The sequence below is a fragment of the Rosa chinensis genome, chromosome 5, assembly GCF_002994745.2.
Source record: "Rosa chinensis cultivar Old Blush chromosome 5, RchiOBHm-V2, whole genome shotgun sequence".
Classification (NCBI taxonomy): domain Eukaryota; kingdom Viridiplantae; phylum Streptophyta; class Magnoliopsida; order Rosales; family Rosaceae; genus Rosa; species Rosa chinensis.
The window spans coordinates 85,739,010-85,811,098 of record NC_037092.1 but is presented as its reverse complement, the minus strand read 5'-3'; the positions used below and the strand labels follow the sequence as shown (position 1 = coordinate 85,811,098).

Below are 72,089 nucleotides of genomic sequence, written 5' to 3'. Positions count from 1 at the left end.
ATCATTAATTATTACTATACACAGCGGAAAGACAACATGTAATTAAGATAACAACCCGACGGTCCCGACCACGCTCCCTCTAGATCAATAGAGATATCAAACACCACAGTAGTCTTTGATAGGACACTCAGATTTCATTCCTTCTGGTGTCTTATTAAAAAGAAGGAAGCAAAGATGATCGAAAGGCCTGTACAGTAAGGAGTGTTTCTCATCGACTAACTTTTCAGGTACTTGCAGAATCCCACTATTAAATGCGAATAATCCCATGGAATATCAGGTTTTCGTCTCTTTCATGACGACTTGGTGATCACAAGTGTACCCTGTCGTTACTCCAAGCCTATATATCAAGTGAAAATAAAAGATATGAGAAACAGTACTGAGATTCAGGCATGTACGTAATTGGGATTTAAAATGAAATGAATGAAAATGTTTGACATAAATTTCCCTTCCTTATCACCATTTCTAATGTGAATACTACTGTTTGAACCCAAAATAACATTTTTTCCTGATAAGGGGGACTCGAAGAAAATCGGGCCAATATCCGTGGCTCACGCATATATTTTCGATAGGTTCGGAGTATATTGTTTAGAGGCTAAATAAAGCCTACTTGGAGACCAAACAATCCTGAGGCAAATCTGAATGTTCACTGATTTACGATTAATTATCAAATATTTGATAATTAATGATGATTGATTTCCAAGTATTGTCCAAAAAAGGAGGAGGTTGACGTGCAAGCTGTCTCTAGTAATCGAAAATAGTTGGTCTACATTGAAGGTCCTTAGTGGACGTGGGCTAGCTTCACTGAGGATAGTGTATACGTTCGCAATTAAAACATTCTCGAAATGATAGCGAAGCATGGAGCAAGAATCAAGGCTACCCATATATATATTGCAATTAAAGATTGCTCGCGAAGATATATAATCAAGGACGAGAACGCGAAGCATATGGAAGGGAGTAATCATCGCGGTCGCATGGTGGGTCATCAGCCCATGCACTACCAATATTTAAGTCAACCCAAAGTCATAGTGGACGTGCAATATATGGAAGCATGTGATCATCCTTGATTGCAAGTAACAAGGAATATTTTATATATATATATATATATATATATAATTGTTCATGCATGGCAGAAGATCAATTAAGGAAGGAACTCCTTTATTGCATGGAAAAAGCCAATACGTGGCTAACAATATATATATATATATATATATATATAAAAGCTAATTGCATGCCGCGGGAGTGCTCGCGAAGATATATATGCAATTAATGTATATCAAACAGTTGGCATCCAAGAAGATTACGTCCAAGACTCCAAGAGGCAATTAACCCTTGCCTATATTCTAGCGGCGACAGAGGATAATTATTAATTATATACGATAGTTATCAAAACTAATCAGTGTTTTGATTTGATTCAAGGCCAATAACTGTGGCCTAAATATAGTATTTCATTCCTATTTGGAAAGTGAATCTACGAGCAGCCTATATATAGAGGCTAAAGACGATATACGAACAAACAACTCTCAAATCAATCAATCCCTCAGATTATCAAGCCTCCCCGTAGCAAATCAATCCCTAAACCCGTAGCAAATCTTCAACTTCGTTGAAACCCGGCGACCGTGCTTCCAGTCCTAGTCTCTCCAAAAGCCGACTGTTAGTGCTACTACCACCGATACTACCAGCAAAGCTAGAGTAACGCCCTCGCAACCCAGTGAAGCTAAAGATACACTTTAGCAAACCCTGTCATTTCTCAGAACTTCCCAGTGATTGCTCTGCTCAACCTACAACGTTGATTATCGATTCAGTGACGCAAAGAGATCACAACCAAAGCCCTTACCCGTAAGGTAAGAAGTCCTTTCTCGGAAGGCAAGAAAAGAGCCTTTTGACTAGGTTGGTGCTCTCCTCGTCCACAACGCTTGATCAAGAAGTCAGGTCAAGGGACGCCTCGACGACTGCACCCCACGGTGCTGGCACGCTCGCGCATTCAAAAGAGACAGATTGTATCACACAGGATTTTCGTGTCAAACATTTTGGCACGCCCAGTGGGACCACGCTAGAGTCTTTTGTGTTCACCATCATTGGGATGCCAGGGGAATATCTTTACCGAAGGAACTCCTAAAGTGAAATGATGACCAATGTTGCCACCATTGGCGACACTACGACAAGAGAGACTTTCATTCCGAAGCCTATTCCGAAGGGAGCGACCTTTGAGGAAAAGCTCGTGATCATCATGGAGAATATCGAGAACCATCGTAAGAAGGTAGCTGCTGACTTTGACAGGAAAACCGCCAAAACATACCAGCTCATACGGGAACTGGACGAGCGTATCACCCAACGGACTGAGGATACCAAGCGACAAAAGCAAGTCATGGAGGCCATTGCGAACCAAAACAAGCAGACCTCATCGGAGTTCGCGACCTTGTGCAAAGAAGGTTCTAGCTTGGTTACTCAAGTCAGTTCGCATCAAAGTGAATTGGAAAGTCAAAAATATGCACGCAAAGAGGTCGTTTCTGCGACTAACTTACCTATTGGTGGTAATCAACCTAAGGGTCTCATTATTGAATCACAGCTTTACATAGAGGCTACCCTTGGAGATGATGGTCCACAAAATTGTTCTTCTGACAATATTGTCACTAAACATATCTTTGATATCTCCACTGATCAAGCCATATGTGTGGATACTGGTCAGATACATAGGGGGCAAGATTATGCCCATGTTCACTCTTCTTATCATCCAGGGGGCCTTCGCGAATTGATAAAAGTAAACAAGAGTCAAGAAGTGAGTAAACATGGTCTAGGGGACCAATCGGCTATTTACAACAGAGAGGGCCCACTAGATGGACTTATTCAAAAAGCTAATGACCTATGTGAAGCACATGGCCAAGAAGATGACGAAGGTGGCCATCATATTGCTCAAATACAAGGCCATGATAATCAATGTGGTTACCAATTAATTATTCCCAGCCAACCTATTTGTGGCTTTCTTCACGGCACATATATTCAACAGCCAAGCTGTGGCTTTGAGATATTTGGGAGATATATTCGCGTCCCAAATTTTGAGAATGGCCAAACTCAATATTCAAATTGCCGGTTTATCATAGTGGGATGTGAACTGACATATCATCAGTGCAAGTTAACTCTTGTTTATAATTACCAAGCTTTAAATTTCTTGCAAAAGGAATTTGTATATGATGATACTAAACAGTTCATAGAGGCGTCTCAATATGATGCCTGGAAATAAAATAGAGGCAAACAAATATTTGATATGCTTATTTTTGAAGCAGAGATCAATTCACCACTTTTTGGTGACTCTAAGTATGATCTCGACACGGAGCCAATATATGATGAGTATGATGATAATTACAATTTAATTATTGGTTCCAACAATCTTATGTGGCAGTTCAATTTCCTTGAGCAAGTGGTCAAATATAATAGCCAATTTGTGGCTTATTTTAAAGACACCATGTTCTATGACATGGTCGTTGGCGACAGAACCGATCTTGGAACACCGTCATCTCCAAAATTGCAATTGAAGATCATGCTTCGTCAACCAACAAAGATACTTGGGGGGCAATATTACTCCTTCTACGAGCCAAATTTCTTCCAAGTTTTTGACGCGAAGTATCTTTGTTATTTTCCTACAAGCTCTCACAAGAGGGGTTTTCATGCTATAAATTTTGATGCATCGGAGCTTGGAGTGAAGCATAGGTGGCCTCCCCCTGGCCTTCTAGAGGTTAGCCAAATGCACTGCTGCTAGCTTCTTTCTTTGCTTTTAATTCTCTGTCAATTTTTAGTTTGCATCTTCCTTTTAGTTAGTAAAAAAAAAATAGAAAAAGAAAAATACAAAAAGAGTTTCAAGTTTGTGCGTCGCGGAGAATGCAAAAATTGTGTTCTTGCTTAACAGTGGCTTGAACTTTCTGATATACTTAGAGGCCATTAATTTTGGCTAAGACACATATACATGAGGCATATTATATGCCTAATATGGTAGCAACAATATTTTTGCCAGTAGTTGTGGCGAAAATGGAGGGCGGAGAATTGTTTCTTAAGCCAGCAAAGTGGCTTTAATTACAGGGCCTCGCAAAGAATGGTTCGCGAAGGATTGATATATGTATACCCACTATTCATATATATGTAATTAAAAATGAGAGTTGCAGGTTATTCGCGGAGGATCATTCGTGAACACAAACATTCCTTTCGCATAGGGGGCAATCTGTGCGGCAGACTCACGTGGCCATAGCTTAGCCTGCCAGCATGCTTTCTTCAAGTTGTGATATGTGCCACCATGCATTCCTATTGCCAATTATTAAGAGTCATGCATGGCCAATTACCAGGAGCAAGTTAAATATAAAAACATATTTAATATGATGGTGGCATTAAAACTTTGCTTACGGACATAGAGCTAGCATAGTGGCTTAATTAATTAATCATGAACCCATGTGGTTTTTAATTGTTGCGAGCAAGTGTGGTGTGGACATTTACTATGGTGCATGCACTTCGTGAAGCGATGAAAAGCGAGTGGCCACGAAGCGCGAGGCGATGGCCGCGTGCGAGTGGGCGAGAAAGCGAGTGCTAGCGAGGAACACTTCGCGAGCGCTTTTCTGGCGAACACTGATCACGTGGAGCGAATGTTCGCGAGGGACATTTTTCGCGAAGGCTATTCTTGCGACCAATTATCACAAGAAGTAGAGTTCGCTGAATATACATCGCCTATGCCCTCGCCAGCGAGCTTCACCAGAAATTCTCCAACAAAATATGCTACAATTGAGGCGAAGGCGATCTAAAGGCTAGTGAGTGGGCTTTAATGGACAACATGCCACCAATGTGGTAGATGTCAAGGCAGAACAAAGCGAAGGACTTTCAACGCTAAAGCGCCTTCAGAGAGAGTTTCCTCTGGCAGCGAGAAGAAGCAAAAATGAACCGCAAGGAGCTACATGTCCAATCCGGAGTAATCTCCCACTGTTTCTATGAAGAATCAAGTTCAATCCTCATGACCCAGTGATTGGTTGTGCTCTTTGTTGATAAATTGATCTTCTATGGGTTGTTTTGTAGATTTTTCATCACAAGGCTGCAACCATGAAATATGCACACAAGGTGTTTGATGGAATGCTTGAGACAAACCTCCTATGAAAATGACGTGCGCAGACTTTGGGGGCAGAACTGTTGCCTCGAGATACAGAGGAGGATTACAATCCTCAACAGAACACACTAGCATTCTCGTGATGATGAAATTTCACAGAGTTTGAAGATAGAGCAGTGGCAGATAAAAATCATTTCACAAGAGAAGTGTTCCTTAACCATTGCTTCACAAATTCACTCTGGGATGTTGCCACAGGTCAGTGAATTGGGTACAAGACAAAGATAATCTGGACGCCAATAGGTGGCACAAGTGATGAATGCCAATTGCAATGGCAGCATACTGGTTCGTACAGAAGGGAATACATGGGGTGCTGCATAGCTCTATTTTGTTTTGGAAGTTTCAGAGGTTCAGAGCCAACTTATGGTTTTGCCTACATATATATATATGTAAGTATATTTGAGTGCCTACTTAGTGGCTTTAGCTTTATAAGGAGTGCATAATCAGGCCATCAGACTCTTGCAGTCTGCTTCTTGACCGATGGTGAACCAACAATGAAAAATCATGGTAGCAGTATGTTCTTTGTATCTACGAAGTCATGGGTCAATGGAGTATGAAATACTGGTAAAGTTTGGTGGCTATATTATACTCATTGAGTCAGAGGTGTTCAGAGGAGCTTTCTTAAACTTATATAATTGAGAAGGGCTACCAAGAAGACATTTATGAAGCAGCAATGAACAACACGTTCTTATCCACTGGGGACAAGATAGGCTTTATTGATGGGCTTGATGGTTTATATATTTGTATAAAGTTGCTACAGAGGCATGATCATGATGCTTGAGCCACATATAAAGAGGAAGAGCATGTGGCCATGCGGTATTAAAAGTGGGCATGCACTGTGATTTTTAATTGGAGCCATACGTGTCCCACTGTTTTGGCATAAATAATTATAAAATGATGCTAGGTTGGTTTGATTGTCAACAGTTGCCGGTCTATAAGCAACAAGGAGCGGGCCGATGACACCTAACCTTCATTGATAGACGAAATGGGGTTACAAGGAAAAGCTTTTTGCAGTAAGTGACACGGGTGTAAAACACTCTGCAAAGAGGTTGGTCACCGCGCGCGAAGAGTCCAGAAAGTATAATGATACCATCAAGTTAGTAAACATTCGCGGACGGAACCCATTCTCATCGCCGCAGAGTGTCGCGAGCAGCTTGAAGATTCCATGAGGCTGAGAGTAAGTGCGACATATAAAATTTCGCTGGAATGGTTTGCTTTGCCCTCTGCTTCGCTTCTTGTTGTGAGACAATATACATAAGAGCCAGCGAACTAGGCAGATATATGCTGATGCATCGCGAAGGCTACATACTCACTCGCGATCAAAAGCAACCTCTTTTAATCCTTCGCATGGGGGGCAAATAGAGTATTTTTGTGGCATTACTTTAATGCAAAACTTCATATTAAGACTTACAGTGTCTTAGCTTTACAAGGCCAACACCTGTGGCTTTTAAGTTTTACCAAAGTTTTACTTTGCCAATATTCTTGCTCAAAACTTATGCAGTGTTTTATGCTCTTTAAGGCCAATTTCAGTGGCCTAAAAATAAAAGTTTTTCATCCAAGTTGATGATACTTCTGGAGTAATTCGAAGACTTATGGCGAATACATCTGCGGGTCTTTGTCTATCAAGATTGAGTTAGATGGTGACATTCAAACTTCATGGCCTAACTAGAGGCCTATATGGGATCAGTCAAGTGATTTCAAATTATCAATTTTCAGTTAAGCCAATGCAAGTGGCTTTAAGGCGAAAGACCTCTTCAGTCAAGACGGGGAACTTTGACTTCAAGGTCTGGGCGGGCAATGTTTGAACCCAAAATAACATTTTTTCCCGATAAGGGGGACTCGAAGAAAACCGGGCCAATATCCGTGGCCCACGCATATATTTTCGATAAGTTCGGAGTATATTGTTTAGAGGCTAAATAAAGCCTACTTAGAGACCAAGCAATCCTGAGGCAAATCTGAATGTTCACTGATTTACGATTAATTATCAAATATTTGATAATTAATGATGATTGATTTCCAAGTATTGTCCAAAAAAGGAGGAGGTTGACGTGCAAGCTGTCTCTAGTAATCGAAAATAGTTAGTCTACATTGAAGGTCCTTAGTGGACGTGGGCTAGCTTCACTGAGGATAGCGAATACGTTCGCAATTAAAACATTCGCGAAAGGATAGCGAAGCATGGAGCAAGAATCAAGGCTACCCATATATATATATTGCAATTAAATATTGCTCGCGAAGATATATAATCAAGGACGAGAACGCGAAGCATATGGAAGGGAGTAACCATCGCGGTCGCATGGTGGGCCATCAGCCCATGCACTACCAATATTTAACTCAACCCAAAGCCATAGTGGACGTGCAATATATGGAAGCATGTGATCATCCTTGATTGCAAGTAACAAGGAATATATATATATATATATATAGAGGGACGTTCCAAAGAGGATGTCCGTGAAGCAGCAAACTGCGGACGAAATACGTGTTAGCATAATAATCAACTTAGTTTTCCTGCGGGTCCCACCGATATCATCTTCTCTGTTTCTCAACCTCAGTCCAAGGGAAGTCAACACGCTCCTTGCTCAGTCTCCATCATCTTGATCTCCTCCGTCTCTCCGATCTCTAAACCCAGAAACAATTGATTAGAAAGTTTAAACCTTGAAATGGGCAGGGCCTCAGTGTTCTTATAAACCACCGTTCTCACAATCCCATCCCCTTCGACCCTCTCGTCGCCGACATCGAGCGTCGCCGCAAGGACCGCAAATGGGAGAACGATCACTTGGATCGAGAGTCTGCCCCCACTGCCGAGTCTCCAAGAGAAGAAGATCAAGAATTTGGGTGATTGCTCGGGAGAAGATTCAAATCAAGAAGATCGACAACGCCACGGTGAGGCAGGTGATGGATTCACTTGGGTGGACGGAGGATTGTGAACTTGGGATCTCCCAGATGGATTTGTTCTGAAATTCTTGTTCAAGACTTCTGACTCTCTTTTAGTTTCTTTGTTCAAATTTCGTGATGGTTTTGCGGGAAATTGAATTTCTGATTCATTGGTTATCTGAGATTGTTTGCTTTGATAAGCATTCAAAGTTCTTTTATTTTAGGTGATCGAAAACAACACAGAGTACCTCCGCCATCAATGGCATCCTCCTCGGCCGCGTCTTCCCCAAAACAACGTCGTCGACATCATCGACTCTGTCAATCTCTTCCACTCCCAGCTCGGCTTAATACCCAGATTAGCAATCAAAAATCAAAATTAGTTAACAAAAATCAATTGCCAAGATTAATGCCCAGATAATCAATACTTGAATTCATGCCTAGAGACAATTTAATGTTTGTTTTATTTTTCTGGGTTTTGTTCATCGAGTGGAAGGATTTCATGGACGTCGAGGACTACTTGAATGACGAGGAGAAGTTCAAGGTCGCCAGCAGGCCATTAGTCTTGTTGTTCCTCAAGGTTGATGTCAACCCCGGCGATGGCTTTATCATCGAGCACGAGTTGACTCAGTGGAGCTTGAAGCAAGCTTAGCTTGAAGCAAGTTTTGTGTAGGGCTCAAAGGGATATGGAGCTTCATGTTAAGAATCGTGACAGCTTTGTTTTTTGATGACAGTCGACGGCTTTGTTTCCTTTCAAGAGTACCAAGATGAGGATCAAGAGCAAGTTTCAATCTTTAGAAAAACAAACTAGAAGGAGTAAGAGATAGAGACTGGGTGAGAGACGGAGAAGATGATGTTTGTTTGAGTGTGGGACCCGCATGAAAATTAACTCTATTGGCTGGCTGACACGTATTTCGTCCTCACTTTTCTTACTTCACGGACGTCCTCTTTGGAACGTCTATATATATATATATATATATATATATATATGAAATTGTTCATGCATGGCAGAAGATCAATTAAGGAAGGAACTCCTTTATTGCATGGAAAAAGCCAATACATGGCTAACAAAGATATATATATATATATATATATATATAAGATAATTGCATGCTGCAGGAGTGCTCGCGAAGATATATATGCAATTAATGTATATCAAACAGTTCGCATCCAAGAAGATTACGTCCAAGACTCCAAGAGGCAATTAACCCTTGCCTATATTCTAGCGGCGACAGAGGATACTTATTAATTATATACGATAGTTATCAAAACTAATCAATGTGTTGATTTGTTTCAAGGCCAATAACTGTGGCCTAAAATATAGTATTTCATTCCTATTTGGAAAGTGAATCTACGAGCAGCTTATTTATAGAGGCTAAAGATGATATACGAACAAACAACTCTCAAATCAATCCATCTCTCAAATTATCAAGCCTCCCTGGAGCAAACCTTCAACCTCGTTGAAACCCGGCGACCGTGCTTCCAGTCCTAGTCTCTCCAAGAGCCGACTGTTAGTGCTACTGCCACCGATACTACCAGCGAAGCAAGGGTAACGCCCTCGCAACCCAGCGAAGCTAAAGATACTCTTTAGCAAACCCTGTGCTTTCTCAGAACTTCCCAGTGATTGCTCTTCTCAACCTACAACGTTGAGTATCGATTCAGTGACGCGAAGAGATCACAACCAAAGCTCTTACCCGTAAGGCAAGAAGTCCTTTCTCAGAAGGCAAGAAAAGAACCTTGTGACGAGGTTGGTGCTCTCCTCGTCCACAACGCTTGATCAAGATGTCAGGTCAAGGGACGCCCCGACAACTGCACCCCACGGTGCTGGCACGCTCGCGCATTCAAAAAAGACAGTTTGTACTACACAGGATTTTTGTGTCAAACAACTACTCTCACAACTTGGAAACAAACTGTGGTTAATTTATATAACGGTGGTCATACAATGCAAAACTAAAAGTATCGGTTTGGAAATGAATTAAAAAACTGAAAAAGAAAAAACAAAAGTATGGGCTTGGAATTTTGTTCCTGATTCGACTCGTGGAGAAGCCCAGCAATATTTAATCAGTTGCAGTAAATTGTAAAATTACAACAGAAAATCAATATCAGTTGCCTCTCTTTCCTCTGTTCCTCTTCTTCTTCCGCTGTTCTTTTGCTTAGGGCTTATCTTTTGCACCATGATCAGAATTTCTCGCTGGTTTCAGGGGTCATGAGGAATCGTTCAAGATCCACAAAGGCAAAGGACGGTGATTAATCAAGAAATCAAAAAACACAAACTACAAGCATTGAATCAAGATCAGTAGAAAACTAATCCTATATGCTGAGTGCAATTAATCACTTAATCAGTGTATGATATTTCCTTGACAGAAACAGAGTACCGATCATTTCACTTTCAGAGCTTAACCCACTTATCATCATGACTAGCCGAAGCAACCAAACCTGTTACGGTTGGCACAGCAAACTATGATTACTCAAGATGGAGAAATATAAATATTGATTACTGTAGACATGTTCAATAACAAAGCACAAGTTATGCACAATATGACAATATGATGGACAACAGAATATTGCACTCACATTATCAGCATCCCAACTCTTGACAGTTTTGTCGAATGAAGATGTTGCAAGACGTGGCATGCTAGGACTGAACCGAACATGAATGTTCTTCAAGTGAATAATTTGCCTTCAAAGTACCACACTACTAGGATTTTTGCCTTAGACATCGGCCAGAAACTGATGTTAAAAAAAAACCATCCGATGTCTTAGTGGGTGATGTTAAAGATCACGAACAAAAAGACATCGGTCAAAAACCGATGTCCAGTTCAACAATAGACATCGAATAAGCTTATGGAACCGATGTAAAACTGTTATTACGATGACATATTAGTGTGTTTAGATATTGTTAAATCTTCATATTTTGGCATTTAATGCTTAATGAAGTATATATCCAATAGCAGAAGTATTTATTTTAACATCGTTACTCATATTAGAAACGATGTTTTATATAGTATCAGACATCGAATTCTTTTCGTTTTGCCTGCTCTTTGTGAGGTTCACTCATATTTTCCATATATCCTACTATTTAAGATTCAATCTATATTCCTTAGTATTGTATAAACGATGTGCAATATTATAATAAACATCGTTTACTTTTATAAAGTGATGTCCATTTTACTATATTACATCAGGTTTTAGGTTAACAACGATGTCCATAATAATATTAGACATTGCTTTCCAAATTGTAAATTGATGTCCATTTTGATTCTAGACATCGTTTCCCAAATTGTAAATCGATGTCCATATTGATGCTATACATCGTTTTCCAAATTGTAAATCGATGTCCATATTGATGCTATACATCATTTTCCAAATTGTATATCAATGTCCATATTGATACTAGACATCGTTCCCTGTAGTTTACATCGACGTCCATTAGTTTTTTTAACATCGCTTCTTAAATATGGGGCATTGCATTAATTCAAGCAATCTGATTATACACAATCTTAAAGCATCAGCCAGTGAACAGATTTTGGACATACAAACCAAGCCAAAATCGAATCAATATATCTTATTTCCTTAAGTACATCATAAATTGAGTAAAACTACAACCTTTCTTGAAACATCAAGTATCCAGATTGCTTCATAGTATATACTAGAAAACTTCCCCGCGCTTTGCTGCAGGATGTACCGTTATCAATGAATTACCCGCGCTTTGCTGCGGAATATGTTTTTATCAATGAATTAGAACAATGAAATACAAAAGGGAAATTATTACATGTTATTGAAATAGTGAAAAGAGTTTTTACATATTTTACCTTTTAGTTAAAGTCCATGCAACTGGAGCTGGTGCAAAAATGCTAGCTCTACCAAAGGGTTATAAGTTAATCTAGCAAAAGTTGCTACTGGAGGTTGTTCAAAATAACCAAAAACTAAGAAATATACCGAAAACTTATACATTTGACATCTGAATCTGGCTCGAGAACTCTTTTAGACTGTTGATTAAGGTCATAATCTTTCCAAAGCTATAAGTGAAATTTCATCAGAAAATATGGAAGTTCATGTATGGGTCCACTTACCATGCAAGGAGTCTCTGATGGTGGTTGATAAGGGCAAGTAAAAGGTTCCCCTGTAACAAAAGGGCGTTTTGATGCCTGTAGGTACAAGTACAACTCAGAATCTTTTTATGTAATTATTATGAAATTCATCAAATAAAAATTTAACAACCTGAAAAGTTGACCAGCGTTTTGAAGGATCAAACTCAATAAGACCCCTAAAAAATCAACTCCTGCTAATCGTATCTGACTTTTTGCCACATATTTGATACCATACAGTAGCCATTAGTAACTTCATTAAACACAGTAAGCAATATAATTTTAGTGTATTCAATATTGAATATTTAAAGAGCATTGACCAAACCTTTAATCATGTCTTCCTTTAACTGTAGTTTCTGATTTTCCTCTCCTGTGTCTTAACTGTAGTTTCTGAAATAATTTATATAAGTGATAGTCCAATTTGATAAGTACACCCAAACTCATATATAGTTTTGAAGAAAAGTGAGAAATGAAAGATGAATTATCAAAATTCGAGCCTGGATATCAGACAATATTCTAGCCTAAAACAAATTGCCATAGTAGTAACCTGTAATAAAGAACATATTATCATGCAGTAGATTCTGGTCCTAGACTGGATATCAGACAATATTCTAGCCTAAAATGAATTATCAAAATTTCTTATAATGCAACTGTATAGCTTCTGTACCTTATGCCAGTGACCTCCTTCTAACTTCCGCCTTTTGGTAGCTTAATTGAGTTTTCACTCCAAAAGAGCTACAAAACAGACAAGGTCTGCACCATATTGGGCTGAAGATTGTATTATACAAAGAGCACTATCATATATATACATCCTGGCATCTTTCCAAATTTTTATTCTGAAAAACCAAAAGGAAAAAAAAAATCCCATAGTAGCAATATTAACTGAGTTAAAAGGCCTATGTAAATTGTGAACTTGCCTGATGCTAATAGTAGTGTCGTCAAACTGAGGGGGAGGTGATGGGACAGTATAACCAGGTTGATAAGGCTGCATTAAAAGAACTTTTTCGTCAGAGAACACAAACTGTGAATTCATGACTGGAGAAGATTCAAATAAACCATTTCAAATCATCAAAGTTACCAGAAAATGGTCACATGCTCTAATAAATTACATATATGCGTTATCATAGTTAATTGATATGAAAAAATATCTTCTCATGGTACATCGAATCACAATAAAAGAAGTGGGAAAGCAGGACAATGATAGCTTCTAAATAAATCGAAGCTGCTTTACTTATATGAATATAAGGAATTTCCAAAATTACTAATCCCTAACTTAGAAATGGAATCAAACAGATTTATAAAAGATCATGAAAATGACCATTGCATATGCAAAGGAATGAAAGCATTCTAGCTAATTACCTGATGACAGATTTCATAAATGATATCTCCCTTCTCATTGCACCACCTCTGGACACATTTTATATGAGCATACTGGAATTGTAGAAGAAATAGTTGAGGTTTGGATAAAAGATTTATATCAATTTTAAGCAATTCGCCAGAGATACACAAGCACACAAATAACAGAGTGAGCAAGGCATAAATGCATAATCTAGTGGACTAGAACATAAGAAATGAGACATTTAACCTACATAGAAATCAAGAGTATCAAACCTGTGGGATAGAACATAAGAAATGAGATGTTTATTCTTCCAGGACTTTAAAGGTTTCAAACTTATCAAACAAAAGTACTGCAAAATATATAATTGAGAGATCAAGAGTATCAAACTTGCAGGAACTATTCCGAGAGGCATCTTATTGCAGTGTCCCAATCCTCTCTCTCAAGAGGTCCATTTACTACCTTCTAAAAAGCGTGGTACTTGTAAGAATAAAATGATGAGCTTAATATATGCACATGTATCTTCAAGACAAATTAATCAACACACACACACACACACACATGGCCAGTACCATAATACAGCTTGCACCATTTATTGACAAGCAGAGTCTTAATAAGCAAAAGCACCATCAGAAAGAAGAATAAGTATTAACTAATAAGGAGCAGAATTGAATTCTCTCGAGATCTCTTCATCACAATTTATATCAGATGAAACCCAAAAAACTTCATCCTGATCTGCTATCCATAGATTTAAGTCTTCAAATTTTTTGTTGAATTTTACAATTAATAAAAGATGGCATAGATTTAGAAGCAATAAACAAGTATCAGATGAGAGTGAACAAACCTTATCCTCTGCCACTATCAGCTTCAAGTATGTTGGTGACTACTGACCAATGAATTAAAAAGTGCGCCTTGAGGCGCAAAAAGCGATTTTCTGGCCTGAAAATGAGTGTGTTTCAGGGGCTAGGTGACGACGCTGGTGAGTCGTTCTCCACGGCGTGAAAGGCGTCCTCCAAGGCGCGAAAGGTGTACGCGAAGAAAAAATGAGAAGTGACGTCGTTTTGAAACAGAATGGGTTTAAAGGCTGTCTAGGTTGCGACTGCTACCCCAAATTCGATTTCAGCCCTCTGCTCCTCTCTGTCCGCAAATTCGATCCCTAAGTCCCTAACACAGAGTTCGAGTTAGGAGTTCGATTTCAGCCATCTGCCCCTCTCTGCGCAGCAGTCAATTTGAGCTTGATTGGAGGTCGATTCGCAACAAGCCATTTAAACTTTTGAAGGTATGATTCCTGATTTCCCGTATATATTTTCTTGGGTTTGAGTTGTTCTTGTCTAGAAAATCATATATGTCTAGCAACCCCATTAATTTTTTTTTTTTGGTTGAACAGATAGTTTCATTAAGGGACGAGCCCGGAGAGCCAAGAAAAGGCCCAAAACAGTTTTACAAACAAATTAGAAAAGAGTTAACGTCTCCGCCTAATTCAAACTGAACCAGGTACCAGAGAGTTAACTGGACAAAAGCAAGATTGAAACCAGTTGATTAATTGCCTTCTAGTGGAGGGCATGGAAGGCCATCAGTCTTCAGTACTCGAAGTAAGGATGGTGGTGGCTCATTTGCCCATCTGTTTAGACCCACCATCCCTTTGGCAAGCGAAGCCGCAGTGTGAGCAACTGAATTCGCTTCTTGGGGGATCCAATCCCAACATATTTCAGAGAACTGGAGGCTTCTTCTTCTAATCTCTTCAATTAAAGGGTAAGTCTCCCAAACTCTACTCTTTTTCTTTGATTTGATGTCTGTGATCACTCCTAGCAACCCCATTAATTTGGTTGCAATAGTTTGTGGGTTACTGTCAATTTTGCAGATTTTGTGATCCCATTGGAATTGATTTAGATTTTGTTGGATTCAGTTTGAGCTTTGAGTAAATACTTCATTTTTTTTATTGGGTGAAGGCTCGGGGAGTGGCTTGAAAATGGGGTTTGAAGGATCCTCTTCAGGAAGGGATTCTACTCCAGCATCCTTTTTGGGTGCTCTGTTCTCGGTCCTCCTTTGAAGTAGCAGCTGGAAGATATTGAGATGGGCTGAACTGGGTTTACTATATTGAGGCCGAGTAGCTATCTGATTATCTCTTGTGTTAATTGATATATGATTAGCTATATGATTGTCTGGGTTTACTACTTTACTATATGAGTGTCTCGTGTTAATTGATATGCCATCATTATAATAATAGTTATGTTAATTGAGTGTTAATTGATATGCCATCATTATAATATATGAAGATACTAATCCTCTCTTTGAGTACCAAGATGATGATAGTGATGGTGATGATAGTGATGGTGGTGATAGTTTGGATGGTGATCTTCTAGTTGATGAGGATGATGATTTCCAAGCATGAAGTAGATTTCAACATTTGTTCTTGACCATTGGTGTTAGAACTTTCTTGATCTTAGGGCTGGGATTTGGAACAGTAAAAACGAAGGAACCGCACCGAACCGCACCGAAAGTCTCTGTTCGGTTCGGTTCTACGACATATGTATACACATTTTTTTCGGTTCGGTTCTTGGAGACATATTCTCGGTTCGGTTCCGGTCCTCGTTTTTAAAACATCCTTGGAACCGAATCACATATGTCAGTGTATAAGTGGACATTAGTGGTGAGCTTATTTCTGTAAAATAGACCCTTTCTCATGTGATCAGGCCTTCCAAATGCAATCAGAGCCTTCCATCTCATCTCATAATATCCTATCCATTCGATCAAAACCCTAAATTGTTATCTGACTTATCTCTTTGACTCTTCCCGAGTTCCCTCAAACTCTCACTCTCTCAGTCTCTCGAAACACAAACGGCGCTCGTCCTCGTCTCGTCTGTTGCTCGTCCTTGTCCTCGGCTCGATTGTAATAGAAGATCGAAACCCAGACGACCTCCCTCAAAGTCTCACTCTCTCAGTCTCCTTCGATTTGTGTAAGCTTTCATTTTTCTCATTCTACTCTCATCGCTCTGCAATTTCCTCAGATCCGTGAAATCTGACTACTTTTTCCTCCAGCGAACACAGCTGAGTGTAGTTCAGTGAACACAACTGCAACCCGCTCCGCCAGTCCGCCTCTCCGGTCTCCGAGCTCCGCCTTTAGGCTCTAGGTATCTCACTATCTCTCTCTCCCTCTCCGAGCTCCACTCCTCCTCTTCTTCTCTTCTGAGTTTCTGAATTCTAAATTTCTAATATGTAAAATTGGGTTCGATACTTGGATTTCCATTTAATCTTGTGGGAAATGGGTTCGATTTTGAATGGGTATAGTTGAAATGGGTTCGATTTGACGATTTCCATTTGATATTTTGATCTTGATGGTAATTTTAGGTTTTTAACAAAGATAATGTTGCTAATTAACTGAACATCACATCAATCAAAATCAAAGATAATGTGGTTGGGATTTTTTGTTTTTAGTATTAGTTTCTGATGGAAAGGATAGTTCTGGGTACAATATGGATTGTGAATTCACTCTGTTACTTGGATTCTGATTAATGCAAGTATAATTTTCGAATTGGGTATTCCATGTGTATGGAATTATTGTGAACTGGTTTGTTTTCCAATTTGAATTTATTAGTTTGATTTTTGGTGAATGACTGAATGCCAGTAATTCAATAAGAAAAGCAAACACCTTTCCTCTATTTCGAAGTTCTTGCCCAAGTTTTGAACGGTTGAAGGAATTTTCCATTCCAATTTGAAAATGTAAATTACAATGCAGCTGTTACTGAATAAGCTATAGTAGTTAAAATAAGGAAGTTGAACTTTTTAAGTTGTTGGATGTTCTGGAATATGTATTGGAATAGATTGCAGAGTCAATACCCTTCATTTCAAAGAATTTTGAGCAAGTAAGAGTGTAAGACTATACGACACAATAGAACTGAAAAATAGACCAGACATGAAATCTCAGAAATGAAGAGCTGATTATATTGGAGTAATAAGTAGTGCTTTCTATCAAAAAATCCCATATACTATGCACTGGCTCTCATGCATTGTGTTGTCACATATATACAATACCATCCCGATAGATTTTGATTGATCGATTTTAACTGATTTGATCTTGATGTTAATTTTAACTGTTGTTGACTGGTCAGATTGCAAGAGGGACTGGTCAGATTGTCAGAGGAATCTTCATGTGTAGCAATGCTTATGCTAATCAGGTCTGTTTTAAACTTTTAATTTGGCCTTGCTTTTTAGTCAATTTGGTGTCCTGTGTTTACAATTTAGCTAATTTGGTCATGTTTATCCGGATTGGCAGGAAATCTTGACCTACTTTCGTGGATCTGAGTCGCAGAATTATTTTACCCGTATTTTTATTTTTATTTGCTGCATGTGAGACTTTGAGTTTGCAGTTTATGCATGTGAAACTTTAAGTTTGTATTGCTGGAAATGTGTATTATTGCAGACTTTGAGTTTGTAGTTGTATTGCTAGAAAGTGCTTGAGTGTTTGTGTTTGATAGTTTGAGAGTTTTGATTGTTTGATAGTTTAATGCTTTCATCACTTTCATGCTTTGACAGTTTGGGAGTTTGCAGGAAATTGTTAATTTGCTATGTTGATGTTGATTGTTGAATATGTATATTGTAGATACTGTTTTGAGTTTGAATGAGTGAATAAATTGTGATATATTGAATCATTTGAATGTATGTATGGAAATCAGGAAAAGTGAAAACTAGAAAGTAGAAACGGCTGAAAAGCAGTGTTTCTATATGGAAAAACCGAGGAACCGAATTTGGAACCGATCCGAGTTTGGAACCGAAAAACCGAGAATGGAACCGATCTGGATTGGAACCGAAAAACCGAGGAGCCGACCCGAGCATGGTCGGTTCGGTTCTACATCGGTTCTTGATACAAAAAACAGCAAACCCGAACCGAAAATCAGTTATCGGTTCCGGTTCCGGGTTCAGTCCTTGAAATTGCAAAACCGACCAGAGTCCAGCCCTACTTGATCTTTGGTGTTTGAACTTTAAATCCTTGATTTCATTTTATGTTGGTAATTTTGTTGAATCATATGCTTCTAGTACTTCATTTATTGTGAGTGAATGACAATTAGTAATGTTCTTTTGGTTACTCTTAATGTGGTATGTATAAGAGTAGAAATTACATGAATATAGGTGATTTATACGAAAGGCTTACGCCTTATGCGCCTTATGCGCCTTATGCCTCAAGGCTGCAAGGCTCTCCCGAAAACGCCTCGGGTACGCCTTCAGCGTTTTAAAACATTGCTACTGACTACATTATTTTTAAGTTTCACATTAGTTTATCCATTGTGTTTTGTTTACTTAGTAGTAGCTGGAAATAGGATGTAATCACAGCATAACTTTTACAAATGAATGCAGAAATTGAATCAGATACAGCATTTTTTTTCTTTGGTTGAAATAGGATTGGAAAGAGTAGAGTTTCCCAACACAATTTATTAAAAGAGAAAAGGATTACAAACAGAAGAAGGGAGGACAACGGCCATGCCCCTAGCCAAAAACAGAAAATCAACTGAGGTACTAATCTCCATTCAAAAATATGAAGAGGATAAATAAATTACAACTCAAAGAAATTTCCAGTTCAGAAGACCAAGCATGTCACGTCGACGAAGATGTAGAATAAAAGGAGGAGCCTCATCCAATCAGACACTACACATCAGGAAAATGCTGCATTACAGAAGTCAAGAACCTTAATTTTCAATATTTATAATATTAACAAATCAAGTTCCAATTCCAGCAAATGCGTAAACTTGCATTTGTGAGTCAATGGCTCTTCCTTCCGATGAACAGATGAACTTGAAAAATTCTGTACAGTCGAAATCTTTAAGAATTTGTGGGTACTCTTCATCTACTAGCTCCTTTTGTGCTTTGATGACGGAACCCTCAATTGGGAATGCAGATGCTATTAAGGAATGTCGTTCTTTTTCCCCACACATCATCACCCGATGCTTCACAGAATGCATTCTGCCACTGCTCCATGCCTGCAGGTCACCATTAGTGATTGTCAACCTTTGTGTGGAACGTTTGAATCATCAGTTGTAAGTTGTGTGTGGTCAATTTCCCCATAGCAAGCTTCAGCACTCGAAATTCACAAGCACAATTTAGTAGGCTTATAAACTTACTGAACTTATGTGACTCGACTCAGATGGATTCGTGTCTAAAGTATTTCAGTTATGAATTAGTTAAGTTATTCTGTACCATGAGGAAGTCTCCAACAGCAAAGATGAAAGAGCAAGGAGATATAGGCAACTTGACCCATTGTTCGTCCTTGGTTTGAACTTCAAGACCTGAAACTTGATCATCGAAAAGGATTGTGCTAAAAGTTTTGCCAGTGTGAGCCGAGGCAGCCATCGCGTACTCCCCTGAAGGAGGTGCCGTGTACTTATGTAACCGTAGCACCGTCTTAGACGCCATGATCAAATTTGATGATTTTTCCATACCATAGCTATCAAGAATCATCAAGTGAATCATATCTTTCAGCTCATCCAGCTGCTTCATCATAGAAAGGACAGTGCTGCAGTTGCAACATATATAACATGAACAAACACACTGCATAACCATAAATTAAGGCTGAAACGTAAAATGGCAAGATAACTACGCAATACCATTCTATCAACCTCAAGTCCTCAACTAAAAATTGTAAAGTGCATGGAGATAGGTCAAGGACAAAAGGCATCAGATAGCATGTTAGAAAATCAGTAGAACGCTCAAACACATGAGCTAGTTTAGGTAGGCAATAGATCGACGAACAATGTATATCAAGCATATATGTTGAATATAGTCAACTCAACATGAATGAGATTACTTACCAAAACTGGTCGTGAGACCACATTTCTTTTGTGAAGCTTCTAAGCGATTCATAGTTGGATGCTTCCTGAAAGCCAAAGCCTTCATACAAGGGAGCAGTGACACTCGGTCCAACGTAACCCTGGTAACGGTTTGGGGTAAGGTTGTTCTTCTTTGTCTCAAGTGGAAGGCTGTAAAGTTTCCTTGAAGCTGAAAGGATTTCGGCTTTTGACTGCGGAAGTATCTTATCATACACAATCTCGAAGCAACCATAATTTTCACAAGCCTCTCGAACCTTCTTGCACAGATGGTACCACTCAACAGTTCCTCGGTCCACTTCAAGCGAATTCATTGTGAATTCTATTGCCGGAATCTGGTATTGAGAATCTGAACCCATTTCTCCAACTTATCAAGCACTTCCTTTGTGTTTCCAACGAACTGGTTCTTTCTTTGTACTTTGGTACTGTATTTAGTGATGAATCTTTTGTACCTTGAGGGTTTTATTTATTTATATTGCAAGGTCCTTGAAGTGAGAATGATATAAACATATTCCGTATATTGCACCACGGTTGTTGAAGGACAATGATATAAAAATAAGAGATATTTTAATTAGGGTTCAATTTGCTACATTACCAGCAATTTTTTTCTTTTTAATTGCGGTCCAACTACTTTTTTCGTTGTCCATTTTGTCTCTCATGGTAAATAAAGAAAACAAATGAAAATCTCATAATTTGGGGAGTTTTGTCCTTTGTTTGTATTTAAATTTTGAATATCAAATTCCTAAAATTTATTCAAGGTAATTATAATAAATAATATGGCAGCTAAATCTATGTAAACATATCATGTATACCTACACGAAAGGTCAATAAATTCTTAAACAATTTAGTATATCATTGAGTCAAAAAAGAAAAAATAAGACAAACTAAGTAGCGTTGTTGATACCAAATGACACAGTTCAAACCCCCGCCTGCTGGGGTGAGAGAAGAGCACGACTTCTACCTAGGCTTTTGCGAGTTTTTTCTCCTCCGGTGGTGCTCCAGCATCAGCGCTGGCTCTGCCTCGCCAACGTTGTGACGCTGTCGGACGGGTATTGATGGTTATGGTCCTTTTGGCTTTGAGGCTGGCAATGTTCGGGCTTGCCAGTGTCGGTCGGTGAGGTCTGGTTCGTCGTTCTCTACACTGAGCGACCGTGGGTACCAAATCAAGGACGACGCGGGAGGCGTGGGCTGGTGATCCGGGCAGCGGTGATGGCGTCTTCAGAGGGGTTTCCGGTGGCGGCTTGAAGGTTGGGATCTATCGGTTGGACCCAAGTCTGGCTGTTTTGGTCACTTCTCTGTGGTGGTGGCATCGCGGTGGTGGTGATCTCCCTTGATGCGGGCGGCAGTTCCTCGATCAAGGTGAGTCGTGGTGGTGGGATCGTCGTTGTGTGCCTGTGGCAGGTGCACAGGGAAGTGGAGGCTGGGCTGGGCAAGGCCAGGCTGGTTTGGGCCTTGGATATTGCTTTCTTTTGGGCTAGTTGGACTGTTGCATGAGTTTTTTCTTGTTTTTTGTTTCAATAATTCCCTTATTGGGTGCTATAGGCCTTGGCCTTGTATACCTTGTTTCTCTAGGACGTTACAATGTGCCCAAAGATCAGTACTGATGTACACCATTAGGTTCTTAGGCGGATGTACTGGTTTTTTTGGTGTTGTAGCTTCTTAGTGTTCAAGGCGCAGTAGTCTAGGTTTGTAGTCGTTTTTATGAGCATTCAGTGCACTACTTGAGCAATGATTGTTGATAACGCGCATTTTTATGCATGTAATTGTATCCAAAACACTAGAAATTAGTTAGTCCTCAAGTCAATTATTATGTAATTAATTTATTTTTATTTATTGTGTAGGAAATAAGCGGAATTTCGGAAATCGAGAGAAAATGATCCAAAATTGGAGCAAATTGGAGTTTCTGAGAAAATGACGAAATAGTCAATGCGGGTCAACTTAGTCAACACCATCAAGGGAGTGGATTCCAATTGTCTTTGACAACATATGCGGAAGTGTATTGAGAAGAGAGAAGAAGAAAGCAAAAAGAAGGAAGAAGAAAAGAAAAAAAACAAAAGACAAGAAAAAGAGAAAAGAAAAGAAAAAAAAGAAAAAAAAAATGAAAATGCTCAGCATCAGAATACCTTCCACCCCCCACGTGCACTCTTCACCATTTCTCTTTCCTTTTCTTTTTATTTTCTCTCCTTTTTCCTTTTCTTCCTATCACTTCTTGCCACGTGGCCCTTATCCCTATTCACTTCCTTTTTGCAGCCACACCACTGAGACCACATATATATATATATATATATATATATATATATATATATCCCTCATTTCACTTCACCCTAATTCTGCCGCACCACACCTAAAACAGAGGCAGCCCTTTTGGGCTGTTCTCTCTCCTCCTTCTCCTCCATTTTTTTGCTCTTTTCTTTCTATTTTATTTTGAGATTTGAAGAGTTTACTCACTCAAATCTTCAAGGATTCATCAAAGGTCTCTACTTCTACAAGATTCAAGACTTGGGGTAATTGTGTGAGTTGTAATTCAAGACTAGTCATGCTAGCTTTTTAGCTATTTGTGATTATTCTTGTTTTCTCGTACACTTCTATACTCTTTTCCCTTTGAATTTTGTATCTTTGATGTTTATAATTATCGGTTGTGAGTAATTTTTTTGTTGGTGGTTAGGGTTGTGTGCCCTAGCTCAAATTTTATGTAAAAGATGTTTAATATAATGTTATGATGCAATTTTCATATGATGGATGTTTATATCTATTTTTGTTGGGTTAAAATGCATGTCTAGGAGCCTAGTCAACTCTAGGGTATGTATTTTGAGCATGTCTAGGACCGAGTTAGAGGCTTGATTCCCTCTAATTCCTAAGCTAGAAACCTTCAATTTCGTATTTGAGGGGTTATAAGCATGGTGATTTACACCCGTTGCGTGATTGCGCGGGCGGGTCGCTTAGTAGTCTAGTTCCTCAATCTTTATGCCTCTTGATGTGAATTAGTGACCCTTGAATCGGCTCTAATTCATGTCAAGTGAGTTCCTATGACCCTTGAACCGGAGTAGGAATACCGTGGAAGGGAATTTCGGTCCTTGAGCCGTGAACCGCCTTGGATACGACTACCGCCAAAATAGAAGATTTGCATCTACATTAGATTAGCTTCCGACAAATAGAATTTAGGTGAAGGAACCTTCCTAAAACCCAACATTCTCATTTTTATTGTTTACATTTCATTTTTATTTTTATTGCTTTACATTTCATTATTATTTGTTAAGTTAAAATCAACCCCCAAACATTAAACTCTTCCACACATTTGTGCATATCCACCACTAGACTCTTAGTTTTGATTAGGCTTTGGTGAGAATCAAAACCGAGCATTGCTAGGGCTTGGTGCCTTAGATTAACATTTTTGTTTCTTTTCTTTTTCTTTTCTTTGTTTGCTAAGTGTCTTTATTTCCGATTACCCAAGGATTGTGGATTAGCCATTAATCCTCGTGGTACAATAAACTTTGGGGATAATATTTCCCTATCTTGACAATGATACATACGATTGCGTAAATGTGTATCTAAGTCAATGGCGCCGTTGCCGGGGATTAGGGTTTAATAGCCTTAATCCCTTGGTGAATCGGTTCTTTAGGTCACATTAGCATATTTTTGTTTCTTTATTAAAAAAAAGAAAAGAAAAAAAATTGGTTGTTTATTTTGTTTGCCTATTCTCGAATTTTATATTTTTAATTTTCCCTTTGGTTACTAATCTTACTTTTGGGAACTCATAGGTGCTTATTTCTTACCTTATTGAGCTATGGATCAATGGAGCTATGGATGGTATGACACAAGAGGATATGAGCAAGAAAGTTTCTATGGTGGAGGTCATCAATTATGGAATTCTCATGCGTTCGGTTCTATGTCCTCTTGCAATGAAACTTATGCTTTGTGTAATTCTCCGTGGCATTCATCTTTTGAGTGCTCTTTGAGATTTGAATGCCCAAATTTTATGCAAGAGTGTGAGTACAAGATGGACATGTATCAAGAGACATTTGTACCCGACGCATATCCACAAGATGAAGCTTATGAGCCTAGGAAGGAATTCGTTGAAGGACTACTAGCTCAATTGCAAGCCTCCCGAGATCTTTTACATGCCTCTCAAGCTAAAATTTCACAAGAGACCATGGTTCCCGAAGCATATCCTCATGAGCAAGCGTATGAGTCTAGGAAGCCTTCTCTTGAAGAATTGCTAGCTCAATTGCAAGCGTCCCAAGCTCGATTGCAAGCTTCTCAAGAAATACCTATACATACCAATGAGCAACTTGAGACTAGTCTTGCACAAGAGCCACCCTTCACCATTTATGAGCATGAATCTTTCTTTGATCAAGTGGAGCCTATTTCAAGAGAAGTGTATATCGAGCATCTTGAGCAATTGTCCTTTATGCAAGTTGAAAATGATGATAGTGATGTTGATGTACAAGAAATTGAGCTTGGTTATGAAAGTTTCAATGCAAGTGAGGTGAGAGACACTTCGGAGGAATGGGTGCAATATTGGAAATCTAAGCTTCCAAATGAAGGGGAGATACTTGAAGATGATTTCGAAGAGGAGGATGACTTGTCTAGTGAGGAGGATGCGGAATTTGAAGTTATACACCATAATCCCTTGTTCATCGAGGAGGATGCGGAGCTTCAAGTCATATACCATAATCCTTTATTCATTGAGGTCGATGTTCCCAAGGAGGAAGAGTCCTTCAATACTTTGTGACGATAAAGAAATTGAAGAGTCAAGGACTTTCTTGCCTCCCACATCCAAAGAGATCCATCATGAGCATCCCAAGGTGGAGAGTAAGACATTGAGCACTTACATTCTTAATGAGAGGATTGGGATCAAGGTACTTTTACCTCCCAATCCACCATTAAGTGGTCAATGTTTCTACAATGAGGTGATGGATTGGAAAGGAAATGGAGCACTTGCACTCACCATTTCCCATCACTCTCAAGAGCTTCTACCACCTATTGTTTGTATGAACATCATTTCTACACCACTTGAGAAGGAGAATGCAAGGTTGGCTCCTACAATAATAATTGAGAAGAATGGGAAGATTAAGAAGCTACACTTTTGGCCACCAATTGGAATATTCATAGTTAGCTCTTGGTCTTGCCTCTATGATATGTCAAGGAGTCCCTTAGCCCCAAACAATAGGGTGGTCGTACTTGAGAAGTATCCACCTTGACAAAGATCATGTTCTATGGACCGGCAATGAAGTCCTTAAACAAAGCGCTCGCTAAGGAGGCAACCCTAGCACATCTTCGGTAGTATTTATTTCTTTCTTAGTTTATTTTTGTTGTGAATAAAGCTTTTGATAATTTTTGGGAGGATGGGAGGTGTCCGGAGTTTGAAATGTGGAGAAAGAATGAATTTGGCAGTGAGCAGTTTCTATCCAGAATATTTGGTTGACTTTGGGCAGTTATAGCTTCCAATTCAGATGGTAATTTGAGCTGAATTTTTCTGGAACTATTCTCCTATATGTCTACTCATGGTTGCCCAAATTTCAGTCCCTTTGAGTGTCTGGAACTCAAGTTACTTATTGGTCAATTAAAGGAGGTCAGAACAGAGACAGCTACTGTAGAGTGAATTTGGGAAGCTACACCCTCTACATATTAAATTATTTGGAGCTCAAATTTTTCAGAGGTGTATCTTCACATGTCCTCTATCTGACGGTATAATATTTTTCAATTTGAGCCTCTCTAGCTTTGGATATGGTGTTCCAAGCAACAGGGGCCAGAAACAGGGCACATCATAAACTGCAGAACAGATCAGTGAGTTTGGAGGCCAACGATGTTTGACTCAGATATGATACTTCAGTGAAATTTTACCTTCAAATATATTCATGAGTCTACTTTCGTATCCAGTTGTCTCACCCTCTTTGCACCTCTGGAGCTTCAGATATTATAGTTTTAGTGACTGAGGGTCAGCAGAAAACTTTATGACAGATTGGCAAGTTTGACCAGCTTTAATTTTCATTTCAATTGGAGATAGGTGGCTAACTTTATATGGATAGAAAGCTCTCTGAGTTACTTTCCATTTCAAGTGGCTCACCTGATTATCACTTTCTGAGTATGAGATATGGGCATTTGAAGACAGGAAGGTCATTGCTGGAAGTTTTCTGCAATCACTAGTTTGTGTTTACTCGGGGTGGTTGGACTTCTTGCACTTCAATTCTTCAATGGAGGTCATTATAGGGATGTTGTGAGGTGTATTGGAGGTGACCAAGCCTATGATTTTAATGGAGGATCTTTGTCCTTATTCTTTGATGGGCTACTTGTGACGCATTGCTCTTTGGACACTATATATGTCTCAATGGAGTCGATCTTTCATGAGCACCTAGAGCTAGCTTGGAGCATACGTTAAGGAAGTCAAGACCTTGTGCCTTGAGGTTGGTGTCTCATATTTTCTTCTCTGAAGGTTGTGAGCAATGGAGATGTCTACAAAGGGGGTTTTTCGCATCTTTTCTCCGCAATTAGATTTGTATTTTCATACTTAATTCTTGTGCCTTCGCCCAGACTTCACTCTCATGCCTTTTAGCTTTTGAGCTCACTTTACAACATTGAGGACAATGTTGGTTTTAAGTGTGGGGGTGAGGGCTCGGGTGCCTTAAAAAAAAAAAGAATTTTCCTTTTTAGTTAGCTTTATGTAATTATATTTTAGTGGTTAATGTCTTTTCCAACCCCAATGATGAGCCATGGACTTAACTTGTTATGATTGTGGATAGATTAAACATGATCTAGGACTTTGAATTTATTTTGTGATTGAGTGTATATGTGATCTATGCTTGATTATATGTGTGCACATAGCCTATGTTAGGTTCGTTCATCATAGTTAGAGAAGCATATAGATTATTCGATTAACTTGCATGCCTTATTTGTGAGCTTTTGTGCCTATATCTATAGTGTATGCATCGTTCATTCACTTATTCTTTCATGTGTGTACAATTTCATGACATTGCGTATTTAGAACTTGCTTGAGACCTCTCAAGGCTACTTTTAGCTTGCGACATGATACAAAGGATTGAGGCATTGGGACTATATATCACCATGGCTAAAGAAGCATGTGCCCAAAGATATTTACCACTAGATTGCCACTTTGAGCCTATGTATATATTTAGCTTTTTTGTTCATTTGCACCACAAATCCCTACCTAGCCTAAACACTTTTATCCTACCCTTCCATGGTAATTGGTGAAGCGATTCGAGAGAATGACTTTATGTTTGAATGCTTCAAAAGAAAGAAAAAGTCAAAAGTGTGAGATTAGAAAAAAAAAAAAAAAAAAAGGTGATAGAAAAAAGGTTCAAAGGAAAAATAGAAAAAAGAAAAAGGTGATAGAAAAAAAAAATTTGTTGAAAAGAAAAAAAAAATATATAGCTAGTATTATTTTTGCTTATAGTATAGTGTAGTGTGGGTTGTATATTGGGTTTTAGAGTGAGTGAATTAGCATTCGAAAGCAAAAGTCTAATATCTCTACAAGAGAGAGTTGCTTCATGAGCTTCTATGGACTTTGTATTTCCTTATCCTTCATTTCTTATAGCCACTTGCCCTTAGCCCATTACAACCAAATAAAAGACCTCTTGATCTTGAATGTTGTGGGCTACCCAGCGGAGATGAGATCGAAAAGCAAGCATATAGCGGCGCATGTTGTGAAATTACTTTTGAGTGAAACACATATAGCCCCTAAACACTTGAGCGGTAATATTTAGTGAACCTATGTGAGTTTAGTGGGTTATATCGGGTCTTCTATATGCCTATTTGATTATGGTGGATTGATTTGACATACGGTCAACACATGCATATACTTGAGCATTTCTCACATGTGCATCTTAATTGCCTTACAAATTTATAATTTCTATGTCATGCTTTGTCGACTTCATAGTCATGTACATAATTAGTTCTCTGAGGGTTATGGTTGGAAAGACTAATACTACACTTCCCTTATGTTTATAAGTTAGTAAATTTTCGAATTATGTATCATTTAGTTTGCTTGAGGACAAGCAAAGTTCAAGTGTGGGGGTGTGATTACACGCATTTTTATGCATGTAATTGTATCCAAAACACTAGAAATAAGTTAGTCCTCAAGTCAATTATTATGTAATTAATTTATTTTTATTTATTGTGTAGGAAATAAGCGGAATTTCGGAAATCGAGAGAAAATGATCCAAAATTGGAGTTTCTGAGAAAAGGACGAAATAGTCAATGCGGGTCAACATGGTCAACGCCATCAAGGGAGTGGAATCCAATTGTCTCTGACAACATATGTGGAAGTGTATTGAGAAGTTGAGAAGAGAGAAGAAGAAAGCAAAAAGAAGGAAGAAGAAAAGAAAAAAAGAAAAGACAAGAAAAAGAGATAAGAAAAGAAAAAAAAGAAAAAAAATGAAAATGCTCAGCATCAGAATACCTGAGTTTAGTGGGTTATATCGATCAGAATACCTTCCCCCCCCCCCCCCCCCCACGTGCACTCCATTTCTATTTCCTTTTCTTTTTATTTTCTCTCCTTTTTCCTTTTCTTCCTATCACTTCTTGCCACGTGACCCTTATCCCTATTCACTTCCTTTTTGCAGCCACACCACCGAGACCACATATATATATCCCTCATTTCACTTCACCCTAATTCTGCCGCACCACACCTAAAACAGAGGCAGCCCTTTTGGGCTGTTCTCTCTCCTCCTTCTCCTCCATTTTTTTTCCTCTTTTCTTTCTATTTTATTTTGAGATTTGAAGGATTTACTCATCCAAATCTTCAAGGATTCATCAAAGGTCTCTACTTCTACAAGATTCAAGACTTGGGGTAATTGTGGGAGTTGTAATTCAAGACTAGTCATGCTATCTTTTTAGCTATTTGTGATTATTCTTGTTTTCTCGTACACTTCTATACTCTTTTCCCTTTGAATTTTGTATCTTTGATGTTTATAATTATGGGTTGTGAGTAATTTTCTTGTTGGTGGTTAGGGTTGTGTGCCCTAGCTCAAATTTTATGTAAAAGATGTTTAATTTAATGTTATTATGCAATTTTCATATGATGGATGCTTATATCTATTTTTGTTGGGTTAAAATGTATGTCTAGGAGCCTAGTCAACTCTAGGGTATCTATTTTGAGCATGTCTAGGACCGAGTTAGAGGCTTGACTCCCTCTAATTCATAAGCTAGAAACCTTCAATTTCGTATTCGAGGGGTTATAAGCATGGTGATTTACACCCGTTGCGTGATTGCGCGGGCAGGTCGCTTAGTAGTCTAATTCCTCAATCTTTACGCCTCTTGATGTGAATTAGTGACCCTTGAACCGGCTCTAATTCATGTCAAGTGAGTTCCTACGACCCTTGAACCGGAGTAGGAATACCGTGAAAGGGAATTTCGGTCCTTGAGCCTTGAACCGCCTTGGATACGACTACCGCCAAAATAGGAGATTTGCATCTACATTAGATTAGCTTCCGACACATAGAATTTAGGTGAAGGAACCTTCCTAACACCCAACATTCTCATTTTTATTGTTTACATTTCTTTTTTATTTTTATTGCTTTACATTTCATTATTATTTGTTAAGTTAAAATCAACCCCCAAACATTAAACTCTTCCACTCATTTGTGCATATCCACCACTAGGCTCTTAGTTTTGATTAGGCTTTGGTGAGAATCAAAACCGAGCATTGCTAGGGCTTGGTGCCTTAGATTAACATTTTTATTTCTTTTCTTTGTTTGCTAAGTGTCTTTATTTCCGATTACCCAAAGATTGTGGGTTAGCCACTAATCCCCGTGGTACGATAAACTTTGGGCATAATATTTTCCTATCTTGACAATGATACGTACGATTGCGTAAATGTGTGTGATGCCCCGGAAATTCGTATTTATTTTCCGAGGAATTTCCGGAATCTTATTTATGGTTGTTGGACGGTTTCGTGGCTCGTGGATGGAGCGGAAGTGTTTCGGACGAATTTCTATTCAGAAAGTATGACTTTAGGGGGGGGGGCTCAAGGTTTACTTTTTATACGTTGGGATTCTCTGAAAACTTGCTTCACGAAAGTTGTAGAGCGCGTCGATACGAGTTCGTGGATACGTAGAACGCGAGAATCGAAGTTCGTATGAGAAAGTTATGGCCATTGGAAGGAATTTCCATTTTGGTATAAATAGAAGTTTCCCAAGTTGGAAACTTACTATTTTCATTATTTCCATTTCCAGAATATCTCTTTCTCTTTCTTCTCTCTCGGCTGCACCTTCAGAATCGAAAATATAAGGCTGACCCGACCCGAACCCAGACGATCCGACCCGACTTTTCCGGCGAACTGCAGCGGTCTCCGGCGACGAAACTTTCCAAATAGGATCGTCTCCTCCGTCTGGTCATCCCTCTGGTGTCCTCTAGCGCCGATTCTCCTCCACGGCGGCGCTGCAAGGCGGTGCAGTTTGAGGATTTCGGACCCGGTCGGAAATCCTTGTTCCGACGTCGGCGAGGCTTCAAGTCTTCTTGGTTGAGCTCAGAGCAGCCTCCTTGATCGATCCTTGGTGGTTGTTTGCATCACTTCACGTAAAACTTGGTTCAACTCAGTCTAGATTACTGTTCACAGCTTGTGAGGTAGTTTTCGACCCTTTATGCTTGTTTTCTGACTTCGAGCTAGTTATGAAGTTCACAAGCATGCTTAGATGAAGAACTTTGATGTTGGAGTTTTGTGAAATATTGAGTTTTGGCCGGCGGTGGTGAGCCACAGTCTGTGGCGGCGTTCCGGCCACTTAAGGAACTGTTTTTGGTATTATATATGTTTTACTCGTTGTTACGAGCGTTTCGATATATAATATGCAAATTTTGGAGTTCGTATGGAATTGTTATGATTTTTGCCGTTTCATATCGGTGAAATTATTCGTTCGGTGAGGATTTGAGCGTCCGATCGACTTGTGGTTTGGTCACATCGATCGTAGATGTATTATGGAGACATTGGGTGGTCTCGGTTGTGGTTTCGCCTCGATTGGCGTCACTTTGGGAATTTTGGTTCGATGAACGTTATTCCTTGTGTTTCATTGACTGAATCAAGATTGTACTTTTCTTAGGTGCTTGACAGAGTGCATTCTGTAAGTAGTCTAGTGGTGTGAAGACGCAGCGGGAATTTCGAGGTGAGTAATCTCATGAAGTTCATTCACAAACGGGCTTACCTTTATCGTTTTGAGAGTTATTTAGTTAACTGCAAACTATAGTTAGTATTAGTAGGCATTCCTGAGCGGATGACTACATATATATATATATATATATTTATATATTTACGTGAAATATATATGTTTTGGTGATTTGTGGATTTTGAAAACAATATGCATGAAATGATGCTTTTTATTGTTTTGGGTTGTGGCTTTTGGAAAACAAATGATTGTGGAAATGTTGATTTCGATTTGTTTTGAAAAGCGTTGAGATTTGTGTATTTGTGGAACTTTTTAGTTCGCGGGTGGTTTATTTAAATATGGGTTTTATACCGGGAGTAATTGATAGGGGTCAATTACGGGGAATCTTTCATTTTAGATTCGTGTAACATTTTGGGTCCATTGTGACTCCTTTAATGTTTTGGTATTTATACCGCGGGTCCAAAGGCTTACGAGTTGAGGATCATGGGTGGGAAAATCGGGACTTCACGCCTTTGGCCGGGTTTATGGATAAGATCAGTTAGAGTTCTAGTCTGTCCGCCGTGCTTTGTTTATTGATTTAAACGTGTGAGTTTATCTCGTGATTTGTGTGGGTTTATCCCGTGCTTCGTTTCTTGATTGAAACGTGATTTGTTTATTTATTTAAACGTGATTTGAGTGAGTTTATCTCGTGCTTTGTTTATTGATTTAAACGTGATTTGAGTGAGTTTATCTCGTGCTTTGTTTATTGATTTAAACGTGATTTGAGTGAGTTTATCTCATGCTTTGTTTCTTGATTGAAACGTGATTTGTTTATTTATTTAAACGTGATTTGAGTGAGTTTATCTCGTGCTTTGTTTATTGATTTAAACGTGATTTGAGTGGGTTTATCCCGTGCTTTGTTTCTTGATTGAAACGTGATTTGTTTATTGATTTAAACGTGATTTGAGTGAGTTTATCTCGTGCTTTGTTTATTGATTTAAATATGTGAGTTTATCTCGTGATTTGTGTGGGTTTATCCTGTGCTTTGCTTATTGATTTAAACGTGTGAGTTTATCTCGTGATTTGTGTGGGTTTATCCCGTGCTTTGTTTATTGATTTAAACGTGTGAATTTATCTCGTGATTTGTGTGGGTTTATCCCGTGCTTTGTTTATTGATTTAAACGTGTGAGTTTATCTAGTGATTTGTGGGGGTTTATCCCGCGATTTGTTTATTGTTTTAAACGTGATTCGTGTGAGTTATTCTCGTGATTGGTGTGAGTTGTGTGTGGTTTGAGTTACTCATACGAGCTTGCAAAAGCTTACCGGGTTTGTTGTGTGGCAACCCGGTGCACCATTCAAACGGTGTAGGGGTTAATCCTGCAGATCAGGATAATCGTGGCTAAAGTTGGGATTGCATACTTGCAGCTTAACGGTAGGAAGCAAATTTTGTGACTTTACCGTTATTTGGACTTCCGTTGTAGTGAGCTCTGAGGAGCATTTATGTTTTATCTTGTTGTTGACAATTTAATTCGTAAGCTTGTGTAATATATAACTCTATGGAGCGAGTGTATATTAACTTTGAGGGTTCAGGGCATCAGTATGTACTTGTTTAAAGGGAAAAAGTTTCCAGGTATTTTGTATTGATGACTGAACGTTCACGCATGTATAATTATGAGATTATATATATCGATTTTCATGTGTGTAAAATCAGGGGCGTGACAACGTGTATCCAAGTCAATTGTAATATGAGGGGTGTTTGTACCCTTCATGCTTGACCGAGTGAGGTCGTATGACTTTATATCAATGGATCAGTCTTCCATTCCCCTCAAAAAAAAAAAAAAAAAAAGTAGCGTTGTTGACGCAACAATACTTTAGATATATAGTAATAGACTAGTCCATGGTCGAGTTTTAATATTATTCCTACTTAATAGGTAGGGAAAAAGAAACCAACAGTACTCTACCTTTGTAATAGATAAGAAAAGTGCAAATTTTTAAGCACATGGTAATGAAAAGAGGGAAATGTAGTTTAAAAATGGTTCCTAATAAAAAGGTAGAGGAAAAAAAAAAAAATCATTGCAGCTTACCTTTCCCCTTAAGAAATTACCTTTGTACTAGGTATCAAAATTGCAAACATATCTATGCACAAGATAATGAAAAAAAGTAACTTAGTTTTAGCATTGTTCCTAATCAAAAGGTATTGAAAAAAAAAAAAAAACAAAACCATAACAACTTGCCTTACCCTTAAGATATGAAAATGCATCTCCCTTTCCAAAACATCTCTCCTTTGTACGATTTATCTTAAGGTGCAAAGGTAGAATATTACCTCTTTAGATAGATCAAAACATTCTTATGAACCCCCATCTGAAATGTATATTTGATTGTATAATGAAGTTGAACAACATGACAATTCTATAATAAAGGTGTAAAAGCAAAGAAGAAAGTGATGAGAATAAAGAAGAAGAAAAAAGAGAAGGTATATATAGGGTGTAGAGAAATGATGGTAAGGTAGGATCATTTTATTTAACTTATAATTATTTTTTAATGACGATGCATCAATTAAGGCTTTTGTTATGCTGATGACATATCATAATTGGTATGCTTTTTATGAATACCAAATTAATTGAAAAACAACATTAACTCTCAATTAATTGACTCATAAATTATTGATTGTTTCGAGCAATATTGTTATGAGTAAATTCGGTATATAGAAAAGTAGAAGTTGACTCATCATGCTAATATGGGAAAGTAAGTTGATGTGCATGGTTAGTCACTGGACCGCAATTAACAAAAAATTTCACCAAGATTACATTCAAAATAGGTCATGATTTTTGGACTTAAAACTAATTAACTTCCCTCATGTATTGTACGGTTGTTGAAGTGACAATTACATGAAATCAAGGGTTTTTGTTCATTTACCCCATTTCTAGGGATTTTTTTTCCCACTTAGCCCATTAAGTTTTTTTAATTCCCTCTTACCCAAAACACTCTAAGAATGTCTTCTCTAATACTCCATTAATATATATTTTTTTTAATACCATTTTACCCTCACCTTTTTATTACTTATATATATATATATAGACAGAGAGAGAGAGAGAGAGAGAGAGAGAGAGAGAGAGAAAATGGAAGAGAAAGAAATCATAGGAGACTTCGCTGGAGCCGGTCACCGGTCATCGGAATCCGGTCATCGGTCACTAGAATCTGGTCATCTGCCGCTGCCCACCGGACTTTTCTGAAAACCTCATTGGAAAGGTTTATTACCCCCAATAGAGGGGCAATAGACCTCTATTGCCCTCTAATAGACATCTATAGACGTCTATCAGCCATATATTGCCCCCCAATAGAAGTCAATTGCTTCTCAACAAACTTTCAGTCGCCGGAATGGGAACCAATATCTTTAAATTTAGACAAATAAACTTTGATTAAATAAAAAAAAACGAGATGATTATATCGATTCAAAACGTCTATTTCCCCCCAATAGATGCTTCAACAGACGTACGTCTATTGCTCCAATAATTTTTTTTTTTTCATTTTTCTTTCCTTCTGGGCCTTTTGCCCCATTTTACGAAACAAAGATGAAAAATGAAAAAAAAAAAAACGAAAGAGGGAAATTAAATCATCTTTCTCCTTTCTCCTTTGCCACTGCCTGCGTCGAGCACCGGAGGATACAGTATCGGAGCAATGGTGGAGTGGATCGAACGCCGGTGATGCGCAGCAGAGTGGATCATACACTCGGTGAGGCAAAGGAGATGGCGGAGTGGATCGAACGCCGAAAGAACTCGACGCCGCGCTTGAGGTGAAGATCGGGGAGTGCATCGACGTCGGAGATATGCAGCACCGATGGGTTGGTCCTCGACACATCAAATTCTCAGCGAGCATCGACGTCGGAGATATGCAGCACCGATGGGTTGGTCCTCGACATGTCAAATTCTCAACGAGCTCTTTCATGAGAGAGAGAGAGAGAGAGAGAGAGAGAGAGAGAGAGAGAGAGAGAGAGAGAGAGAGAGAGAGAGAACTGAAAATTAAAATGAATCGAGTCGTGCTGTTAGTGTGTAGGGGTAGTGGCAGGGCCGGTCCTGACATTTTGAAGGCCTGAGGTAAATAATTTAAATGTGGCCTCAGATAAAAAAAATCATACAATCGAACAAATTTATATATATATATATATATATAAATTAAACCCCTACATTAATGGAACGGGATCGTGGTGGAGAGAGAGAGATGAGAGAGATAGAAGCATAGCTTGATGTAATTTTTTTAATTAGGCAGAGGGTAAAAATTTCAATTTAAACTAAGGGGGAATAAAAATCTGTTGATGGGGTAAGTGTGATAACTTTTGCTCATTTTGGAGCTTTGGGTCAAGGACCCTAAAATCAAATACCATATCCTTACTTGGCATGTTTACTTACTTGAAATCAAAAATAGTCATAAATCGAGGACAATTAGAATGGGAGAAGAAAAAAATCGGTGTTGATCCCGGAGGCTTTGATTCCTAAACTCATCTCTCCCATTCGTAATCAAATTCCTAAGTATTCAAGAATCGATTCCTGACAAGGAGGTGGAACCTACACCCATTCTGATTTTTTTTTTATCATTGCTTGTACCTTCTCTGGATTTGCCTCTATGCCTCGGTGGCTAATGATATAGCCTAGGAATTTTCCAATTTCGACCCCAAATATGTACTTCTGTGGGTTCAAGCGCATATCGTTTTGTAGGATGATGGAGAAAACTGTTGCCGTGAGACTCTTGACCAGCATGTCATCAACGTACACCTTCATGATGCTATCGATGACCACGACAAACATTTTATTGACCATCCTCTAGTAGGTGGCACTGGCGTTCTTTAATCCGAAAGGCATGACTTGGTAACCGTGAAGTCCTTTGTCAGTAGTAAAGCTAGTGTGCTCTTCATCTTCAGGGTTCATCTCTCTTTGACTGTACCCGCTAAAAGTATCCATGAATTAAGTAACCAGTACCCAGATGTGGAGTCTATGAGACGGTATATACATGGAAGCGGGAAGTTGTCCTTAGAGCAAGCCCAGTTAAGATTAGTGTAATCGATACACATGTGCCAAGACCTTGCTATTTTCTTTGGAACCATGACCACGCTGGCTTCCCTAATCAATTTTATGGCCTTCAACTTCTATACCTCTACTTGTATGACTGTGTACTTGTCTTGGTCAAAAGCCCTGCGTTTCTATCTCACCGGGACTGATAATGAGATGATGCTTAGGTTGTGCGTAGCCACCTCTGTAAGGATACTAGGCATGTCCTCGTACGACCATGTGAAGGAGGATGAGTTGGCTCACAGGAATCGGATTATATTGTCCCGAACTAATGGTGACAACTTAGCACTGATTCATATGGTTTTGTCTGGGTATTCTTCTGATAGGACCATTTCCTCAATATCTTCTATGGCACTGGGCCGTTCCTCATCCGAATTGGTGTCGTCCTTTGGATCTTCGTATCTATTAAAGGGCTAGAGCTCCGCCATTACCAATAACATCTCTGTCTTCCCCTTTCCACTGGAAACCGTTAAAGAATAGCAATGTCTTGCTGCAACCTGATCTTCCCAGATCGCTACTACTGTTACCGGGGTTAGAACCTTCATCATAAGCATGTGACCAGCCACAAACTTCTTCAGCCGCTAGAGTGCCGGTCGCCCTAGAATCTCGTTTTATAGCGAAACACAATCAGCCACGATGAACTCTGTATTAATGGTTGACCAATTTCAACTTTCTCCCATGGTAAGCGACATATAGTCATATACCAGAGGCTGAACGATATCCCCAAAGAAGCTGATTAGGGGCTTGTTATCCTGTGATAACTTGGATCGTCCCCGGTTCAGTGCCTTGTATGCGTCACGAAATAGTACACTAATAGATGCACCCCTATCATTGAGTACCGTGGAAGTTATGTAGTGATCCATTTGAAGCGTGATGAGCAATGGGTCATCATAAGGCATTTTGAGGTTCCCCTCTTCCTCTTCTAGGAAGATGACCGACTTCTATCCAGTCACTGTGTCTTCCCTTGCGGTTTTGTGGAACTTGAAAACCTCAGGATGGCCAAAGCTTGTACTCCGCTTTCTCCTTTGAGGTTATAAGTCTTCTGGGCCTCTACCATAGATTGTGAGAATCCGATCATATACATCAATAGCCCCTATCTCTTTAGTGGGCAGATACAGCTGAAGTTTGCCTTTCTTCGATGGTATTTTTTAAAGCCATGTAGAGGTTGGTATTGTGTCCAGCATCTTCGTGGTAGGTACAGAATCTACTAGTATCCTGCTGGGTGAGTTTGCTCTTCGGAAACCTACGGGGTGGTGGTCCGGGTATTTCATCTCTGTTCTCGTTCCATATTGTCTTGTATGAGGCATTAAGAACATTAAACACCTCATACCTAGGTGGGGGGTGGTGTTTTTGGATACTGGGGTTAGGATCTTTCTTCTTGGTGGTACGGCTTATTTGAGTACTCGCTGGATCTGGACGACAACCCCTTGCCCCGCTTGTTTGCAAGATAGGGTGATCGTTCACCGTCCTAGGTCCACTCTCTCTTTTTCAGCTTGTCCCTGGCCAGCGGGGCTGGGGTGATGGTTATTCTCCTCTCTTGTTTCACTTTATCCTCATATGCTTCGAACTTTGCCTGGGTGTACCTAATCGCGGTGGCCATTACCTCGTCATAGCTGGTCGGAGGATGATGATGATTGATTTTGTAAAGAAAGTCTCCGGGCCTCAAACCTCATCTGAAAGACATTTGTGCAAGTTCCTTGTTTAAATCCCTGCACTTGGCTGTTGCTGCATACAATCTGTTGACGAAAGGCTTCAATGTCTCATTCTCCCCCATTGTAACCTTAGCAGCCCCATTGGAGTGTTAATTCCACCGGTGCGCAGAATGAAGCTTGCCACTAATTTATCTGCGAGCCCCTTAAAAGATCCTACAGAACCAGCCAGTAGTTCGTAAAATCAACTCAAAGCCTCCCCGGGTAGTGTTTCCTGAAACATGTTGCAGTAGATATCATCCGTGTATCCCTTGGCACTCGTCTATGAGCGAAAACCCTGCAAATATTGATATGGGTCTCCTACTCCTGTGTAGTCAATTTTTAACAGTTTGGTGGCATTTGATTGGACAACATTCCGCACCCCTGCAGTGAAAGGTCTCGGTCGACCCTTAAAAGTGGTCAATAGGCGCATTACATCCCTATTTTCGGCTGCCTCTACCTTTTCTAGAAGGGCAACAAGTGACTGACTCAACTGTACTAGAAGTGCTTTGGCTGGGTCTGTTATCGGTGGCTTGGCCTGCTCTATCTATCCTGGGTAGGGGTACGGGTGGTAAGTTTCTTAGGCTCTCTGGGTATAACTAAATTGGCATATGTATGACTCGTTGGCCAGCAGTATAGACTCTTCAAGGCCTTGCTCTGTGGCCCCCTACAACTTGGGATGCCGGAACTATGGTTGCCACCGATGATGTTGGCTGTGAGGCCTTAGTGAGGGCCTGGGTAAGGGCCTCATTTCGTTGGTGATGCCGGTCCAACACCTGAGCGAGAGCTGTGTTCTCGTCCTCCAACTCTTGCAGCCTCTATTATGAAGTCTCTTGATCAACTCTCTGTTGTTCCTAGAAAGCTGTAATTTCTGCACACATGACCTCCATTTTTTATAACGGGGAGACGAGGTCCCGGATTGGTGATGCGTGGCCTACAGTTGGGAAGGCTCCGAGCCCATGAGTTTCGATGTTAGCGACAGGTGTTGATTATACGCATTTATATGCGTGTAATTATATCTAAAACACTATAAATAAGCAAATCCTCATGTCAATTAATATGTAATTAATCCATTTTTTATTTATTTTGTAGAAAATAAGCGGAGCTGCGGAAACGAGAGAAAATTGTGCGAAATTGGAACAAATTGGAGTTTCCGACAAAAGGACGAAATAGTCAATGCGGGTCAACCGTAGTCAACATCATTAAAGGAGCGGAATCCAATTGCCTCTGATAGTATGTGCGGAAGTGCATTGAGAAGAGAAAAGAAATGAGGAGAGAAAAAATAATAATAATAATGCATCTTAATTAATTAAGTTAATTAATCAATTGATTAGTTACTTAATTAATCAAGTTATGTGGTAGTCAGTGACTCAGTCATTCATGCACGTGCAGCATACATCTTAATTATGCTGACCTTAATTAGGCAAGCTTTTCTTTTCCTTTACGTGGCAACCATCAGATGACCCATTTCTTTCTCTTCCAACATGGACCAGCCACCACGTTACACCTCATCATCTGCTCCTTTTCTTCTTTACCGAAACCACACACAAGCAGATCACCTCAATTAATCATCCAACCCTCTATCTCACGAAACGAATGGCCACCAACCCACTATATATTGAAGCACCCTAGCAGCTAGAATTCGGCCGCACCACACCCAAAACAGAGGCAGCCCAAAAGGGCTGCTCTCTCTCCTCTCCACTCTCTTCTCCTCCATTTCTTTTTCTTTTCATCTTTGCCTTAGTTTTATTTTAGAGATTTGAAGGAATTTCTCACACAAGCTTCAAGGAGTCATCAAAAACTACAAGATTCAAGCTTTAGGTATTTGTGGGAGTTGTAATTCAAGGGAAATCATATTAGCTCCCTAGCTAATTGTGGCTACCTTTGTATTCTCCTACACTTCTATAATCTTTTCTCTTTGAATTTTGTATCTTTGATGTTCATAGTTATGGGTTGTGAGTAATTTCTTTGTTGGGTTTTAGGGTTGTGTCCCTAACCCAAATTTTGTGTAAAAGATGTTTATTTTAATGTAATGATGCAATTTTCATATGATGGATGATTATATCTATTTTTGTTGGGTTAAAATGCATGTCTAGGAGCCTAGTCAACTCTAGGGTGTGTATTTTGAGCATGTCTAGGATGGAGTTAGGGGCTTGACTCTCTCTAATTCCTAAGCTAGAAACCTTCAATTTCGTATTCGAGGGGTTATAAGCATGGTGATTTACACCCGTTGCGTGATTGCGCGGGCGGGTCGCTTAGTAGTCTAATTCCTCGATCTCTACGCCTCTTGATGTGAATTAGTGACCCTTGAACCGGCTCTAATTCATGCCAAGTGAGTCCCTACGGCCCTTGAACCGGAGTAGGAATACCATGAAAGGGAATTTCGGTCCTTGAGCCTTGAACCGCCTTGGATACGACTACCGCCAAATTAGGAAATATGCATCTACATTAGATTAGCTTCCGACACATGGGATTTGGTGAAGGAACCTCCCTAACACCCGACATTCTCATTTATATTGGTTACACTTTTATTAATTTCTTTGCATTTCTATTAGTTGCTTTACATTTCTCTGAGTCTACTTTCCATTTCAAGTGGCCTCACCTGATTATCACTTTCCGATTTTGAGATATGGGCATTAAAAGACAGAAAGGTCATTGCTAGAAGTTTTCTACACTCACTAGTTTGTGTTCACTCGGGTTGGTTGGACTTCTTGCACTTCAACTCTTCAATGGAGCCCATTATAGGGCTGTTGTGAGGTTTGTTGGAGGTGGCAAAGTCTGTGATCTTAATGGAGGACCTTGTCCTTATTCTTTGGTGGCCTATTTGTGACACATTGCTCTTTGGACACTATATATTTCCCAATGGAGTCGATCTTTCTTGAGCACCTTGAGCTATTATGGAGCATACGTTAAGGAAGTCAAGGCCTTGTGCCTTGAAGTTGGTGTCTTATTTTAGTCTTCTCCGAAGGTCGTGAGCAATGGAGGTGTCTACAAAGGGGGTTTTCCGTAACTTTTCTCCGCATTTAGATTTTTATTTTCATAGCTCAATTTTTGTGCCTTCGCCCTGACTTCACTCTCATGCCTAAATCCGACACGGATTTTAGCTTTCAAGCTCACAACATTGAGGACAATGTTGGTTCTAAGTGTGGGGGTGAGGGCTCGGGCGCCCTATCAAAAAAAAAAAAAAAAAACAATTAGATTAGCTTTATGTAATTATATTTTAGTGGTTAATGCCTTTTCCAACCCCAATGAAGAGCCATGGACTTAACTTGTTGTGATTGTGAATAGACTAAGCATGATCTAGGACTTTGAATTTGTTTTGTGATTAAGTGTATATGTGATCTATGCTTGACTATATGTGTGCACATAGCCTAAGGTTAAGTTGGTTCATCCTAATTAGAGAAGCATATAGATGATTTGATTGACTTGCATACCTTTATTTGTGAGCTTTTGTGCCTATATTTATAGTGTATGCATCGTTCATTCACTTTTTCTTTCATGTGTGTACAATTTCATGACATTGCGTATCTAGAACTTGCTTGAGACCTCTCGAGGCTACTTTTAGCTTGCGACATGATAGAAAGGATGGAGGCATTAGGACTATATAACACCATGGCCAAAGAAGCATGTGCCCAAAAATATTTACCACTAGATTGCCACTTTGAGCCTATGTATATATTTTAGCCTTTTTGTTCATTACCACCACAAATCTCTACCTAGCCTAAACACTTTTATCATACCCTTCCATGGTAGTTGGTGAAGCAATTCGAGAGAATGACTTTATGTTTGAGTGCTTCAAAAGAAAGAAAAAGTCAAAAGTGTGAGGTTACAAAAAAAATAAGTGTGGGGGTGAGTGATATTGTTTAGAAAAGAAAGTTCGAAAAAAAAAAAAAAAGAAGAAGAAGTTCAAAGGAAAAAAAATAGAAAAAGAAAAAGGTGATCCAAAAAAAAAAAAATTGTTGAAAAGAAAAAAAAATAGCTAGTATTATTTTTGCTTATAGTATAGTGTAGTGTGGGTTGTACATTGGGATTAGAGTGAGTGAGTTAACATTTGAAAGCAAAAGTCATATATCTCTACAAGAGAGAGTTGCATCATCGACTTCTATGGACTTTGTATTTCCTTATCCTTCATTTCTTTTAGCCACTTGCCCTTAGCCCCATTATAACCAAATAAAAGACCTCTTAATCTTGAATGTTGTGGGTTACCTAGCGGAGATGAGATCGAAGAGCAAGCATATGGTAATGCGTGTTGTGAAATTGCTTTCGAGTGAAATACAAATAACCCATAAACACTTGAGCGGTAATATTTAGTGAACTTATGTGAGTTTAGTGGGTTATATCGGGTCTTCTATATGCCTATTTAATTGTGGTGGATTGATTTGACACATGGGTCAACACATGCATATACTTGAGCATTTCTCACATGTGCATCTTAATTGCCTTACAAATTCAAAAATCCTATGTTGTGCTTTGTCAACTTCATGGTCATTTACATAATTAGTTCTCCGAGGGTTATGGTTGGAAAGGCTAATACCGCGTTTTTCTTTATGTTTAAGCATAAATGTTTGTGAGTTATTAGATTTTCGGATTATATTTCATTTAATTTGCTTGAGGACAAGCAAAGTTCAAGTGTGGGGGTGTGATTATACGCATTTATATGCGTGTAATTATATCTAAAACACTATAAATAAGCAAATCCTCATGTCAATTAATATGTAATTAATCCATTTTTTATTTATTTTGTAGAAAATAAGCGGAGCTGCGGAAACGAGAGAAAATTGTGCGAAATTGGAACAAATTGGAGTTTCCGACAAAAGGACGAAATAGTCAATGCGGGTCAACCGTAGTCAACATCATTAAAGGAGCGGAATCCAATTGCCTCTGATAGTATGTGCGGAAGTGCATTGAGAAGAGAAAAGAAATGAGGAGAGAAAAAATAATAATAATAATGCATCTTAATTAATTAAGTTAATTAATCAATTGATTAGTTACTTAATTAATCAAGTTATGTGGTAGTCAGTGACTCAGTCATTCATGCACGTGCAGCATACATCTTAATTATGCTGACCTTAATTAGGCAAGCTTTTCTTTTCCTTTACGTGGCAACCATCAGATGACCCATTTCTTTCTCTTCCAACATGGACCAGCCACCACGTTACACCTCATCATCTGCTCCTTTTCTTCTTTACCGAAACCACACACAAGCAGATCACCTCAATTAATCATCCAACCCTCTATCTCACGAAACGAATGGCCACCAACCCACTATATATTGAAGCACCCTAGCAGCTAGAATTCGGCCGCACCACACCCAAAACAGAGGCAGCCCAAAAGGGCTGCTCTCTCTCCTCTCCACTCTCTTCTCCTCCATTTCTTTTTCTTTTCATCTTTGCCTTAGTTTTATTTTAGAGATTTGAAGGAATTTCTCACACAAGCTTCAAGGAGTCATCAAAAGCTACAAGATTCAAGCTTTAGGTATTTGTGGGAGTTGTAATTCAAGGGAAATCATATTAGCTCCCTAGCTAATTGTGGCTACCTTTGTATTCTCCTACACTTATATAATCTTTTCTCTTTGAATTTTGTATCTTTGATGTTCATAGTTATGGGTTGTGAGTAATTTCTTTGTTGGGTTTTAGGGTTGTGTCCCTAACCCAAATTTTGTTTAAAAGATGTTTATTTTAATGTAATGATGCAATTTTCATATGATGGATGATTATATCTATTTTTGTTGGGTTAAAATGCATGTCTAGGAGCCTAGTCAACTCTAGGGTGTGTATTTTGAGCATGTCTAGGATGGAGTTAGGGGCTTGACTCCCTCTAATTCCTAAGCTAGAAACCTTCAATTTCGTATTCGAGGGGTTATAAGCATGGTGATTTACACCCGTTGCGTGATTGCGCGGGCGGGTCGCTTAGTAGTCTAATTCCTCGATCTCTACGCCTCTTGATGTGAATTAGTAACCCTTGAACCGGCTCTAATTCATGCCAAGTGAGTCCCTACGGCCCTTGAACCGGAGTAGGAATACCATGAAAGGGAATTTCGGTCCTTGAGCCTTGAACCGCCTTGGATACGACTACCGCCAAAATAGGAAATATGCATCTACATTAGATTAGCTTCCGACACATGGGATTTGGTGAAGGAACCTCCCTAACACCCGACATTCTCATTTATATTGGTTACACTTTTATTAATTTCTTTGCATTTCTATTAGTTGCTTTACATTCATTATCTTTTTGTTAATCTAAAATCAACCCTCAAGCATTAAACTTTTCCACTCATTTGTGCATATCCATCACTAGGTTTTTAGTTTTGATTAGGCTTTGGTGAAAACCAAAGCCGAGCATTGCTAAGGCTTGGTGCCTTAGAATAGCATTTTTATTTATTTTCTTTTTTTTTCTTTTTCCTTTGTTTGCTAAGTGTCTTTATTTCCGATTACCCAAGGATTGTGGGTTAGCCACTAATCCCCGTGGTACGATAATCTTGGGTACAATACTTCCCTATCTTGACAATGATACGTACGCTTGCGTAAATGTGTATCAAGTCAGGTGTCTTAAATCCAGGAGGTCCAAGACTGAACACTAGTGCCCGGGCGGCTCCTCTACTCGCATATTGTTCCTCTTGTTCAGTCATGGTCTCGAGCGGGCGAGGCTGCTTGAGTTCGACTCTCAACGAGAGCACTAATGTTTCTGTGGCTTTCCTCAGGATAGGCCAAACAGGATGCTATACCTCCAACAGGTACCAAACTCCTCCGGGACCCTGCCACACCGTCAAGGGGATAAACCGTATCGGACGGTTTATACCTCTTCGATGCCTAAGTAAGGTAATGTATGTAATCTGGTAGAGTAATAGTAGAAAGATAGAAGTTATTACCCTCCTGAGGGTGGTTGAGTCTGACCTATATACTCGAGCATGAGGAGGGCGCTCCCCATTTCTTCAATGTGGGATGCAGTTCATCCCTTTGTTGTTATCAACCTTTTGGTAAGTATTTCGATGAGCTCTACTGGGCAGGCCCGAGGCCTTTTGTCACCCAAAGTGTTGCCCATTGGGAGCATCAACTTGGTGGGTCCTGGACCCAACCCAAATACTAAATTTGGGAGGCCCTGCGAGTCCGGAGATAGTATCAAACCTTGTGGCAGTCAAGTAATTGCTCGTATGTACAGAAAGAAATCTGAATTTCTGAATTCAATCGTATCTTAAACCTCGATTAAACCCAAAGAAAATGGAAGAAATAGTAACTAAATAAATAGATCTTACATGACAAATTGTGAACACCCCCTCCCCCCTCAGTCTCTCGATCTCGTTGCTTCTATTCTTTATCCCCTGAAATTCAAATCCTTTTTAGAGATGGAGGAGATAGAGTACCCTAGATTCACTTTCTCTCTCCTCTATCTCTCTCAACTCGCCTTCAAACTAGGATCAATTGAAGAGATGCAGAAGACGAAGTGTCCGAGACGACGGAGGGAAACATGTTGTGTTGTGCTGATGAGGCACCACTGTGCTTTGATGTCCTTAACCTCTTCACTGTCCGACGACCACCACCTCTGCACAAAGCTCCCTACCACCACAACCACCTCCAAAACAACCTAGACCTCCCTTAACTGCTATTTGAAGATCTTTCACTTCTTGAAGATACTCACGGGTCTTCCATGGCTTCACTTTAATCCAAACTCCAGGTCTTTTTCCATACAATTCCATTCATTGTTTGTTCCTGTTTCTATTTATGTATATATTTTTGTGAGTTTGGTTGGTGGAGTTTGTTGAATTATGTTAATCCGATGGTGGGTTTTGTGGGTTCTGTTCAATACTTCAAATTCAAGAATGAGTTAACTCAGTTTGGTGTTCCAGGAAAAGGTTTGGAGAGGAAGGGAGGCCAGGACAATTCTCGAGGTTCTGAGGGAGCAAATGGACGACGGCGACGCGACCACGGGAGGGAGGAGGAGTTTCAAGCAGCAGCTGAGATTGACCAGAATCGGGTGCTGCGGCGCCGACTGGGCATTTGGACGGACGACCACGATTACCGTTGAGGACGATGAAGAACAACACATACATCCACCGCAACAACAACTGCGGAAACAGTTGCCGAATCTATCTTAATTGCTGTGGCAAGCCGCTGGGCAAGGGCGTAGACACATTAGGGCGAGAAGGGTCATTTGACCCTTCTTAGGTTTTTGAAATAGCCCCTGATTGGTTGGAATGTTATAGACTTTCACATAATTTGATATTTAATTATGTTGTTTGACCCTTCTGACAGAGAAGACAAAACAATGGTCGAAACAGTTTTGGCCATTAATTTACCAATTATCCACAGCTTGGACAACTGCACAACTTCACCACTTTTAATTTCTTACTATATTTTATTCATTGATCAATTAAACAATTATTATCCGGTATATGTTTAGGTTTTTGTACTTTTTTTTGTTTTTCTCCTAATCATTTTTTATTTTTCCACGCTTGTATCTCTTTATTTTTTTTTGAAAGGCTTGTATCTCTTTATATGATCAAAGAGTTCATCACGTCTTTTCTAATTTTCGGCAAAGACTTCGACATAACTAGACAGTAAGCTTTTATTTTAACTTGTAAATAACTTCAATCCAATTAGTAGAATTCCTTTAACTCTCTGCATAGTTCATAAATTTTTAGAAATTAATAAATTTAATTTATTCTTTCATAAAGATCATAGAAAATTATTTGTGAAACCAATTATTTGATGAAATTTTGTTTTTGTTTAATCGTTGAAATCTAAATCCTGACCCTCCTAGTTCATGTTTCTGGCTACGCCACTGCCGCCGGGTCCGACTCAAATTGTAAGTCTCCCAATCACCCAATCTAAAATTTTAAGTTTCAAGACTATGAATTGTTTCACTGTTTGAAATTTGAGATTTGGTTTTTCTTTTTTTTGCCAGCAAAGCCTCGAAGGCTTGAACTTGAAATTTGAAATTGCAGCAAAGCTCGAAGCTCCAAACTTGAAATTTGGATTCTTCTTGCTTCAATTTGATGAGTTACGAAACAGACCAGCCTCTACTTCAATTTGGTTCTGACTTTTGAAGTTGACACGAGTTACTTTGTTAATTCACTTAATTGTTGGATTATATTCAACTATTTGACTGATTGTTGGTTGGTCTTGACTGATCGTTGGGTTAATCGTTAATTATTAGCATCATCTGCTTGCTTACTTTACTTACTGATTGTTAATTGATTCTTAGTTCTTACTGAGTTTCTGATTGTTAATAACTTACTTGTTATATATAGAACATAGAAGCATACTTAATTGGTTAGTTTGTTAGTTGAGTGCTTGTTCAGTCATGCATCTGTTCTGGATTCTGAACCACATGTCATATTATAAATGAGAGTTTTGATTTCAATTGGAGCTGATGCAAATTGGAGGTGGCTCAAATAAGAATATAGTGTACAAGATGCTTGATAAAATGGCATAAAAAGGTTTTGTTGAAGTGAAAACATGTTATATCAGTTTTCGATTCATGTGTTGTATATTATTAATCTCAGACAACAAAGATTGAGTTATGCCTGTTATGTCTTGTGAATCTCAAACAATAAAGAATGAGTTATATTTGTTGTGTGCTATGAATCTCAGACAACAACAAAATTTCTTCTTCTGTTATCTGAATGTGCCGAGGCATCCTCGCGCGTGTCATGGCAGGCAAATGCTTGCGCAAAATTCGCACAATGGAAATAGGTATTCTGTTGAGTAAACTATTATCACACAACGGTGAAAACACTGTTGTCTGATTTTTCAATCACACAACAGTCAGACCACGGTGAGTTTGGTCATCACACAACAAAAATTCACCATTGTCTGATGGTCTTTTGTAGTAGTGAATCCAAAAAAAAGATGTCAGAATAAAAAATATTATAAAGGTGAATCATATAATGTATTATGCATACAAAATAGTAAGGATGAAAATTTTAGAAAACCCACCGAGTGATATTAATTTTGGGTAAAAAAAAAAAGGCATCACATTTCTTTTTGAAAAATAGTTTTGGCATATGTATAAATGAAATAGATAATTAACAAATAAAGATATGTGAAGAAGATTTATGAAATGAACACTAAAATTTATTAAAAAGTTTTGGTAAACACTTGTTAATTAGTTTTATCATTTAATTTAGAGAATCCCCATATGGAGGAGATGGTATTACCGGACAACTTGGACCTTGTACGGTTTGGTTGCATCACATCATGGAGATGTACAAGATCAAGATGTGTTCAAGGATGTGGTTCCGGTCCAACTGTTGTGAGAGATTATTTCGGTTTGAGCTTGAAACATGATATGTTGGGAGTGGTTGCACTATTGCTTGTAACCCTGTAGGGTTTGCACTACTCTCTTTTTTTGTTACATTAAAGTTTAAGTAAGACCCCGGAAATTTGTTATTAATTCCTAAATATTTCCTGGGATTAATAAAGTGTTCGTTTGTACGATTTTGTGGTTCGAGGGTAGAGTGGAATTATTTTCGGACGAATAATTATTCGAAGTGCACGTTTTAGGGGGTTACGAAGTTTGACTTTTTATACGTTTAGATTCTGTGAGAACTTCCTTCAAGAAAGTTGTAGAGTGCATCGATACGAGTTCGTGAACATGTGGAACGCGAAAATCGGAGTTCGTATGAAGAAGTTATCGCATTCGGAAAAAGTTTCCATTTTAGTTAAATAGGAAAAAAATTCAAAAATATCAGAAAATACCAACTTTCCATTTTCGGAAAGCTTTCTATCTCTTCGGTCCCGAGCCCAGTTTCGCCTCCTCTCTTCGCAGGCCGATTTCTCGCTCGTCTGACCACCTTTTACTTTAATTCCAACGGGGGTTCCTGCTCTCCTTGATCCCATCTACAGGTCTATGGTGGTGATTCATCGTGGGAAGCACCATAAGCGGCGGCGCTACAAGGCCGAAAAGATAGACGGTGGCGCTGTAAATCGCCCAGATCGGAGTTGACGATTGGCCACCTTAGCTGGTGTTTCTTGAGGGCTTTTGGAGCCCAGAGGACGTAGATGCTTCTCTCCAAGGTGGCTTGCAACGATTCAAAGTGTGGAAGTCGAATTTTGAAGATTGTGATTCTAGGGTTCTTCGAATTTCTGAGCTTTCGAGGTAATTTCCGGCCATATGGCTTTGATTCAGACTTTGTGCTAGTTATGAAAGTTGTAATTGGAGTTGAGATGAAGAACTTTGGTGTTGGAAGTTTTGCCAAATTCTGACTTTGGGTCGGCGGAGGTGCCGCCACTGTGGTGGTGTTTTCCGGCCGTTCCAGCCACCTCAGGCATGGTTTCTGTTCCTGATTTCGATCTACTCGTCGATACGAGCATTTCGATATATAATACGTTATTTTTGGAGATCGTATGAGCATGTTAGGGTTTTTGTGATTTTGATAGTTTCGATTATCGATCCATGAGGATTCGGCCGTTCGATCAACTTGTAGTTTTGATTTATTGATCGTAGAAGTGTTCCGAAGACGTTGGATGGTCTCAGATGAGGATCCGACTGTTGGATCTTCGTATAATTGTGTTTTGTGAATTGTGTACTTTGTGTTGTATTGAATGTGACCTTGATGTGATTAGGTGATTGACGGAATTGTGTGAGCGGAGTATGGATGATTTTGTGCTTGTCTCGGTTTGTCTGAAGACGCAGCAAGATTTGAAGATGAGTAAATTTCACGTGGTTCATTTACGAACTAAGTTATTTAATGTTGGAATTGATTGATAATTGTAAATCGTTTTCGAAAATAAAGATTTGTTTGAAATAATATGAACTCGATCGAATACGGTTCATAGGGCTATATATATATATATATATATATATATATATATATATGGATGGCGTGACATTATGATGTGCGTATGAACTGTGAATTATTCATAATGTGGTTTTGTGCGTTCACTCTTTGTGGAAATACGTTATATCATAGGATTGTTGATTTATCGTGTTGAAAGAGAAATCGAGTTGGGGTAACATTTTGAGTCATGTGGGATTCTTTGTAAATGTTTTCTGATCTACTGATCTGGTGTCACAGTGGTGACTGAGGCAAGTATATCGGGAACCACGCCTTTGGTTGGGTGAGTGTTGGTGACGAAAAATTCCGTAAAGGATTTTGACTCACCAATAAATGCAGACTGGAGCGGGAGCTGACCGGGATTGATCGAGAAGCTTCCTTGGAGCGTTGACCCGAAGTTTGACCGTTGGCCTGATGAGGAGGGGGGGTACCTGCAAAAAACCCTCCGATGCCTAAGTCAGTACGTTTCTTAGTAGTGGAGTAGAAATAGTCGAAATCAGATATCTTACTTGTTCAGTATGCTCCTATTTATAGGTGAAGGAGAGCTCGCACCACAAGCCGCTTTTTGATATCTCTTTGATAACTGTACTTATTATCGCCATCATTCTGCGTTATTTAATAACGTCATCACTCTGCGTTATTAAATAACGCCATCACTCCGCGTTATTTAATAACGCCATCGCTCCTCGTTATTTAATAACGCCATCACTCCGTGTTATTAAATAACGCCATCACTCCGCGTTATTAAATAACGCCATCACTCTGCGTTATTTAATAATGCCATAACGCCGACCGCGTTATTAAATAATGCACGCCACTCCGCATTATTTAATAACTTCATCACTCCGCGTTATTAAATAACACCATCACTTCGCGTTATTAAATAACGCCATCACTCCGCGCTATTAAATAACGCTATCACTCCGCGTTATTAAATAATGTCATCATGCCACATTATTATGACCGCCTTTAATAGCCTCCTTCATTGTGGTATTAACAACGGTAGTTAACACCGCATTTACGATCGTCATTACCCGCGTACTTATGGTGAAGGTGAACCGTCATAATGGTAGGCTAAAATCGTTGACGACCCCCACAGTGAGTGGTTACGATCAGTTAGAGCTCTAGTCTGTCTGTCGTTGTACATCATGGGGGTAGCATGTGGGTTACTTGGGTCCATGAGTACATATTTTTGAAAGAGAGTTTCGGGTGGTTGCTTTCTTTTGTTGTCCAAGAGGGACATGAGTTCATATTATGTTGTGAGTTGGATTAATACGATTTTATCACTTAGTGATTTATTGGGAGTTGATGGGTGATCATCTACTTTAGTCGAAGTCGATGGGTGATCATCGACTATCGACTTTAGTTTTGAGTTGATGGGTGATCATTGACTTTAGTGTGAGTTGTTTTAATTCTTCATCGATTGTCCTTTCTATTCTAATTGTCAATTTAAGTGTGATTTCCTGACTAAGTTATATGCAGGGATTACTGCTTTTTGAATTGTTTGTTTTAATGTAATCTCCTGAACTAAACTATATGCAGGAGTTGCTATAATTTGAATTGTATGACTTTTGGTGATCTCCTGAACTAAATTTCTACGCAGGGATTACTAATTTTCACCTAGTGTGATTCTATGTTTGGTTGTGTTTTGTGAAGTTAAATATTGTTGCTTTAATTAATCTCACGAGCTGATAAATTATAAGCATGCATGATGTGAGTCATATTAATTGAGTTTACTCACGCGAGCTTGCAAAAGCTTACCGTGTTTGTTGTTTCAACCCGGTGCACTATTCCATGATGTAGGGTTTATTGTGCAGGTTAGAATATTGATTAATCATCTTCGAATGTGAGGTGTACGTTCGGTAGTGTGGATGTCGAAGGGTACTCTTAGTTTTAAGTCTTCCGTTGTGGAGTGAGTTGTGGTGGGTTTGTTTACTTATTGAATTGTCATTTAGTTTAATTTGTAAACTCTCGGTAATATATATGTGACTCTAAAGAACGAGTCGGTATTGACATTGTGAGCTTGGTTTGTTTGGTTGCTTGATTTAATTGAAAATTTTTCTAAGTGTCTTCTTGTGATTGTTATGTTTTCGCGTTTCGGTTTTGAATTTATTTATTCAAAATTCGGGGCGTGATAGTTTAGGTGAGAGTTTGGTTATGCTACACCACCATCGCCAGGGCAAGCCTGCAACCTCAACCCTGAAGGACTTACATGTGGCACGTACCTTTCTCACAGCCCACAGGATGGATTTCCGCAGGGGGGCTTATAGATCGCGAACCAACGAGGCCTGTTGGCAGTGGGGATCGAACTCGGGTGCAAGTTCCAGCACTAGTCTGCCCTTACCAACTGGCCAAACCTCATTGGCTGGTTTGCACTACTCTTTGGGTTGTTCTTTGCATTTTCCATTAAGACCTTTAATTTCCAAAGGCGACTGATGTATCTTATACTCTTTTGGTTTGCAATATATGACCATGGTCCGTTTAACTATTTTGAATATTTGATCCATGGTACTGCTTTAGTCCACTGTCAACCCTACCATACTTCGAATAAAACCTACCATTTTTTCAATACCTTCTTTTTTTAATCCCAACCTCATATATTCTCAAATGTCTGTCTACGATCAATGTTGGTTTTACAAATAATCAACTAGAGCTCATTGAAGCTTTCTAATATCATAATTTTTCAAGGGAAAGTAACGTACGTTACATTGAGTGTATCGGTTTATCAATAGTAGACGCTACAGTAGTAGAACATCATAGTGCAATCATAAACTACTCCTATATCAAGTCAAGTTATTCTACTATTGTATCAAATGATTTATTTAATTTTTAGATGTACTAATGTATTGTCGACGTATTCCTTCATAATTGGGAGGTCGTGAGTTCAACTCACATAAGACTTGTAATTCTTAGTTGTTGATATAATAAATAAAAAATTAAAAAAACATTAGAATCTTATACAGAAAATACATTCAACAAATTATAGAACCTGCTATTGTTATCTGGAGAAAAAGAAAGCACAACTACTAACTTCATAGCTTTGAAACTTCATTCATGCAAAACTAATTATTGTTTATGACAATCATGAATGTATAGTGACAAATTGAAGCCCCAAAACATATACACACAAACATACGTGCATATGTATAACAAATATACCGAGTTAACCTAGACTGAAAGATTCGATCTGGTAGAAAACAAACTAAGAGCAAGTTCACCCGTTGGGTCACCAGGTCACGGTCACCAGGTCACCAGGGCACCAGGGCAGGAAACTATTCACTGCCACTGGATCTTTGCTTCCACCCGTTGGTCAGGGTCACCAGTCAGTTACTGTTCATCGATTTTTTTGTTTTTTTTTTTTTTTTGGAAAATGAGAAATGTATGATGTAAATAAATAGTATTGATAAACAATTTGAAAATGCAACCAAAGAAAATTTTATTGGTAGACAAATTATATGTCCACCGACACTTTTTTTTTTTGGTATGAGAAGTAAAATAGGAGGTGAGGTATTTATAGGAAATTTTTGTTCTATTTTTTTTTGTTACCATTGTAATCTAACGATTACAAAGAAATTTTTTTTTTTTTTTTCACCTCTGCAAAACAGGAATTATAGGTCCATAATTCTTTGGCGTCCGATCCCTTCAATTATAATCAGCAACGGTCCAGATATGTTGACCGTTGCATTCAAATTCCCATGCACACCCAACAGCAACCTGCCACGTCTGAAGCAGCAAGCCGCTACATGCCAAAAAACTCGTTCCCACGCTCCTGCAGGGATTGTCGGCGCTACGCGACAAGCAACTGCCTCCCACTCCACCAAGCCGGCGCGTCTCCCCTCTCCTCTTCTTTTTGGGCCAGCGTGGCAACCTGGGTCACGGGCTCAGTCACCCTCCTACCCGAGCTTGTGACCTGGGCCGCCCACTGTATTCTTGCCCCAGATCCGGTGGAAGCTGCAACAGTCCCATTCTGGTGTCCCAAGCTGCAAAACTGACGTGGTGCCCGGGCAAAACTGAGCCCGGTGAACTTGCCCTAAGGTGGAAGGAATTTCTGTTATCTGGTTTATTATTGTAATATATATCGAGTACTAGTCCCCCCATAACACGTCAGAATATGCGTCCTATGAGCATGATGTTACATATATTTATTTCAAATCATTGTAATAAGAGAAGCTTCTCCAGGACCATTTTAGGACCCCGCATGATAGAGAGACATTTACTGCAAATATAATTGGTGGTCCTGGGAACAGTCCAATTGTACTTGGATTATTCACTTTGTTTTGTTGAATACAGTACAATAAATTAGTATTTTAGACAAAATATTAGTACGTTGTTCGTCTGTTACACAACATACTATTGATTGGGGAGGTTGCTTCTATGTCAGTCTTCAAAGATGTATACGTATCATTCATGGTCCCATCATTCATATGTCCTACGGTGGTTTCTAGAGGAGAGGATATTCACATTACTTTTTCTCTTTCAATGTACTATCTGATATAATTGTTTATAATATCACTAATCTCATAATTCAAATAGAGTACGCAATGCTATCGTAGATCATCAACAACGAAACCATGCATCATTAGCCCTAAACGACACAAAATGGGTAATCATATGCAATTTTAAATCTCGAAGCAGTACATGAATTGATCATTTATACATTAATTTGACCCTTCTTTCTATAAAATTTGGACCACTTTTTGATGTCATTCTTGTGCATAACGCAAGTATTATTAATTTTCTTTGAAGTTGACACAAAGATTAGAAACTATAAAGGTTGAACAAAAATATTTGAATCAATCTCTCTAAATAATGCTGGACGCTAAGCATATATGGAAAATAAAACAAAAAATATATATTATTTCATTTTTGATGCAAAGAGACATATATCTCTGTCTGGATGATCGAACAATACCAATACTATGATCTCGTCTTATATACTAATCATGCATATGTTAAATCAATTATAAAGCTTGAATTCAAATAAAAATGGAACTAACGAGCTAGTACATTTTACTGTTTATTATACATGATATCATGCATGACGGCATTATCTTTGATAAATCATTTACAAAGTTCTCTTCTGTTCTGGCTGTTTTGAATAAGATTACATGCATCAAGTCACTTGCATACATAAAGTTCTCCGGTGGAAATGCAGCGCCGTCTATAATACTGTGTTACTTTTTCGTTCCACTGGTCGCAAATATTTGTAACGCCTTCAAGTCCACATTAAAGCGGATCAATTATGAATATGGACTTTGGCATGTCTGTAGTTAGTACAGATTCTGAACTAGGCGTTATCTGTTTCCGAACTAATTAATAACCTAGGTCCATTAGGGTTTGATCAAGTCGACAATTATGTGCGAGAGAGGTTACTTAATAGTTAATACCATTGGTAGCAAATCACACATCTCGTAGATTTACGTTGCTTCAAATTGGAATCACGAGCTGGAGCTAGCAGATAAGGCGGAATTGGAAACAAACTGTGTCTAATTTACATAACGGTGGTCATACAATGCAAAACTAAAAGTATCAGTTTGGAAATGAATTAAAAAAAGTTAAATACTGTTTACTCCCTATACTTATAGGGTTTCATCGTTTCAGTCCCTGACCTTTTAATTTCATCTAAAAAGTCCCTGAACTCCAAATTTTCTCCCAATTAGTCCCTGCCGTCAAAGACTCCGTTATTTTGCTGACCTGGCGGTGATTTTCCCCCTAAAAGGTCTATAATACCCTCACTTATTCTTTTTTTTTAATTAATTTTATTCTCTCTGTCTCTGTGTTTTTTTTTTTTTCACCTCTTCTTCATCCACACAGAGCGTCTACTTCCTCTTCCAAAAACAAACCCAAAATAAACCCAGCTCTTTCTCATCTCTAGACCTTCGACGAGCTGAACAATTGAAAATGAACAAAAACCCCAAACTCCAACCGTGAACAACTACAAGAAGAAGAAGAAGAGCCCCAAAATGACGAAGATGCCCCTTTTCTCTCTACCTTCTTCTTCACACCCAAATTAATCACCATAACTACCACTGAGCTCTCTCTCCATACCCAACCACCAATCCCATTGCAATCAACACCAAGCCTAAATGCCTTCATATCTTCATGAAATTACCATTTACATTCTCAGGAAACCCACTTCATCACTTTAGATTTACTAGGCCTGATCTGGAAATACATAGTGGAGCATGAACAACTCTTTCATTCTTACGATACTCTGCTCGTCAGCTAACTTCGGCGGCTAAAAACTCCATCTTCTGTCGCTCAGATAGTCACGACTTCTACATAAAAGTTGTTCAAAATCGAGTCTTCTACACTGTATTCAAATTTCATGAAAATCCAACGGTTGAATCTTCCAAAATCAAGGTAAAACCAATGACTGTTCATACAAAATTCTGTTTTGAGATGAAATGATGAATTGACTCCAATTCGTATTTACATGTCCTATTTCCTTTCAAATCCAGACCCTCTTCGAAATGGGTCGAGTTCTTCTCTTGAGATTGAATTCAATTCATGAAGTACTCGTTTCAATCTTGAGCAGGTTGTAGCCATCAAGGAGAGAGAGAGGCAAAAGGAGAACATATGCAATCTAGGTACCTCGCCCCGCCCAGCCCAACACCAACGCCGCCCAAGCCGCCCAGCACCGCCGAAACCCGCCTATCTGTTCTGGGTATTTGAGTTTTTGGTAAGGTTTTGCTGAGTGAAGTGTTTTGATTCAAAATCTCATTTGGGTATTTGAGTTTTTGTGAGGTTTTCTATCAAGATCGAATTTTTGGGTTTATGTTAGTTTTGGGGCACACATTTTGATTGGAATTGGGTTTGGTGTGGTTTGGAATGAAGAAAGTGATGGAACTGTACTCGATTGAGCTCACCAAGTTGTGAATCGAAAAAATTGAATTGAATTAGGTGAGGTTGGTATTTGGTATTTGTGATTATATGGAAAGTGTTGATGTAATGAAAGTTGCATACTTGCATGCAAGTAATTATAGTTCTTAATCATCAGACATGGTTTTGTAGCAGTTAACGAAATTCGGGATCTAGTGATGATTCTGGTCATGGGTATGCATATTCTCGGTCTAGCGAGAAGATGATGGAGGATGAGAGCTTCCGGATAATAGAGGGACTTTAACCAGACGGAGATAAACAGAGGAGGGGAGAGATGTGGAAGAAGAAGAGGCAAAAAGAAAAAAAAGAATAAAATTAATTTAAAAAAAAGAGTAAGGGAGGGTATAATAGACTTTTCAGGGGGGAAAACAACCGCCACGTCAGCAAGATAACGGAGTTGTTGACGGATGCTTGACGACAGGGACCAATTGGGAGGAAATTGGGAGTTTAGAGACTTTTTAGGTGAAATTCAAAGGTCAGGGACTGAAATGATGAAACTCTATAAGTATAGGGAGTAAATAGTATTTAACTCAATTAAAAAACTGAAAAAGAAAAAACAAAAGTATGGGCTTGGAATTTTGTTCCCGATTCGATTCGTGGAGAAGCCCAGCAATATTTAATCAGTTGTAGCAAATTGTAAAATTACAACAGAAAATCAATATCAGTTGGCTCTCTTTCCTCTGTTCGTCTTCTTCTTCCGCTATTCTTTAGCTTAGGGCTTATCTTTTGCACCATGATCAGAATTTCTAGCTGGTTTCAGGGGTCATGTGGAATCGTTCAAGATCCACAAAGGCAAAGGACGGTGATTAATCAAGCAATCAAAAAACACAAACTACAAGCATTGAATCATGTTCAGTAGAAAACTAATCCTATTTGCTGAGTGCAGTTAATCAGTGTACGATATTTCCTTGACAAAAAGACAGTATTTCACTTTCAGAGCTTAACCCACTTATCATCATGAGTAGCCGAAGCAACCAAACCCGTTACGGTTGGCACAACAAACTATGATTACTCAAGATCGAGAAATATAAATATTGATTACTGTAGATATGTTCAATAACAAAGCACAAGCCATGCACAATATGACAATATGATGGACAACAGAATATTGCACTCACATTATCAGCATCCCAGACTCTTGACAGTTTTTTCGAATGAAGATGTTGCAAGACGTGGCATGCTCCAACTGAACCGAGCATGAATGTTCTTCAAGTGTAGAATTTGGCTTCAAAGTACTAGTGTACCATAATACAGCCTGCACCATTTATTAACAAGGTAAAGTTATGATATGTTAACATTTCTTATACATCAACTATTTTTACCACTTTAAGGACTCGTGTTACCACTTTGAGGACAAAAATTACTATTTTGAGGCTCATAAGGTAAACTAAGAAAATTTACCACTTTAAGGACTCGTGTTACCACTTTGAGGACTAATATTACTATTTTGAGGACTCATGTGGTAACTAAGAAAATTTACCACTTTAAGGACTTATGTTACCACTTTGAGGACTAATATTACTATTTTGAGGATTCATTTTACCACTTTTAAGGCAATTGTATGCATGTCATACGTTAACATATTGTAGAATCTTCCTTATTAACATGCAGTCTTAATAAGCAAAAGCACCATCAGAAAGAAGAAGCAGTATTAACTAATACAGAGCAGAATTGAATTCTGTCGAGATCTCTTCATCGCAATTTATATCAGATGAAACCCAGCAAACTTCATCCTGATCTGCTATCCATAGATTTAAGTCTTCAAATTTCTTGTAGAAGTTTACAATTAATAAAAGATGGCATGATTGTGTTTATTGGATATTTAGAAGCAATAAACAAGTATCAGATGAGAGTGAACAAACCTTATCCTCTGCCACTGTCAGCTTCAAGTATATTGGTGACTACTGACTACATTATTTTTCAATTTCACATTAGTTTATCCATTGTGTTTTGTTTACTTGGTGTTAGCAGTATAATATCACACATTAGATATCACACGTGTCATCAATATGTAATTCCTAGCTCTAGTATAAATAGTTGTACTTGCTCAGCTCCCATATGTAGTTCGATCCATCAATTTCTAATTCCAGTTTCTATTTTTCTCCCTTTTCTTGATTTTCTTTACACAGCTATCATGGTATCAGAGCTAGGTTATCCCACGTGTGCAAGCCTCACTGCCACACGGGCTCCACGTCACCCAATGTTGTCCACGTGTATGGCTTGAAAATTGCCACACGTGCGGGGGCGTGTTGAGAATATATACATCCCACATGGGAAAAATGAGACCTTGCCTATAGGTTTATAAGGGTTTGGACCACTCCATCCATTGTCAATTGGTTTTGGATGTGAACCCCAAATTACTTTATCACTTAGTAGTAGCCGGAAATAGAATGTAATCACAGCATAACTTTTACAAATGAATGCAGAAATTGAATCAGACACTACGTTTTTTTCTTTGGTTGAAATAGGAGTGGAAAGAGTAGAGTTTCCCAACACAATTTATTAAAAGAGAAAAGGATTACAAACAGAAGAAGGAAGGACAACAGCCATGCCCCAGCCAAAAACAGAAAATCAACAGAGGTACTAAACTCCATTCAAAAAGATGAAGAGGATAAATAAATTACAAATCAAAGAAATTTCCAGTTCGGAAGACCAGGCATGTCACGTCGACAAAGATGTAAAATAAAAGGAGGAGCCTCATCCAATCAGACACTACACATCAGGCAAATGCGGCATTACTCAAGTCAAGAACCTTTATTTTCAATATTTATAATTAACAAATCAAGTTCCAATTCCAGCAAATGCGTAAACTTGCATTTGTGAGTCAATGGCTCTTCCTTCTGATGAACAGATGAAGTTGAAAAATTCTGTATAGTCGAAATCTTTAAGAATTTGTGGGTAGTCTTCATCTACTAGCTCCTTTTGTGCTTTGATGATGGAACCCTCTATTGGAAGTGCAGATGATATTAAGGAATGTCGTTCTTTTTCCCCACACATCATCACCCGATGCTTCACAGAATGCATTCTGCCACTGCTCCATGCCTGCAGGTCACCATTAGTGATTGTCAAACTTTGTGTGGAACTTTTGAATCATCTGTTGTAAGTTGTGTGTGGTCAATTTCCCCATAGCAAGCTTCAGCACTCGAAATTCACAAGCACAATTTAGTAGGCTTATAAACTTACTGAACTTATGTGACTCTACTCAGATGGATTTGTGTCTACAGTATTTCAGTTATGAATTAATTAAGTTATTCTGTACCATGAGGAAGTCTCCAACAACAAAGATGAAAGAGCAAGGAGATATAGGCAACTTGACCCATTGTTCGTCCTTGGTTTGAACTTCAAGACCTGAAACTTGATCATCGAAAAGGATTGTGCTAAAAGTCTTGTCAGTGTGAGCCGAGGCAGCCATCGCGTACTCCCCTGAAGGACGTGTCGTGTACTTATGTAACCGTAGCACCGTCTTAGACACCATGATCAAATTTGATGATTTTTCCAAACCATAGCTATCAAGAATCATCAAGTGAATCATATCTTTCAGCTCATCCAGCTGCTTCATCATAGAAAGGACAGTGCTGCAGTTGCAACATATATAACATGAACAAACAAACAAACAAATCACTACATAACCATAAATTAAGGCTGAAAGGTAAAATGGCAAGATAACTGAGCAAGACCATTCTATCAACCTCAGCTAAAAATTGTAAAGTGTAGATAAGTTGAGAACAAAAGGCATCTGATAGCATGTTAGAAAATCTGTAGAACGCTCAAACACTTGAGCTAGTTTAGGTAGGCAATAGATCGACGAACAATGTATATCAAGCATATATGTTGAATATAGTCAACTCAACATGAATGAGATTACTTACCAAAACTGGTCATGAGACCATATTTCTTCTGTGAAGCTTCTAAGGGATTCATAGTTCGATGCTTCCTGAAAGCCAAAGCCTTCATACAAGGGAGCAGTGACACCCGGTCCAACGTAACCCTGGTAACGGTTTGGGGTAAGGTTGTTCTTCTTTGTCTCAAGTGGAAGGCTGTAAAGTTTCCTTGAAGCTGAAAGGGTTTCGGCTTTTGTCTGCGGAGGTATCTTATCATACACAATTTCGAAGCAACCATAATTTTCACAAGCCTCTCGAACCTTCTTGCACAGATGGTACCACTCAGCAGTTCCTCGGTCCACTACAAGCGAATTCATTGTGAATTCTATTGTCGGAATTTGGTACTGAGAATCTGAACCCATTTCTCCAACTTATCAAGCACTTCCTTTGTGTTTCCAACGAACAGCTGGTTCTTTCTCTGTACTTTGGTACTATATTTAGTGATGAATCTTTTGTACCTTGAGGGTTTTATTTATTTATATTGCAAGGTTCTTGAAGTGAGAATGATATAAAAATATGGGGTTAAGCCCGTTTGCCTAAAATCATGAAGTATTTTGCCCAATCAATCAACCAAGTTGGTATTTTGCCCAAATACACAAACTTTAGAGGAAAAGACTCTTAAGGGTAATCCTTTCTAAAGTAGTGCCTAATGTATCTTATGTTGACTTTTGGATTCAAAACTCACTTTTTCTTAGAAAAACATGTTCCAACTTCTGAGAAAAACAAAACTAGCCTTCAACATGCCCAAGTTTTTCACCTAATGGCTCCCTGCCTAGCGGTTACTTTAACAGGCGGAATCACTATTGCTTGTTTTTATCTTAAGCTGAGGCAAATCTTCCTAAGAGACAGAAATTCTGAACTTAAAGGTAATACAGGATTTAAGGCTGAACATGACATAGATATAACATAAAATTGCAATAAAGAAAATATTTGACGAAGTGGATGAGCAATCTGAAATTATTTATTTAAGCATAATTACAATCTAAAGTTTAGAGCCTCATTCTCAGGTAAACAGCTAAAAAGCTGTTTAGTTATCCATAAGAATGATTACAGATACTTACTTGTAATGAAAGCACACTACTTCACACTAGACAGGAAGGAAAGAGCACACTGCTACTATGGCTTTCATATTTCTTGAGAGAATATGATTCTTCCCAATTTTCGACAACTGAAGCTAAAGCTCCTTATATAGGGAGCGAAACTCACGCTAGAATTCAAAACAACAAAATATACAGAACAACTCCGTGAATTTCTGTTTTTGTGAGTGCTCCTGATGATGGAGGTCGATTGGCAAAAAGCAGATTCCTTTAGGTGAAATGTTTTTCACCTTGTTCTTTTTGAAAAGCAAAAGCAGCTTTTGGGAAGAGTCCAAAAGTACTTTTCAGTGCTTTCTAAACCTGCTGCTTCACATGTTCTCATCCGTTTCTGAGTTGTGGCCAAGGATAAAAGAGTTGTCATCCATTCGGGCCATTCTGGCAGTAGTTACATTTTCCTCGACATCTGTATCTACATACATCTTGTAGTGGTTGTCTTTTTCAAGCTTTTCAACCCACTGTAAGCACGCTAGTGTCGAGACTATCTCTTTTCTTGTGAGAGATATGAAGAGGTCACTGCTGATTGCTTCTGGATGATCATAAGCAGTGATAATTGTTTTTTCTCCTGCTGCCAGGAAAGTATTTCTTGTATCTTCTTGGATGATCTTTTTGATGTATTCTAGAGACATGACCTTCATCCATGGAATACTTGAATTTGGCTGGCCATTGTACCCAAAACAGGCGGGCTAAAGATATCTTTTTTGAAGAATTCTCACATAATGATAAAGAGAAATGTATTCAACTTCACCGTTTGTTCTATGAATCCATTCTGGTGGAGTAGATCTGAACTTCAGTCTAAGAGTGCAATCATTTTTTCTAATATTTTTTACTGTGTTGACGATGATAGGGGGTAGGCCTTTGAGATCATCATTTGTTTTGGTCTATAGATTATGGACAAAACCATTTTCAACAAGCCAAAGTATGTGTTCTTGAGGATGTTCACTCTGAACATTAACTCCGTATCTTCCAACATAAGGTCCTGCAACAATGAAGAGGGTTGGAGGAATATAGTTTTCAGAATTATGGCTTCCAATAAGATTATGGAATTCAAACCATTATGATTCTTTTAGTACTATAATAGGAACTCTAGCACTTTTTGGATCTTCAAGATAGTGAATTTTTTCACTTCTAACAACACTCTGCTGTATATGAACTTCTTCTTGCTGTGGTCTAACATTTTCATGGAGTTCTTCAGCTAAAGCAAACAGAGCTGGGAACATAATACCACTATTTCTTTCTTGGAAGGCAAATAAGAGATTATCCAGGATTGCCTTCTGGTGGTAAGCTAGCCTCCTGCCAGTTCTGAATACAGGTTCAGCAAAGGTTCTTAATTCATAATTAAAAACATTTATAACTCCAGTTGGAGTTGGTTTACTTTTTGGCAAAGCAACAGCCGTCAATGGTCTTGATAAGCCTTTACCGTCTGCCGTTTGAGATGGGATAGCCAATCCTTTACCTTGGGATTGATCAGTTGTGGCTAGTCATTTTGGACTTAGCAGGAATCTTTTGAGGATTTTTTCTTTGGGATCCTCGCTGGTTTCATGTTCTTTCCTAGTTCTTCTGCTTCTGGGATTGCGACCTTCGTCATCATCTTTGCGGCTGAACATTGCCATTTCTCTTGTTAGGGCGTCTGGAAGATAGTTTTTGTTTCCTGCAATTAATTCAACATTAAAATCATATTGGTTAAGAAATAATTGCTAGTTTGCTGGTCTTCCTCTGTTAGCAGCTTTGTCAAGTTTAAAATTTTTAAAATTCTTTACTCTAGCACAGTCAGTGAGGACAGTAAAGGGGTTTCCAAGAAAAGCTTGAGAATTTAAAATTATTTTCTTGACAGCTAAAATTTCTTTTTCCCCTGTGGGATAGTTTAATTCTGCAGGGCTGAACTTGCCACTACAAAATTTGCAGATCTTTTCAATGTTAGTTCCAGGCATTTTTTCCAGAACAACACCGGACCAGTGGTTATCACTCGCATCTGTTTGGAGGATAATTTCATCATTTTCCTCTGATTGTTGTAGAGGAGGGAGGTTTTTGCAAAAATTTTTTATCTGCTTCACAATTTTTTCATCATCTTCAGTGAAGTTTCATTTTCTCTTGGAACTTGTTTTAGGAGATAACATTGCTGTTAGTCCTGAGATTTTGGGAATGAAATCTCTTCCATAATTGATAACTCCTAAGAATCTTTCTAGACTCTTAGCATCAGGAATTCTATCTGGAAACTTCCAGATTTTCTCAAGGATGTGAGGTTGGAGTTTTATTACTCCATTTTTGATATTTATTCCTAGGAAATCAACTTCATCGAGGATAAAGAAGATTTTCTTTTCTCCTAGGATAATTTCATGCTAAACTATCAGCTTTACAACCTCATAGAGGTGTTTCATGTGTTCTTCTCTGTTTTTGGAGAAGACAAGAATGTCATCAATATAGACGACGCAGAATTCAGCCACATGTTTGAAGATGTTGTCCATCTTTCTTTGGAAGATTGAGGGGCCTTGTTTTAGACCAAAAGGCATTACTAACCATTCGTAATGTCCTTGTGGTGTTCCGAAAGCAGTGAGAGGAACACTCTCAGGATGCATTTTGACTTGCCAGAAACCCGACTTTGCATCGAATTTTGAAAAGACCTTAGCTCCTCTGAGCTGGTTGATCAATACTCGTACTTGAGCAATTTGATATCCGTCTTTAATGGTCTTCTTATTGACATCTCTGTAGTCAATTACCATTCTAGCTTTTCCCCTGAGGTTTTCTGCATGATTTCTCATGTAGAATGCTGGAGCATGATGAGGGCTAATAGAAGGTTGAATTAATCTCTTGTTCAGGAGATCTTCAATATCTTTTCTGAATTCTTTCTGGTCTTCCTCTTTGTACTGAGGAATAGCTTTGACATGACAGATGGCATTCATATCATGTAATCTTAATTCACAAACCACTGGTTCTTTTTCCCAAAACTTCTGAGGGTTTACATCTATATTCTTCTCGAGTAGTTTCTTGATTTATCAAGAGTGGGAATTTTCTGAGACTCAAGCTTATTCTGAAAGTGCTTGAGGTTATGCTCATGGATGAAACTAGTTTCTTCATCTGTGCTAGTTGTTTCTTCTTCTTCTTCAGAAGATGATTAAGTTGATTCTTCAACAAGTAGTTCTTCTTATTGTTTTATTTGGAGGATGGTTTCAAATTTGGGTTTGTAGGGGGTAAGATCACCATTATTCTGTTGCGATATCTGATATTGTATAGTAAAGTTTGGACCTACTACACTTTTGGCTTGAGTAAGCCTATCTGCCTAGAACACCCGTTCTCCTTTTCTGAAGCCTATCGCTTCTTCATCTTGGATGAATCTCTGTTGGAGAATAAAATCATTTCCCAACAAGAAATCTGATCCTTGGCCTTCAGATTGCCAAATATTATGGATGATAAATGTCCCTCCACCTATGGTGATGTGAACATATTTTGCTACTTTATTCATTGTATGATGGCTCCCATCTAACGTGACACCTGTAGCTGTTCTTTTCTTATCTTCTTTCCAGAGTTATTCTGGAATTGCAAATCTCTTTGCAACTGTAAATCCTGATCCGTTGTCCACAAATGCATGTAGATGATATTTTTTATGATCAGGGAATTTGAGTCCAATCTCTATGTAATTGCTGTATCTACAAGTAGAGACGACTTTCAATTGTTGAAGCTCATTTTTCTGAGCTTGTTCCTGAGGTATGAATGGTTTGCATTCTTTAGGAACATTTTCTGGTATTTCAACCAGTTCTATAGTTGTATCGAGTTTTTCTTCCTCGATTTTTTCTTCCTTTATTTTTGAGGAAGAGGATTCCATAGCTTCTTGGAACATCGTTTCTATTTCTTTCACTTTTTGCTCAGAGAAATATTATGCATATTCTTGTTCTACCAATTGGCTAACAAGGCCATTTTTGGTCTTTCTTCTTGCTTCAGCTATGAAACATTCTTTGTGATAAGTCTTTTTTGACTTTTCACAAAACATAAGAAGTCCATTCTTTTCGTGACATAGACAGTAGTCACAAACGAATGTACCAGGGTTCACCTGATAAGAAGACGTTAGTGTTTCCGTCCTACTTTCTTCCCAGTTTTTGACATGTAGGACATTCATCTGTCTAGATTCTAAGTACTCTACTTTATAATCTATTTCTGAATCAGATGATTCTTCTTCTTCTGACCAGGCAGAGTAAACTGACCTGTCATCATCTTCTTCATCAGAATAGGCTATTTCGTAGCCCTTCATATGTGCTGTTTCTACTATACGCTCATATTCTTCAAATAGAGCTTTTGTAGATCTTTTACCCTTTTCTGGGCATTCATTGGCAGAGTGCCCTTCAGTTTTACATAACCAGCATCTGCAAGCTTTCTTGCCTGGTTGAGTATTCTGATGGTTGACTCTGTGATTCTTCTTTTTCTTGAAGAATTTCTTTTTAGGATCTTCATCCTGTTGTTTTTTTAAATTGAAACTTTTCTTAAATTTCCAATCTTTTTTCTTATTACCCTTTTTGAATTTTTTCGAGTAATATTTTTCTTTTCTTTTTCTATGGAACTTGGATTCATGACAGCCCCAGTTGGTGGGCATATCCAGTATTCCATAACAGAAATTTTCAACTCCTTTGAGTTGTTTCTTGGTCATCTTAGCTCTAAGATTGGCTTTGCATTGTTCCTTTAGTAATTGTCGGATTCTGTCGGCAATTCCTCCAATTGAAAATCTTTCAATTGGTTTTTCAGCTATGCTTTCTCTCACAGCTGTTCTCCACGGTTCAGGGAGTTTTCTGTGCAATAAGTTAACTAGATCAGTATTCTCTAGTTCACCAATCGTACAATAATATTCTTGAAATTCATTCAAGTATTCTTCAAAATATCTCATGTCACATATTTTGAGAGCATAGATATTTGATTTGGCTGTTTCTTTAGCCTTTTCACTCAGATTTGAGAGATCTCCACAGAACTGATCGTACAGGAGTACTGCAAAATCATATGGAGATTTTAAATTTTTTATCTCTTCTAGCCAGTCTTTCCCTCTGGCAGTCTCTTTGAAAGAGAAGTAATACTTTTTTGCTACTTTAGTGAGAGTAGTTTCATAGTACACCTGAAGATCTGGTGCTTCAAATTTTCCAAGGGTTAGAGTAGAAGCCATCATCAGGCTATCAACCCATTGGTCAAGAGTTTTTCTCTGGTCTAGAGTTTTGTCTAGATTTAGCCAGATACCATGAGTGAAAATTGGTATTCTGGGTATATTGTCCTCTGGGACAAATCTTTGAGAATTTCTTTCTCCATTTCTTCCCTTAGGGGCTTTCTGTATAGGGAGTTTTACTTTTCCCTTTTCTCTTCTTCCCTTAGGGGCTTTTTGTATAGGGAGTTTTACTTTTCCCTTTTCTCTTGTGATGAAAGTTTTGGAGATTTCTCCTTCTTCCATTTCAATATCTTGATAGGGAAGGAGTTTTCTTTCCTTTCCTGGTTTGAAAATTTTCATTTCTTCGATTAGTTTTTCTAATCGTTCAGGATTTTCGCAAGATTCTGTTTCATCATAGAGCTTTTGTGCTCTAAGCATATTTACTGGTATGTTCAGATCAGCTTCTAATTCTTCTTCAGTGATAGATTCTGTTGGTTCTTCAGAATATTTTGTACCACTAACACTAGCTTCTTTAGTGCTATACCTTCTTGTATGAAGATTTTTGTTTATCCTAACATTTTCAGGACAAACGTCACTTTTTCGGTGATCGTCAAATTTTATTAGACTAATATCTCCAGTCTTTCTGCTTTCATATATTGCTGCTTTGGCATTTTTTGCTGGTTTTTTTAGACCAGAAAGTTTCCATTCAATAGGAAAAGTTACTTCATTCCAAGTAACTTTGTGAATCTGTTGTGAATGGTTCTTCTGACTGGTGAGGAATCCAGTAGTAAGATCAGGGATATTTGATATCCTTGTCTTTGATTCTACTGTGGTACTCATCAGTTTATAGTATATTCTGTATACTATTGTGAGTTCTTGCATATCTTTTTTCATTGATATGTCATCTGTCTTGACTCTCAGTTTTAGACAATGAGCTGCATCTTTCAAGCTGGTTGAGAAGTTTGGAAAGCAGTTGAAATATGCCACCTGATTGCATAAAGATGCTTCAAGGGTTCCCAACAGACTAGCTTGAAAATCTGTTAGTCTATTGTCTTGTAGGACACATAGAACTGAACAGTTTATGTCTTCTCGAGCCAGAAGTTTTATGCCTACTTGGACTGCTCCAATATGCATAAATTGATAATTTTTTGTTCTTGATCGGGCAACTTCTACAGGAGTGATCATCAGGAGATCGGTTTCTCCTGTTGTAGAAGGGGTTGTAAATCCTAATAATTTGAAGTGATGGCTATCCATCAGATCAAACGTTCCCCTTTTGTAGATTTGTTTAAAATCTAACTTTGGAATTGAGGAGTTTTACCTCATGTTTGATTTCATTGTATTCGAACTCTTCAACATTTAAGAGTTGTACTCATTTCTTTTTCCTGAAGATGCTCATCATTTTGACATCTCTAGCTTCTTTCAGATTTTCATACCGAATACTAGTATGACTAGTGAATGGTTCTAGAAAAATCATGTTAGGAACAAGATTCTTATCTGGTTTTTCTAATGGTTTAAATCCATTAGCTGTCTTTGGTTTTACTGTAGGCACTTTTTTGTCCTTCAGTATGTTTTTCATAGAATCCAGCGTTTTTTGCTATTCATGGATTTTTCTACTAACACTTGTTAGCTTTTCTTCTTCCGTTTTTGGAAGTTCTTTGATATAACCTATTTTGTTTTCCAATTTTTCTAATTGGTAGATTATAGCAAGTAGTTTTTCTAGATGATCTTGACATCAAGATAATTCTTTCAGCATGATCTGATGTTTCTCATCAGAGGATTTCAGTAGAGAATTCAACTTCTCTAATATTAAATCAGACATTGCCCCCATTGAGGATTCCCTTTTTGAGCTATTTTACAAGCTCTGATACCAGTGATTTGCGGATCTAACCAATGCTCAAATAATCAAAAGGTTTTTGTTCCTCTTTAAGAATATATAAGATATTTTCAATATCTTGTTCAACTTTATAAATTCTTGTTTGAATCCTAAAGATATGATATCCTAGTAATTGGGAGTTTCTCTGTTAAGATTCTCTCTAAAAATTTTCAATTTTCTCAACTTTTCTTTTTCTTTTTTCAATTCTTTGCTAGTGCTTTTACAGATAGCATTTAACTCAAGTCTGTCAACGATAAGAATTATGAATAGTAAAATTTAACTGCTTACCTTTAAAGATAGAGAATGAAATATAGTTGCAATTATAGTCTAGACAAATAAATTCAAGATGGGCCAACCACGTTTCACCAAAAGGAAAAAAGGAAACAAATTAATAGTAAAAGCAAGAATTGGAGAGAGAGAGGGGTACTAGTGGTAAAAATATTAAGTGAAAGGAATAGTTGGGAGAAAAAGAGAAAACTTTTGTGTGAATAGGGTTGAAAATAAGTTGGTGGAGTGTGTGAGGTGTATTTTGGTATTTTGTGGGTAAGTGGTCATTATCCCTAAAAATATTCCCTGTATTGCACCAAGGTTGTTGAAGGACAATGATATAAAAATAAGAGATATTTTAATCAGGGTCCAATTTGCTACATTAATTTTTTTGTAGTCCAGCTACTTTTTTCTTTTTAATTGCGGTCCAACCACTTTTTTCGTTGTCCATTTTGCCCCTCAAGGTAAATAAAGAAAACAAATCAAAATCTCATAATTTGGGGAGTTTGTCTTCAGTTTAAGTATTTAAATTTTGAATATCAAATTCTTAAAATGTATTCAAGGTAATTATAATAAATAATATGGCAGCTAAATCTATGTAAACATATCATGTATACCTACATGAAAGGTCAATAAATTCTTAAACAATGTTGTATATCATAGAGTCAAAAAAGAAAAAATAAGACAAAATAAATAGCATCGTTGACACAACAATACTTTAGTTATACAGTATTAGTAGTCCATGGTCGAGTTTTAATATTATTCTTACTTAATAGGTAGGGAAAAAGAAACCAACATTACTCTACCTTTGTAATAGATATGAAAAGTGCAAATTTTTATGCACAAGGTAATGAAAAGTATGAATGTAGTTTAAACATGGTCCCTAAAAAAAAGGTAGAAAAAAAAAATCATTGCAGCTTGCCTTTCCCCTTAAGAAATTACCTTTGTATTAGGTATCAAAATTGCAAACATATCTATGCACAAGGTAATGGAAAAAGAGCAACTTAGTTTTAACATTGTTCATAATCAAAAGGTATAAAAAATAAAAAATAAAAATATAAAAAAATAAAAAACAGAACCATTGCAACTTGCCTTTCCCTTAAGATATGAAAAATGCATCTCCTTTTCCAGAACATCTCTCCTTTGAACGATTTATCTTTAGGTGCAAAGGTAGAATATTACCACTTTAGATAGATCAAAACATTCTTACGAACACCCACCTGAAATATATATTTGATTGTATAATGAAGTCGATGTTGGTGACGAAAAATTTCGTTGAGGAGTTTGACTCACCAATTAATGCAGACTGGAGCAGGAGCTAACCGGGAACAATCGAGAAGCTTCCTTCAAGCGTTGACTTGGAGTTTGACAGTCCGCTTGAGGAGAAAGGGGGTACCTGCAGAAAACCTTCTGATGCCTAAGTCAGTACGTTTCTTAGTAGTGGAGTAGAGAGAATTGGAATTTGATGAATTACCTGGACGTCGAGCCTCCTTTATATAGGCGATGACTTACTTCGGGAACAAGCCGCCATTATTTCTGCTTTGATGGCTGCATTTATTTACACACTTATAATGACAATTATTGCTGCACTAATAACAGTTAATCATTGCGTACTTACGACCGTCATTCATTGCGTATTTATGATAGTCATTCATTGCGCACTTATAATCATAATCATTGTGCGTAGTTATTGTCGTAATAATCGTCGCATTCATGACTGAAATTTAACGCCATACTAACTGCGGAGTTAATCGCCTTAATTGCAGGCCCAGCAGAATTTGCCCACTCCCACAATGCCCCCAAATTTTCTCTTTGGACACTCGTCCTAAGAGGAAATTTCCATTCTCTGGCTGCTTCAAATCTTGCCTCGAATATTTCCTCGAGCCCTGGCCGCCCCGATTGGCCGTCCTAGCCCCATCGAATCTTTCCTCGGTTCTTGGCTGCCCTGAACCTTTCCTCGGGCCCTAGCCGCCTCGATTCTTTCCTCACGGCGAAAATTCATTTTCAGCATGAGACATGGAATTGCCCCAATTTCCCTTTGAATCTGATCAACAACATTTTATTCTCCTTGGCCACCGGCCTTGTGTATTTACTATGGCCACCAACCTTACACATACATTTCAACAACACTGACTACAAATATATTTCAAATATAAAAGGAAAAAGTCATAATATAATTACTAAAGGAAAGAACGCTAGTCTACGTTACCCAGACTTTTGTCACTTCGAGGCTTGTATTCCATCACTCCCAGTCCTTAATTAGTGACAGAAATGGAATCCCTTCAGGGGCAGCTCCCACCATCACTTTTTAGGGATAAGTGTTTCCCATAGACGGCGCCACTTGTTGGTGATGAAAAATTCCGTCGACCAACATGACAATTCAATAATTAATGGTGTAAAAACAAAGAAGAAAGTGATGAGAATAAAGAAGAAGAAAAGAGAGAAGATATATATAGGGTGTAGAAAAATGATGGTACAATATGATTATTTTATTTAACTTATAATTTTTTTTAATGACGATGCACCAATTAAGGATTTTGTTATGCTGATGACATATCATAATTGGTATGCGTTTTATGAATACCAAATTAATTGAAAAACAACATTAACTCTCAATTAATTGATCATAAATTATTGATTATTTTTTTTTATGAATACCAAATTAGTTGAAAAACAACATTAACTCTCAATTAATTGATAATAAATTATTGATTGTTTTGAGCAGTATTGTTATGGGTAAATTCAGTATGTGGAAAAGTAGAAGTTGACTCATCATGCTAATATAGGAAAGTAAGCCGATGTGGATGCTTAGTCACTGGATCGCACTTAACAAAAAATTTCACCAGGATTACATTCAAAATAGGTCATGATTTTTGGACTTAAAACTAATTAACTTCCCTCGTGTATTGTACGGTTGTTGAAGTGACAATGATATAAAATCAAATACCATATCCTTACTTGGCATGTTTACTTACTTGAAATTTAAAATAGTCATAAATCGAAGACAATTAGAATGGGAGAAGAAAAAAATCGGTGTTGATTCCTAAACCCATCTCTTCCCTTCGTAATCAAATTCCTGAGTATTCAGGAATCGATTCCTGACAAAGAGGTGAAA

General features: G+C 38.4%; 2 protein-coding genes and 1 long non-coding RNA gene across 6 annotated transcripts; 1 reads left to right on the top strand and 2 right to left on the bottom strand.

The window, feature by feature from the left end:
• Window positions 1-19,051: 19,051 nt before the first annotated feature.
• Window positions 19,052-20,668, bottom strand: LOC112166462 (probable inactive 2-oxoglutarate-dependent dioxygenase AOP2). Its single transcript, XM_024303309.2, has 3 exons — window positions 20,227-20,668; window positions 19,616-19,931; window positions 19,052-19,398 (listed from the first exon to the last, which is right to left on the bottom strand). Exons 1-3 carry the CDS (start codon window positions 20,598-20,600, stop codon window positions 19,138-19,140), a joined length of 951 nt encoding a protein of 316 aa, XP_024159077.1. The 5' UTR covers window positions 20,601-20,668; the 3' UTR covers window positions 19,052-19,137.
• A 35,008-nt stretch (window positions 20,669-55,676) lies between these two features.
• LOC112166957 lies at window positions 55,677-57,415 on the top strand. 2 transcript variants are annotated; one of them, XR_005800250.1, is made up of 3 exons: window positions 55,677-56,224; window positions 56,400-56,764; window positions 56,879-57,415. It is a non-coding gene; the product is annotated as an uncharacterized LOC112166957 (long non-coding RNA). The 2 variants fall into 2 exon arrangements; XR_002923511.2 differs by having other exon boundaries at window positions 55,680-56,224; window positions 56,400-57,415.
• A 1,807-nt stretch (window positions 57,416-59,222) lies between these two features.
• Window positions 59,223-61,098, bottom strand: LOC112166126 (probable inactive 2-oxoglutarate-dependent dioxygenase AOP2). Of its 3 annotated transcripts, none has more exons than XM_024302896.2 (3): window positions 60,613-61,098; window positions 60,003-60,318; window positions 59,223-59,876 (listed from the first exon to the last, which is right to left on the bottom strand). In XM_024302896.2, the coding sequence occupies exons 1-3, from the start codon at window positions 60,984-60,986 to the stop codon at window positions 59,799-59,801; spliced, it is 768 nt and encodes a 255-aa protein (XP_024158664.1). In that variant the 5' UTR covers window positions 60,987-61,098; the 3' UTR covers window positions 59,223-59,798. The 3 variants fall into 3 exon arrangements, with proteins under 3 accessions (XP_024158664.1, XP_024158663.1, XP_024158662.1); XM_024302895.2 differs by having other exon boundaries at window positions 59,223-59,785; window positions 60,060-60,318; XM_024302894.2 differs by having other exon boundaries at window positions 59,223-59,785; window positions 60,613-61,096.
• Between the last annotated feature and the right edge of the window lie 10,991 nt (window positions 61,099-72,089).

Bases quoted from the DNA above. Each gene is read 5' to 3' on its own strand.
- LOC112166126 (XM_024302894.2), bottom strand. From the start codon at position 60,986: ATGGGTTCAGATTCTCAGTACCAAATTCCGACAATAGAATTCACAATG. The intron at 60,319-60,612 runs GTAAGTAATCTC...TTGCAACTGCAG, and splicing joins TGGTCTCATGACCAGTTTTG to CACTGTCCTTTCTATGATGA. The intron at 59,786-60,002 runs GTACAGAATAAC...GGTGACCTGCAG, and splicing joins TTGTTGGAGACTTCCTCATG to GCATGGAGCAGTGGCAGAAT.
- LOC112166462 (XM_024303309.2), bottom strand. From the start codon at position 20,600: ATGGGTTCAGATTCTCAATACCAGATTCCGGCAATAGAATTCACAATG. The intron at 19,932-20,226 runs GTAAGTAATCTC...TTGCAACTGCAG, and splicing joins TGGTCTCACGACCAGTTTTG to CACTGTCCTTTCTATGATGA. The intron at 19,399-19,615 runs GTACAGAATAAC...GGTGACCTGCAG, and splicing joins CTGTTGGAGACTTCCTCATG to GCATGGAGCAGTGGCAGAAT.